Source organism: Cupressus sempervirens, chromosome 4 (assembly GCF_028749045.1).
Source record: "Cupressus sempervirens isolate cs-2001-9-10 chromosome 4, ASM2874904v1, whole genome shotgun sequence".
In the NCBI taxonomy this organism is placed as follows: Eukaryota; Viridiplantae; Streptophyta; class Pinopsida; order Cupressales; family Cupressaceae; genus Cupressus; species Cupressus sempervirens.
Genome location: NC_143121.1, coordinates 746779435 through 746851523, shown reverse-complemented (window position 1 = coordinate 746851523; position 72089 = coordinate 746779435). Strand labels below are relative to the sequence as shown.

Here is a 72089-nt window from a genome sequence, read left to right as displayed (position 1 = left end):
CTTCATATGATTACTTAATTAATATATTTATTAATTTAAATGATTAAATTGACACATACCTTTCAACTCTTTGACAAGACATAAAATAGGGAATTTGTACTAGGGCCATCAACACTCTTACCCTAAATTTTGAATAATGTCAAGACATACTAACTTATTAGTCATTCATTGTATATACGAAATGTGATTAAATTAGTTTATTGTAATTGTAATTTACATGTGTATCAATGCGAAATGTCTCACTCGGGAATTCATTAGTGACTAGCCCATCATCCATAGTGTCTCCAACATGTCTGCTAAACATGCATAAGGATCCACATGAAGTGCACATGTGACTACGACACAAAGAAGGCTTCTCCTCAAATAATGGATTGGTGCAATGAATGAGAGTCTGTATCAAAGCATTGATAGTCCCTAGAGTACTAGTCTCTACATGTTCCTTCACAACTGAAGGAATAATGACATGCTCACCCTAGAGCTTGACAAAAGGCGCCCTAATTGTATTAGAGTCATTATGTGCCCTAACCATCTCAGATGATGACCCCCCACCTCTACCTTGAGAATCTAACATGTCAAAATAATTGGGGATCTCCCTGAGGACAAATTCACAATATAATTTCTTTAAAGAATATATTGGAAGCTCATGATTATTGTAGGGAGGGGCATCAAAGGCCATCAACCATCTATCCCAAAAATTATTTCTAATATCATCATGGATGCACTAGTGGATGGGAAAACTTTTAGTTGTAGTTTTAATAGTTTCTTCTTCTCTTGGATTTTTTTAAAATGCACGTGTTACCTTTCGTTATTTCTTTTTTGTTTACATCTTCATAGGATTATTTTTTGTATATTATCTTATTTTTTCTTCTCTCTTAACATGCCAAATATTCAACTGACCACTAACAAAAGCTACCTGGCTCATAATTGTTGGAATCTAAAAAGATTAATAACCCAAAAAACTAGTGCAAAGAATAGATATCTACAAATGATACAAAATCAAAATAGCAACATACAGTTAGTCTCCAAGAGAGTAATGCAAATGGCAGAAGTAAAATAGCATTAAAATAATTCAAATACAATCTAGGTAGCATGCTTATATAGGCTAGGAAGAGGGAGGAGGTGGCAACACCAACCAATGAGGAGCAACCATCTATCAGACTAAAGATAGCAAAGTATCTTCCCAAGATAGCTAATGGATGCTTACATGTAGGAAGGTGAATCATTGCAACCATTCACCCAATAAGACACACTTTATTAACCTAAGTGAGATTATTAAAAGTGTAGGAAAAACCTAGCAATATAGGAAAAAATAAATAACCTACTAGGAAATTAAAAACTACACTAACACCCCCCCATAAGTGAAGCTTAGGTGGATGTAGAAATGGGTCTCAACAAGTCAAGCCTGATGAAGTACCCATGTACATAAAATTCCCCCAAAAGAGAGAGAAAAGAGACCCCCCAAAAAAAGTTAGGACTCCAAGTGAGAGGAAGAGGCCCCCCCAAAAGATGAAGCATCCCACACCCCCATCAAATCTCGCAAATGAAGGAACTTGCTCTCAGTGAAGGGTTTGGTGAAGATATCAACAACTTGCTTAGAAGTTGGACAATAGCGAAGGTCAATGACATGACCATGGATGAGCTCCCGGATGTAGTGCATGTGAATCTCTATGTGTTTGGTCCACTGATGATGGACCGAATTCTGTGGGATTTGAATGGCACTTTAGCTATCACAAAATATGTCTGACGATCATATAATCTAGATACCAAACTCGGTGAGAAGATGTTGAAGCCAAATAGCCTTAATGGCGACATTTATAGCCCCTGATACTTAGCCTCAGTAGAAAATAGAGCAATAGCAGACTACTTTTTGCTCGACCAACAAACAGGACCTAAACCAAGTTAGAAGCTATAACCTGAAGTAGACTTGTGATCCTAAGAATCACCCACCCAATCTAAATCTGTGTAGCCCACCAAATCAAGCTCAATACCTATTGTGTAGTGAATCCCACAACTGTGAGAACCCTGAATGTAGTGAAGGATCCACTTGGCTGCTTTCCAGTGCAACTCAAGAGGCTCTTGCATGAATTGAGAGACTATGCCTACAGCATATGAGATGTCAGGTCTCATATGAGTCAGATAAATGAGACTCCCAACAAGTTGGTGGTACAAAGTGCCATTAACAAGTGGAGAAGAACACTAAGCCTCAAATTTGACTCTAGAAAGGAAGGGAGTTGGAGCAAGCTTATAGTCAGCCATATGAAACCTTGAAAGTAAATCTAGAGCATGCTTGGACTGTGTTATGGTGATCTCGAAATAAGACTAAAAGATCTCAATCCTGAGAAAGTAATGCAACAAGCCCAAGTCAGTCATCAAAAAACTATCCTAAATGGAAACTTTGATAACCTTAATGGTGGGTGAAGAACTTCCTGTGATTAGCAAGTCATCAAAATACAAAACCAAAAATAGAAGTGAATCACCCTATTGCAGAATGTAGACGTTAGGATCAGAATGGCACCGAGTGAACCCAACTAATAGAAGGAAGGAGTCCATCTTGGCATACCAGGCCCAAGGAGCCTATTTGAGGCCATAGAGAGACTTTCGAAGATGACACACAAGTGAAGAATCTTGAAGGAAGCCCTGTGGCTGCTCCATGTAGATCTCCTCATGAAGGTCACTATGAAAAAAAGCACTCTTCACATCCATATGATGTACTTCCCAACGATTAGCTACATCAATGGCAAGAAAAATTCGAATGGAATTCATTCGAGTAACTGGCACAAAAGTCTTAGAGTAGTCAATCCCAAGAACCTAGAAGAATCCTTTGGTGACCAAGTGAACTTTGTGTTTTTCAACTAACCCATCTGCTGCAAATTTTTTCCGATAGATCCACTTACATCAAACAAGTTTTCTTCCCTTGGGAAGAGGGACAAGATCCCAGGTGTGGTTCCTCATCAAGGAACTATACTCTTCCTACATAATTGTATCCCACTCAGGAATACCAAAAGCCTCATGAAAGGATTGTGGATCCGAGGCAGTAGCAATGAAGACATGTGGAGCATCCTAGAATTGTGAACAAGTCCACCTGGTGTCTGATGGATCCCCAACCCAATCACCTACAAACTACAAGGTCTATCTAGCCCAAAGTGGACCGGAAGATGGAGAATCTTGAGGGAAATCATTAACCTCTGAATGATGACTAGGAGAGGTAGGAGGTGAGTTCTTTGAATCACTCTTTGCATCAAAAGTGGAGGTAGAAGACTGCTCAGGTGAATCTGACTCATCATAAGATCTGTCATATGTTCCAAGTGACTCCAATATCAAAGTAGAAGGAGTTGGAGAAGTGATAGAAAGTGAGCTTGAAGATCCCTCCTCAAACTAAACACTCCTCTCAATGAACAACTCATTTGTAGTAGGGTGGAGCAATCGATAACCCTTCACATCGTTAGAATAACCTACATTTATTCAAGGTTTGCTCTATGGATCCAAGGCCTTGCATTTCTCTGTAGGAATAAAGGGCCCATGCAAGAGAGCGAAAAAATCAAAAGTGCTTAACTAATGGTTTCTGACTGCTCCAAGCTTCAAAAGGAGTAACTCCCTTCAAGGCTCGATGAGGAACACGGTTCTGGATATAACAAGCATAGTTAATGGCCTCTGCCCAATACTGTGGTGCAAGAGATCTAGAGTGAATCATAGAGTTTTCCATTTCCTTCAAGGATCTATTCTTCCATTCTGCAACATCATTTTGTTGAGGATTGTATGGAACTGAATGTTGTAAATCAATCCCCTCTGAAGTGCAAAATTTTTCAAACCGATGGTTGACATACTCACCATCATTGTCTATGCACAAAACTTTGATGGCTTTCCCATATTGCTTCTCTACAAAAATTTTGAAGTCCTAAAAATGATCAAATACCTCTTACTTCTATTTGATAAAGTACACCCAAGTATATTAAGAAAAGTCATCAATGAAAATGAGGACATATCAGGCCCTACTAAAAGAAGGATGCTAAAATGAACCAACCAAATCACTGTGAACTAACTCCAGTATCTGTGAAGCTCTCAATGCCTTAATTTTTTCAAACTTTTCCTTAGGATGGTTACCAAGAATACAATCTTGGAAAACATCGCTTGAGAACTGAACCGAAGGCAACCCTGTGATCATACTCTACTGGTTGAGCTGATGCAAATAGTGGAAGTTAAGATGGCCAAACTACTCATGCCATAATTTACTCACATCATTAGAGTAAGTGAGCAAAAAAATTGAAGGAGGATCAAGAACAAGGTGAGAAAATAAATAGAGTCATGACTGATGATTTTCTCTCCCAACTGCAACTGTAGAATCACTGTGCAACTCACGTATCTCCACTGAATCAAGAGTGAACTCAACCTGCTTACTTGAACCTGTGTGAGTGATCTGGTATACCGGTAGGAGATTAGTTGATAATGAGGGTACACAAAGAACATCATGGAATGTTTCATCCCCCACATCAACAGACCCTCTCCCACACACCTTAACAGGAGTGTCATCACCCATCAAAATAGAAGGAATAGTACATGGCTCCAAGGATGCAAGTTCTTCCTTAGATGAAGCCATGTGGTGTGAAGCACCCAAATCAAGAACCCAAGTGGATGGTGAAAAAGCAACTACAACAAGGGCCTTGCCCTTTCCTTTCCCCTTTCTATTTTCTTTTGCCTTATTAGACCCTTCATTAGAACTTTGTTTGATAGACTCAGAAACATTGATATTATTCTTCTCAAGAATGTATGTCAAGTGATCAATTTGTTTCTTCAAACATTTATGTTCATCATGATTAGGTCTTTTACAATAGGCACATTTGACCTTTTCTTTCTTAGGCTTATTGCCCTTGGAAGATGGGGTATCAATAGTTGCTTTTGAAGCAACCAATATCTGATCCTTAGTTTCCTCACTATTATTTTGTTTCTCATCCTTGTTATTGTTGTTACTACTTTGTCATTTTTGTTCTTTTGTGCCCATGTGACTATGAGGACTTAAGAGTGCCCATCTGTATTAGCTTGTCTTATTCTCGAGTGAGATTGAAAGAAAAATCATCTAAAAATGGCATGGTGAATTGAGTACCAAGTGCACCCTTAGTAGCATAGAAGGTAGAGACAAACACAAAATATTTTGAACTTAACTTAGAGAGAATACTAAGAATCAGTAGTTCATCTTTATTTTCAATTTCACATTGTTTTAACTGCAACCTTAGTGATTTCAATTTAGTGAAGAAATTCTGGATTGTGTTGAAATTGCCTGGACTTAAACTAATTAGTTCATTTTCCAACATATGACCCCTCATTGAATCTTGTGTGCCAAATAGTGTTTCTAGCTCTGTCCATATTTCATTTGGTGTATCCAAAGACTCAATGTGAAATAGCAAGTCAGGATAAACATACAAACATAATGTTCCATATGCCTCATCACATTTGTTAAACCACTTAGGCTTATCTTCATCTTTATCAAGTTCGGTTTTAAGTCCCATAGTTATCCTATTTAATCTAGCTTTCTTTAAATGAATTGTCATGCGTGATTTCCACTCAAAGTAATTATATGGAGTTAGGATGAGCATATTTGTTTGATCCATGATGAAGAAATGCAAAGAAGAAATACTAAAAAGAAGAGAACCCAGCTACAACAATGCTCCCGCCCCCCTCCCCTTCCGCCCCACCTTTTTACTCAATCAAAGAACACCCCCCCCCCCCCCCAAAAAAAAAAAAAAAAGAACTACCACTAGCATAAAATACTAAGTGGTCTTGATTTCAATGCATTACAAAACCCTCACAAAGAGCATATGCTAAAAGTGAAACTTGGGCAAAAAATACTCAAAGAAACAAATAGCACCACTACAATCTACTCAAAAAAAAGGCACTTTCAAAAAAAGAATCACCTCGATACAAGATTGTATGAAAAAGTTATGATCCTCTGAAGTTTCCAAAATGAGAATTGTGCAAAGTCACAACTGAAAATTGACAATTTTTGAAAAATTTATGCATGAAAACCAAAAAACAACTGCACTAGTGGATAGAGCACAAAAAGATAGCCAAGATCATAATAAGAATCATTGAAATCAGAGTCTGTATGAGCAAGAACGAGGCATTTGAAAAATGTGTTCAAATCTGCGACTGCCAATGGAGAGGGATATGGCTGTAGCTTTTTGTACTCAATTCTAAAATATATATAGATTGCATGCAAAAATTAAAAGATACCCAGATGATTTTTTTGCACTGCAAACAAAACCCAGAAGGCATTTTTCTTTCTGGTGTATAGAAGATGTAGTTGTAGTGTAAATTAGATGCCTTTAGCAATAAAAAATGGCCCCAACAATCAAAAAATGACCCCAGCAACCAAAAGACATCATTAAAAGATTGAATCAGCTACCTAAGTCAATAATGGCATGCTGGAACCTGCAATATTGATTGAAAACACCAAATATGCAAGTTGGTTGTTAGATTTGATTTTGAAACCCCAATTTTGCAACTTGTATGATGATCTCTGATCTTGGTGAAATGAAAGCCAAATCTAACTTTCTCAAGCCTCCTGGACACATTGGAACAACTAGAAATGTTGCCAGTATAACTAGAAATGTTGCAATCACCAAGATTTCATAAAACACATGTCTAAACTTCAGAGATTTTTAAAAAAATTGTCAAACTTTTTGATTCTCAAGATCATCCGAAGATGTGAGAGAAGAGCATTTTGGATTTTTCAAAAACTTACAATAAGATTTATTACCTCCCCCCCCCCCCGAATCTCTCAAATAAGAAAACTAGAATCTATTGTTGCACATAGAAAAGCTCTGATACCATGTTAGAATCTGAAAAGATTAATAACCCAGAAAACTAGTGCAAAGAATAGATATCTAAACTATGAATGTAAAGGATACAAAATCAAAATAGCAACACAGAGTTAGTCTCCAAGAGAGTAATGCAAATGCTAGAAGCAAAATAGCATTAAGAGGATGCAAAAACAAGAGATGCAAATACAAGTCAAATAGCATGCTTATATAGGCTAGGAAGAGGGAGGAGGTGGCAACACTAACCAATGAGGAGCAACCATCTATTAGACTAAATATAGCAAAGCATCTTCCCAAGATAGCTAATGGATTCTCACATGTAGGAAGGTGACACCTTGCAACCATTCACCTAATAAGACATGCTTTATTAACCTAAGTGAGATTATTAAAAGTGTAGGAAAAACCTAGCAGTATAGGGATAAATAAATAACCTACTAGGAAATAAAAAACTACACTAATAATAATGGACTCAAGAGAGGATGTCAATTGTGCTCTCATAGGATTAGTTTTCCCTCAATCTTTTAACCTACCAATGATTTCTTCTAATTTATTTTTCCCTCTTTCTATTTCATTCATTATATTGTCTTAGGTGTCAAGAGGAGGTCCTTCAATCGGTGGAGGTTGCAAGATTTGTGATCTTCCTCATGAGGGTTTTCATTTTGATCTTGTGGAGGGTTTTCATTTTTATTTTGTGCAAGATTTTGTTGATCAGGCTGGGGATTTACTGGTTGATTATTCACATTTCCTGATAAAAAACCAATTGCATTTTAAATAAATAAAAAAATTTAAAGAAAAACTAAAAAAACATACAAAACAATGCAAAAACAAGATTAGAAAACATACTTGATGAACCTAATCTTGATCTTCGATGACAATGAAGCATTTTGAGGAGAGTGAGCAAAGTTTTCAACTTCTACAAAATGTATGCGCAATGTTGGGGGCAAAGAAGGCAACCAGCAAAAGAAAACCCAAAAAATAGAATGGGTCATGGGTTGTAGTCCATAAATAGGTTTATAGAAAGCACGTGTGCAATATATCTAAGGCTTGTGGATTCCAAGCCATAACATGTGCGCACTATTGAAAATTTAAAAAAAAAAGATGTGTCATCTTTTTGGCACCACAACTTGGTGCATGTTCCCTCTAGTAAGTGTTTACATTTTGGGGGCTCTACTACTGATTTACAAGGCTACGTTGATTCATATTTAGTATGGGATCTTAATACAAGTCAAATTACTACAAGTTATGTATTTACTATTGGTGGGACAATAGTGAGTTGGATTTCTCAATTGTTGAAGGTTAATGCTCTATCCACTATAGAGGCAGAGTATGTTTCTGCTACAAAGGAAGTGAAGGAGATGATATGACTTTAATTCTTCGTGGAAGATTTGGGGTACCCTTAGATGTACAATTATTTGTTTATAGATAGCCAGAGCATTGTTCATCTTGCGAAGAATTTTTCTCTATATTCAAAGATAAAGCACATATAGTTGTGGTACCATTTCATTCAATCAATTTTGGATGATGGATAGTTAAAGTTGGACTAGAAGATACATACTCATGCTAATCCATCGAATATGTTTATAAAGGTAGTGACAAGGGAGAATTTGAACTCCTCTTCAAGTTTGGTTGGTCTTCTAGACTGAATAGAATAAAAGAATAGTAGAGTCTGGGCAGTTTTAGAAGCTAGTGGGAGCTATAGGTTTGGCGATGCTACATCAATCTACAAGTGGGAGGTTATTGTTGTGAAGTATGGTCAGCCTCCAAGTGGGAGATTGTTGTTATGTGGAGTCTCATCAAACTCAAAGGCTTATTCGGTGTGATTTCCCCTTAGATTTTACTACAAGGGTTTGGGAGCAACACCCCCAAGATGACATCAACTGCTATTTTTCTATTAGACGACTTATTCTAGCCTTAATTTTGTAAGTGACAAAAATCTTGTACAAAATGGCTTAGGGTTAGGGATTTTATAATGTATGATGAGATTGTAGCTTCTTGCGATGATATTGAGTTGTAAGGGATTACGGATTGTAATCATATTGTAATCATTGGATAATAATAGTGGACTCGTTGTTTGGTGGATGTAGCCCAAGGGTTGGGTGAACCATGTTAAACCTTTGTGTTTCTATATGATTTATTATTTTTTGATATTGGTTATATTTACATGTAATTATTATTTATGTCTTGTATTCCTAACAAAATCTTGTGTGAAATGATGAATTCACCTTACATATTCAAGTCTTTATAGCTCCTTGTAACTACACCAAGAAAATTTATCTCATCCTTGAGTACGACTTCTCTTTCTTCTAGTGTATCAACTTTTCCCATGAAGGTTTTTCTCACTTTTTCTTGTATCTTCTCATGCATGGTTTCCCATTTTCTTTCTTTTGGTAAGGTTCTATCAATATATATGCCTATAGTTGTTTACCCTCTTTATTTAGCTTATGTTGATCTTAATTACTACACACTTCTTGTAGAATTGGATCATGCTTTGAATAAAATCTAACAACTTCAACCTTTTCTTATTTTAGTATATTTTTCCTTAGAATTACACCTATTATATTCAAATACTTAAAAATCTCTGAATCCTAAAGAATTATGGACTCTCATCTAGGTTTCATGTCTCTTACACCCACTAGGTAAGTTTTTTTTTAAACAAAGTTTTATTTCCCAATGTAATCTATTGTCTTGCACCTTTGTGGACAAGATTATTGAAACTTTCAAGTGTTCCTATGTTTTCTCTAAAAGAGGAGTTTTGATGAATTGAACAAGAATCTTTGTATAATTTGGAAGTTCTTACATATCTCTTTCCTTGTGTGAATAATACAACATTGAGACTTCCTTTATCTTTGGCCTATAAAGACCATAGTCAATTTCCAAAAATAAAATCTCAATGTAATCATTAGCTTCATTCTTGGTGTACTCTCTATCCTTATTTGATTTGGAATGCCTCTCCATCATAACCACAGGTGTGAATATTTTATGACCATCCATTTAGTCTCTAGGACCAATCTCTTCCCAAAAGCATGTTGTTTCCAACCAAAATATCCACTACTAAAACTGATGAATAGTCTAGATAACTTAAGTGGAGAGAGGGGTGAACCAATTATCATAAATTAATTTTCTTAATCTTAATTGATTCAAAGAAGTCTTAAACCATTAAGATAAAGAAACAAATATGAATTTTTGTATTAGAAGTAAACTCTCCTCTATCAAATCTTCAACACTTAATTCTTATATAAACTTCATTCTTAACTCTTGCCTTAAATGTCTTGAATTTTTCTAATTTTTTCTCTTCAAAATGCAACTCAAGTTAATTTGAAATAGTCATCAATTAAAATTATGAAATATCTATTACCTTATATGCTTCTTGTTCTAGTTGGTACTGCATAGGTTAGTATGTATTGAATCTGATATATCATTTATTTGTTAGATGATTGTTCTCTTCCCTTTGAATGTTTATCTTTTCTTCATTCCGCCTTGACATCTTTTGTGGATAATGTTGTCTAGTTTGGTGAGTCTTGAAAAATCTCTAACTACACTTGTTGAATTTATCCTTACACGAATATCAAAGTTGATGTGGCACATTCTCTAGTGTTAAAACTAGATGTTATTGATCTGTGATATTACAAATCTCATTGTAGCTCCATATAGTTAAGACGTGTTTCCATTTGTCATTTTCCCAAATACAGTATAACTTTGGATCTCTTTCAGATCTCATAAATATTATCCTAAAATAAAACACTATAATCATTTTTACATATTTATCCAACAATCAAAATATTATTTCACATAGTAAACATTGTCAATGTTCTATTTTATTTTTCCAATAAAAGTAATAAAACCAATTCCAAAAATTTGTACCTTTTGATTATATCCGAATGTAACCAAAACTCCATCATATTTCTCAAGTTTCAAAAACTTTATTTTTATCACTAGTCATATGATTTGGATATCCACTATTAATATTCTATTCACCTCTATTTCTTCTGACATATAATGCAGTACCATTATTATCAATACATTTTGAACAAAAGCTAGATATATCAAATCTAGGTTCATAGTTTTCCACCAAAAATAAATAATCCTCATTAATTTATTAGAACTTTTGTGTTGTTCATTTTTCTGAACACCTAGTTGTTAAATGACAAATCTTTCCACATTTAAAGCATTTAAGAAGTAACATACCTTTGTATTTTCTAGTTTTCTTTTCAAGTTTTGTGTAAGTTATGTCATTAACTTGTCCAAAATGTCGTTGTTCAGATTTTCTTCTTCCTTTGAGGCTTTAAAAATTATTTAGGATTTCTCCTTTTTTTTTCCAACTTTCCTCATCTCAAATGCAATCAAGTTGCCAAATATTTGTTCTCTAATTTCTTTGGATTATTAACTTTCTCAATAGTTGAGACCTTGTCACTATAGCTCTAGTAAAGTCGGTCAATAACATCTTCATCTATTAGAGTGCCTCCTTTATTTTTTTATTTCATGTACTACATAGTCAACTCTTCAAAAGTAGCTTTCTAAATCTTCATGCTGTTCCATTCTTGAGTTTTTTAATTTGTGCTCAGCTGTCAACTTCTATGATGATTTGACTCTATCGTTTCCTTCATAGATTTCTTTCAACTTTTCTAAAAAATTATAAGTAGTTCTCAATGAAATAATTTTTGCTAACTCAATCTTTGGTAGAGCACTATAGATTTCATACCTTTCTTTTTCATTCTCTTCATAGGTTGAAATATCATCCGCAACAGTAAGACCATTTGTTGATACAACATATTTTTGTTGGAATTCTTTAGAATAACTGGGTGGGGGGGTGGGGTGAATCGGTCATCCAAGGTCCAGATGTACTTATTAAAACTTTTCACATCTTAGTGAACCCATAAAATATTTATCATCATGCATGCATCCATAAGATTATGCTATCACTTAAAACTTGTAGGTTATTGTCAAATCAATTTGTAGAAATGTAAACATAAAACATAACAGATTCAATAACACACTGACACAATGATTTACATGGAAGCATAATTTGGGAAAAACCACCAATAACATGCTACTCTTTCTCACTCTTCTGAAGTAATGCCCTATGAAAGGCCAACCTTGTTAAAGGTTACAATACACACTATTAAATGTGACCCTGTTAAAGGATTTCAATCACCCTATTAGGAGTAAGCCTTGTTAGAGGACTTTAGACTATTCACTTGGAATGTCACCCAGTTAAAAGATTTACAAATGATTGTTAGGTCAACCTTAATCCAAAGGATTTACCCTAGACTGATACAATTATTAGAGAGTAAGAGTAAGGCTTGATCTGATAACAACTTACAACTCCATTTGCAAATTACAGATCTCTGTTTTAGTCCTCCATTTTGCTTGGCTTTCACACACTTCAGCTTTGATAGCTTGTTCACCCTTCAAGCATCCATACCCTTAAGCCTTCTTGCTTTGCTTGTCAATGCAGACTCTTCTCTTAGGTCATTGAATGAAGCAATACCCTAGACTCTTTGTCTTTGTTAGGTTCTCACACATGACAACCTTTGCTTCTAACCATTTCTATAAATAGAGAATTAAGATATTTTGTCATGTCATTCTCCATCGTCCAATTTAGGGTTAGGACAAATTAGGTAGGATTCAATGAATCTACCCCTTATTTCATTTCATTCCCTTCTAGAAACTTCTCCTTCAATCCTCTTTGAATTTGCCTCAAAATGGTTTACCATGAATTTTGTGCCACCAGCGCATCAATCTTATCTTCTACACGGTTCACATAATCCAAGAAATTAACTTTGACAACTCAGATCCATCAAATTCATGATCTTTCTAATAATGTTGATACTTGGCATTAACTAGCTTCTAATGCTCGACATCCATTGAAAATTCACTCGGCACAAACTAAAGTTTATTAGTGCTCGGCATCAACTAAACTTTACTTGGCATCAACTGTTTCACTCGGCTTACACTAAAATGAACTTTTTCTTAGCTCCAACTAATTTTCTGCTCAGCTTGCACTAACATTGTCCAACACCTACTGTCCACTCGATCAAGCTTGGCAAACTTACTTCATTTAATTTGTTCTTCTGAACTTGCTTAGTGTAAACCTTTGCAACCATAAGTAGATTATCAATGCAATATGATATCACTGTCTTAGTTGATTCTTGTACTCCTTTTCCATATCATAACTCAACCTTTCCTCTAGGTGCTATTGTTACATCATTTTGATCAAATCCTCTTCATTAATCAAACAAGTGATAGTACTTAAATCATATAAGCAGTTATCTTATCAACAAATAGCAAGTTTGACATCAGTGACAAAACAATGATTGAAACACATTTATCATATTTTTATCGATCTATTTTCAACAATTTTGTCTCAAAATCTTTCCAACTATTGTAGCTTAAAGATATCAAGTTACCTCCCATCTACGCTTTCCAAGAACTATAGTGAAATTCATCAAAAACAAGAATTGTCGATCTGTATGTTGTCAGATCTACTTCAAGCGGTTAAGCTCTTCTTTGAGGAACCCAAGCTCGGATACCATTTGTTAAATAGTCTAGATGACTAAGAGGAGGGTGGATATGTTATTATAAAATAATTGTCTTAATTGATCTGGAACAAACTTAAACCATTCATATAAATAAACATATACACACATGAAAGCATATAAGGACACCATACATAATGAACACCAAATATTTACATGGAAAACTCAAGATGGGAAAAACCATGGGCAATGCTAATTCTCAAATATAAAACATTAGTTAAGGTGCACAAGTTAAGGGGACATTAGTTAAGGTGACATTGATAAGTGTGACACCAAGGTATTTTTTCATAAAAGGTATCTCATGGCCAAGTTGCTCACTATAGGTAATGCCCATTGTCATGGGCTCACTATTCGATCATTATAGCCAATAGAAAAAATATCACTGCCAAAAGAAGAATGGTGAAAAAGGGAATCCACCACTGAAATAACTATTACCAACTGCAACACCAGAAGAGCCTTATTTTCTACTACATCTTGTCACACACTTTTGTATACTTAACAGTATCAATATTTTTCCTTCTGAGATTTTCATTCATCTCGCATTAACATTGAACATAATCATCTTTTAATTATACCATTTCATGCCTTCATAATCTTCTAAGTCAGCCAGACACAATTTGAATTAGGCCACCACAAAACATTCCCCTAGTGGAAAGAAATGACACATGGACCACACAAAACCTCCTCACTCAAAACAACATGTTGCCTTTTATCATAATATTTGGAGCCAAATAATAGAATATATATATGTTATAGTGCAAACAATAATCAAAGCATGTTAACCAATTTCAAGATCGATATGGGCCCACAAGAGTGTACCACATTATGTTGCTATATTAAGGGGACCACAACAGACATGACCAAAGATATATCAACAAAACACAACATTTGAAGCATGCCAATCAAGATCACCGAAACATCAAAATAGACTCATCCAATCAGCCAAGATATGTCGACATCAATGACAACAACACATTCCAATAAAAATGTCAATGACTTGCTCAATTCTTGAATCAAATGCTAATTGCATATGAATATTGTGTAACTCTTTGATAACTGAGACTTCAATTTTGTCTAGTTATGTCACTTTCTTGTTTGTTTTGTTAGGCATCAAGCCTAGTTACCTACATGTAACTAATGCCATTATGTTGCTAATTGCTCCTAAGTCTAGCCAGTAGTTGTAAAAAAGTTTCCCAAAAACCCTAAGAGATGGAAGGAGATGGGAGGCTTCATCTTCTTCTTGGTATAAGACAGTTGTTTTCCTTATGAATGTTTGATTTCACTTCCTTCATTTTATCAAGATTTTATATAATGATTGGATTTCCACTTTTGATTGTATTTTGATTGGTGGTTGCATCTTCGCCCTTTTTTTGTATTCTTGGTCCCAATTGGTGAACTATGAGAAACTTAAACTAAAGGCAAACCTTTAGTACTATTATGCGCTTCTTGATCAACACATTGTACACTTTGAGAAACATTTATATTTTGAATTGAATCGAATGTTCTTTGAGGGATATTTATTTTATGGGGTCTTGAGTAATGCTCCCTTGATTATCATTCAAATGGCTAAAGAGAGTTTCTCTAATCTATGTCACTTTCACAACTTGAGAAAAGGTAGATTCGGCTTTACTTTCTTCAATTATTTTGTTATGCACGAAGCCAATCTCCATAATCCATCTTTAAGAGGAGCAGTATTTTCCCTCGCCTATATTCTGGCAAATCTTTTGGATAACTCAAAACATGTCTTGCACTGGGATGTAGTGGCATGTTGAAATTATTTGGAGGAATTGATGATGCCAATGGCTCATTAGATCTATAATTCCTTTGATATACTTTGGGTCCTAAATCCCAGATGATTGTTGGAATGCATGTACTTCTTCATTCCTTACGCCAAAATGCTATCATGCAAAAACTATAAATTGTTCCTCACTTGAGTCATTTGCTGAGGCAAGTGGAAACTAAAAGTTTGGTGCCTCCATTGGACCATTTTCTAATCTTGATAAAATTTATGAGTATGTTCATAATTCTCAAATTGTGGTGGAAACACAACAGCTTCAACAAGTAATGCTTGGTAATATCTCACTGTGGGGACAAGTTCATATCCAAATATTAGAGGATTTCCTTGATTCTTTATATTCTTTTTCTCCTTTTGAAAATAACTAGTTGCTACTTGAAATTCATGACATTACAACTTAGAATGTTGGTTTGTGTTGTGTAGTCTACACCAACTTGATTATATTACTTCAACCGAAGACGCTTTCTTTTTTAATCAATGTTTGGAAGTTAGTGAATTATCCACAAATGATGGCCCATTTCCATTGTTTGGCCCTATGTACCATGTCTTCTTTTGGTATCCTCGATCGTTTCTACTTAATCCTTGGCTATTCTCTTCAACATTGCCTTGATTGTCTATGTAGTAGTTTCTTTGATAATTTTCTTGAAATACTATTTTATTGGCCTTGATAATTCATTTGCATACTTTGTAGTTGTTTTTGTCTCCTAAAAAACACAACTTTAGTTGATAAGTTTTTCATTTGCTCAATGATATCCTTCATCTCATCCTTTTATTCTTGAGTCCTTGCAAATGATGTTGCACCTTGAAGATAAACGAGTTGTGATAGAGGTTCTTAAGAAATAGCCTTGAATGAAGCACCCACTGGTTTGATGTGCCTTGATATGCAAGTTGAGGAATCTAGCTCACAACCATATATTTAAATTTGATGGAACTTGATATGCAGTTGGTCCCATATTGAACAATGGTCCTAGCACATTTTCATACAATCCTTTACTTACTTCAATAGACTTAGCATAGGGTGCATTTAAATTTATATGAGGATGGGATTGTCTCACAAACATAGAAATGAGATGATCCAAGGAAAAATAATAAATCCCCCCTGCCAATCTATCATTGACAATATAGGGAGCATGCAACCTCCTATAAGCCTTGTTAAATCGATCTTGAAAGAAGCAATTGGTTTATGTTCTTTCCTTTTGACTCAAATGGACTATGATTACAATTTGGATGGTGGAATTGGAAACCAAACTTGTCTACAAACACCTTCTATGAGTTTAAAGAAGATGTAGGGAAATGTATAAACCAATGAAGAGCTTCTTCTCGCAAGGAGTGACTGAAGACCTTCATCTCGTGAGGAGTGAATGAAGAATCTGCATCTCCATAAACAATTTACCCATAGCACAATGCATCCTTAAAAACTTTTTTTTAAAATAGGTTCTTGTGCTTGTCATGGTAGTCGATGTAAATCAATGAAGGGGTTGTCAACCAACCATGTTACACTGAAGTTAACTAACTAATATTAACACCTATTCACAATAGCATACTTAAGCTTAGTTTAGTTGTGTATTTGTGTATCTCAAATGTGTGCATTTTGCATATCACCTTAATATATTATCAAAATTGAATTCAACTACATACATTCATGATAAATAGCATTGAATATTTCACATTCTTCTTTGCAGTCCAACCTGAGAATTTAGGGGTTATTGATATCCCTCTCATCTTTGTAAATGTGAAAATAGGTACCTGTCCCTCTACTTTGAGAACAAAATCTAGTAAACCTGTAATGCACAAATTAGCTCAACAATCATTTAGAAATATGTCAAATATTGAATGCTACAAACATTCATGATAAGTAGCCTCATACATTTCACATTCTTCTTTGCAGTCCAACCAATGAATTCAGAGGTTATTATATTCCTCGCATCAATGTAAATGTGCATATAGGTTGAATCTTTTTTTGAATCATGTTACTCGGATGACTCAAAAAGAAAAAATTCTAATAATTAATGCATCTTTTTTCAGAATTACAAGAAACATTTCTTCACAGAAATGTTTGGCTCTAAAAGAATACCAAGATAAGACTTGTTACCATCAAAAAAACAAAGGTAACAACTTGAAATACATATTCTCACTCTAGCAGCCAAAGAAAAAAGGCAATGCTCAAAAAAGGTATGCATTGTCATATTTTGGTCATACAAGAGATTGCTTCTTAGTTTCATTTGAATTATCACACTGGCAAATAGGATCCCCAAAAAGTGTGTGAACTAGCTGTGTACTCCAAGTAGATTTCAATGCAGAACTGGGAAATATTATTGTGGGAAGCCTCTGGCTTTCCACAAGGTCGGGAAAGTCCACTATGTAATGCAGTCCCCTACTTTCTTGTCTTGTGAGAGCACTATTGATAACAAGATTGGCACAGGAAAACAAATTTCGCATTTCACATACTTCAAGACTTACCATGCATGGCCTCCACCCTTCTTTAAACAGATGATGCTCCCATTCAAGCTCTAATTCTCCCAAAAACTTTTGAGCTGTTTTAAGACGATCCATAGAACGAACAATTCCAACATAGTCCCACATGATCTTTTGTAACCTTTCCCGTGTTAATGCTGTAAATTCCTTGATTTTAGTAAGTTGTGACTTGACAAGTACAACTGGCGCAATGGGAAAAGGCCAATCAATTGATCCTTTGATGCCAACATTTGAACTAGTGAAGTGATGCAATGATGGTTCAACAGCTCTTTGTGCAAACACTAGTGCTTCCAGTAATGAGTTGCTTGCAAGCCTGTTTGCACCATGAAGTCCCGTACAGGCAACTTCACCAGCTACATATAGACCAACTATACATGTCTCTCCATGAAGTCCAGCTTGCACTCCACCACACATGTAATGTGCAGCTGGTACCACCGGTATAGGATTTCTTGTTATGTCAAGTCCATGCCTCATACACTCTGCAGCAATGTTTGGAAAATGAGAGAGAATTTCCTCCTTAGGCTTGTGGCTTATATCCAGTAAAACAAATCTCTCATTCCGTGTCTTCAACTGATCATCAATACTGCGTGCGACAACATCTCTGGGTGCAAGTTCTGCTCTATCATCATACAATGGCATGAATCGTTCCATAGCTTGATTATAAAGAATACCACCAGCTCCACGAACAGCTTCAGATATTAAAAATGCATTTTCACGATTACAAGGTTTAATAGGTAGACCTTCATCAGCCAATGCAGTTGGATGGAACTGTACAAACCTGAGATCGCAAGGGGTACAAAATTATTTGTTAGCAAAATAAAGTAGTACTGATATAATTCCAGCTGAATTTACTATGCATTAATTCAGATTCAAAAACTAAGCAGCAGCATAATCTTACTCCATATTTGAAATCACTGCATGTGCTCTATGTGCCATTGCAATACCATCGCCAGTAGCAACCTGTTAAAGATCAATGTTGTAAAATAAACATGATAACTATACATATTTGATCCCATCAGTACACCCTGGTGAAACACATAAGAGATCTTCCAATGGTACTGATATAAAAAATCATTATGATAAAACAACAGATGCACTAAATATCAAGATTTAAAGCAATCCAAATACAAAACTAGATTTTTTGTTTTAGTTCAAGGGTATAGATTATTTAAATTGTATATTTGCTATCAATATGCGTTTCTAACTGATACATCTGATTTGACTAGTATGGCATTCAAATTTTCCATTATCACAGCTGGATATTCAAAAGGTATATTCAAAAGGTAAGTAAATATTTTCTCCATACATTTCTACCAAAGAATAATTGGAAATTCAAAACCAAAAGGTTCATGTTATTGTATGACCAATCAAAAAGTTATTTTTGCTGATAACCCAAAATCATTATACAGTTTTCAAATTTTGAAGTGCTATATAGAGAATCCAAACTTTACTATAGGCTACATAATCAAGATATTTCAATATATATCTTAAAATGCAATTAATAATCAGGATCACAGCTTTATTCAACAGATAATAGATGTCTTTGCAAATGATTCTCACCAGGACTTCCAGCCCAGATTCAGCATAACAATAAACCAAGGTTGTTAATCTTAGCCACCTAAAACATTGTCAAGAGGAAGTTATGGAAATATGAAGGTTGGATGTGAAATATTGGAAGAGGAGATTCTTAACAAACCCTCAAAAGTATGTTCAAATAAATTTTATATGTGATATCCTCCCAACCTATTGACAGTTTCTTATTTTAATATAATGAAATTAAAGCTGGGGATTGACTTTGGAACCTTAAATATAAAAATAATTGAGTTTCCTCATTTATATAGAACATGGAATATAATGCCAATTCATGTGGAGGTGTCAAGATCAGTATGCTGGACCAAACCTTTATTTAAATCCAATTAGTTTTTCTAGCAGTAGAAATTTCAAATAAGATAAGTAATGTGTATTCTAAGTTCTTAAAAAATTTCACATACACATGGATTTGTAGTATTTGGATAAGTATGCCCAGCTCCACCCGATGCAAGTAGAGTTACTTTGGAAATGAAGCGGATAACCTGTGCCACAATAGAAACAAAGAATTATGTGCTTTTGCAACATTTAGCAATAATGATTCCTAATGTCTAGTATTTCAATAAGATGAATATTTGCTATAAGTAGTTGCCTGCCACTATGACCTCAGAGCAACATGCAGGACATAGGTAGATGTAAAGCGTGATTTTGATGTTATCATTGCTAATCAGTAATTGATTATTGGCTCAAATATTGCATTCAATAAAAGCATCATCACCTCATTAGTTTCTGAGTTCAGTGTATCCACACCATGACAGTAAATATTTGACCCATCCTGCAAAACGCAGCAAAAGTTATGTGGGCAGGCAATAAAGGCTATCATCTTCTCGCTGTTATTTTCAAGGACTAATTGAGAAAGAGAAATCGAGTATTCTATCACATTATAGAGTAAAAACTATTTAGGTACCTCGGACGTAAGCAAGTCTATAGCAAAATGATGTTCAAGCATGGTTATGTTAGGGTTGCTAACAACAGCTTTCAACAGAGCTCGTTCAATCTCTCTTCCTGTCATGTCTGCTGCATGAACAATACGATGATGAGAATGCCCACCCTCTCTAGCAAGATGTAAGCTGCCATCTTCCCCTTGATCAAATGATGCACCAAAAGCCATAAGTTCTCGAACTCTCTCTGGACCTTCTGTGCATACCACCTACAGAAAGTTATGCCAATTAGGTTATTAACACATTCTGTTCTCTGCCAAGAAGCCATATATTGGATACCTATAAATATTTTCATGAGAAGTGGTATTCACGTACAAGTATCATATTGACACCTACAAATAAATAGGCAATAGCATGTATACAATACATAACATAAGATTTTTCTAGCAGTGTTACATTCAAAAAGTGCAGTTACATCCACACTCTCCATAGTCGCAATCTCTTTTAGGCCCAGCTTAAGCTAATGGAAAAAACCTCTTTCTGTCCACAAAGACGATGCATTGTTTTGACCATAGTACAAAATATCTCAGATAAATCTGCGATAAGTCTACTTATCGTGATATTTTTTGACTCCCGAGTGTTGAAGATCATTGCTGCGATAGAGATCTTTATCTCTGTTTTTAAGATATATGACCATTCTAATCGTTATCATCATCTTCAGCTGAAAAAGACATTTGTGATAATAATTGAGATAATATTAAATATAGAGACATGTCATGCATCATGCATAGAGGCATGCATTTGGAATATGAAGAGACTTGTTTTTCCCTTCAAGTGGAAGGGTTTCCCCAGGATAACTTCTAGTGTCTTTTGTATTTTGTATTCTCTCTATTATTGCTGTTTATGTAATATTTTCTGGGTTTATATTAGCACCGAGAAGTAACCTCAACTTATCTCTGATAAGATATTGCAGAGAAGTTTCAAACTATCACAAAGAATTTGGTAAGTTGTTGCCAATATTTCTCTATTTTATCACAATAAACAGAAAACTTATTGCCCGCAGGCCTGTTATAGGCAGGGATGGCCCATAAAAACATTTTTTTGATTGGAAAAACAGATTTGGAGAGGAGAGAAAGGGAAAACAGGAGAAAGAAGGTTCCATTAGGATTGGAAAAACAGATTTTGAGTTGCTGATATTTCATGAGAAGTTTCCAACTTATCTCCGATAGTTCCTGATATGTTGTTTTTGCCCTTGGCAATAAGTTGTCAATAATGATATTTTGAACTATGGTTTTGACAATGTCAACTTACTGATTGAGATTGATTATGAATATAGTGTATCCATTTTGTTCCCATCTAAAATAATAGATTGAAACAATAACACTGACATTTGAATTATTTGTTCCTTGATTTTTAAACAATCTGCCACAGCTCTGTCTGCTATTGGAAATGGCACTGTTTATAATGAAACATTATTTAATGACTCAAGAATTTCATAGGAGTTGGTATTTTTATGGTTTCTTGAACATTTGACAACCTTCACATATTTTCTCACAATGACCCATATATTTATCAAGCCTTGCCATACAAATTTCTATTGCAGGTCATTTTACAGATTCAGGTTTTTGTTAATGCCTACATGTCTTGAGATATTAGATTTTCTTTGGAAGGATGATACCATACCTAAATATCCATAACTGGTGACTTATATCTAACTGCATGGTACCAAAATTGCTACAAGTTGGTGAATACATCAATAAACTGTAGAAGACTGTTGGTCTAAATATGTCTAGTTGCTGAGACATAGAAGGATAGTTTAAAATATGTAGACATAGATATCAATGGATGTGACCTTGTCACAAGAAAACCATTGTGGTGAGGAATAACATATATTAGGTGGTGTATGTTGTTCACACAAATTCCTGACAAACGAACTCTAAAGTTATGCAGAAATCTATTTCCTGTAGTTTTGTACATAAAATGTGATTATTCGATATTAACTGTGGAGCAAGAAATTTTTTCAGTATGCAAGCATCAGATAATGTTTGCATTAAATATTTCGACACAATAATAGACAACCAAGAGAGGACTGGAGTATGACAGGGTTGCAAATATTTAGCTGCTACAAGGTGAAGCTCTAATGCACCTTGCAAAACAGGGTTGTATTTGCATGTTCAATAACTCTCAAAATCCATTAGTGGAGTATCTTCATTGTTGATAAGTAATCTGTCATAGAGATGAGATTCATTGAGAAATTAGGTATTATAACTGAATGGTCTGTGTCAGATTAATTTAAAGTCTTAACCCTCTTTTTGATCCTCAGTTCTACTTCCTCCAACCCAAATAATGCCATGTACTTTGAGGTTAAACCCAGATAGAACCTAAATCAAACTACAAATGTTTTTACTCTCTTATCTGCAGCTCTTAATCTCGTCGGTTCTAGGTTCACAATTTAAGTGATACCCGTGGGCCATAATAATAAAATTCAAGTACAAAATCTTTAAGTAATCAAAGTTAAAAAAAAAATTAAATATGAATGAGAAACAGCACAACATAAAGGTTTGGTGCATATACCTTAAGCTTACTTTATGTGGACATAAAAATGCTGAATTAAGTATACATATACAATTTAGTATTTACAATTGATATTTTCATATCAAACTAAAGTTCAGTGCATCCAATTAAATCGAGATAACCACTCAAAGATATCACGCACCTCACCTTAACAGTTTCTTCATCACATAAGTATGCACCAGCAACAATTGTATCCCTTATATGATTCTCAATGGAATCAAAAGGATCCAGAACAGCACTGACACCACCTTGTGCATAATTGGTATTGCTTTCATGGGGTTCAGCTTTTGTAATGACTGCCACAGACCCATGTTTTGCAACTTCAAGAGCATACCTAAGACCAGCCACTCCACTACCAATGATAGCAAAGTCAAAATATTTGACAGGATTGCCCCTTGACATGGAAACTTGATTTGACTTTGAATGTTTTTGCATTCCATGATCAAGTGAGGCAACTATTCTTCGAGTATATCTGTGGTTCATTCAAGTTCCTTGAGTGCATGAGTAAAAGTTGCAAGACATGTAGCAAAATATATTGATCACAAAATTAATTTTTTTATCATTGAACAGTTTTATTTATAATTATAACAGTATTATATCATACAGGTAAGAAAAGTGTAGCCAAATTTATACATATAAACTGATAAAACCTCTAAGAATCATACAAGCTATATTTGAAATTCAGCTTAAGGTATGCCATTGTACTTCTCAATAGAGTGGTTAAACTTGGTACCTTGTGGAGCCCACTAAAAGAATTCAAAAAGCAAAAAAACTTTTATAAATCAGATATTAATAATCAGAGCAATTTCCCCCTACCACCAAATCTTCCCTGCTAACTATAAAGACCTTTAAGATGTGATTTCACTTTCTTTCTGCCCATAGAAATACCGCAATAAAGTTGTGTACACAAATATAAAGCATATGTACTTGGTACCTCACTGCTTATTGTGTTTTAGTTGTGTTTCACAAACTGTCAAGATGACTTAGTTAGAGCACTTGTCTATAGGATTCTAATGCTCCTTTATGTTTACATAAAATTAGTTAGGTTTAACTGAATTTGACATATTATCACATATGGTTGGTTAGCAATTTTGTATGGGATACTGTTGCCTATAATACTAATCTAAAATTAGACTGGCCAGCAGGAGCAATTATGAATTAGTATTTTTCGGATTGATCAAAATTGATGCCTTAGAAATGAAGAAGTAATTAATAAGTGGGCATAAACTTAGCATGCTTATTAATGTCTCCTATAAGATGTTCACTAAGATTTTAGCAAATTGGATCAAGTCATTAGCTTCAAAAATCATTTATCTTCAGCAAATAGGATCTATAAGAGGACCTAAGGGAAAACAACAATTTGGTCCAAGAGATAGAATACAAATCTCTTTTCTCAAAAACTGCTTTTGATAAGGCATGTAAACAGATAGAGCTGGGCCTTCGCACAGACAAGAGATCTTGGTTATTTTTATTTAAAAAATCATTGGAAGAGTCAACATAATGTCTAACCTCTTACTACGGTATACCTCAATGGTAAGGTCCCTGAGAACTTTTTCTTGCAGATATCTATGTGATAGAATTCTTAATTTGCGTCTTTATTTATGCGTGAATTGTGATTGATGTAGATGCTCTATGATATTCTCTATATGCAGTTTGATTTCAATGTTATGGAATTATGGTATCATACGCATTGAATAAATTTGAACAAATTCACAATAGGCACTAACCATGCCAACTTTAGTTGATATTATGTAGTGCCTCACCCATTTGATTTCTATAAGTCATCCCGATGGATGCAACTTTGATGATCTTGCTCAATGAGTGATCATGATTGGGACCATGAGTGGTCTACACCATTGAGGTGATTAGATTTATGTTACTGTATCAGTTGCTTTGATTATGCTTATGGCAGATTTATGAGATTATGATGTGTTAGATGGTTTCACTAAGGTTTGTGCCAGTAGTTACCAGGATTGGTGTGGTATCATGATGTTGTTCCATGATTACCCTGAGATGTGTGCAGAGACTGCGCGGTTTATTATTATCCTGCTACACTGGACTAGGTTCCTGTAGCAGTGGTTAGTCAAGTATTTGACCATGTTCACTTATGTGTTTTAAGTGCCTTTTTATGTTGTTTAATCAACCATTATTAAATGCTTAAATAATTAGAAATAAATGGTCCATATTGGATTTAGTGGTTATGTGCTACAGATATTTACTTTGTTCATTTCGATCATTTATGCAAAATGGTTATTTAATGCATTTATTGCTTCGGCTATATTATTATATGCAATTGCACTTGATCGTATTGTTTAGTGTGCAAGATGTATGTCCCTGGCAATGGCACATGGAGTTAGTGATTCAGTGGTTCATATTTAACCAACGTCGTCCCTATATGGTCGATGTATCCTATTTAATTGTTTAAATTAAATCCTCCGGTGATTTAATAAAACCGGACTCATTTGCATTGTGTGATTAGACCCGTGAGCATATCTGTGCATTTAGAGGTTTGCAATTGTCGCAAAAGTTATTAAAGAAATTTAGGTTTGAGGGAATTTTAGGTTTTATCTTATTTAATTTAATTCCCGACAACTTTGTCGTAGTTGAATTCCAATTACATGGAATAGCCTATTTTCGTTTGGGTTGATTTAGGGTTTAACTAGGTGACCTAGTTATTTACCCTAATCCTATATTCACTCGAAAAGTGAATAAGTATCCAAAAAGAAATTTTATTCCTCACTTCTCACTTTCTGAAATAAGAAATTTGAGAGCAAATTTCAAATCCTCTTCATGAGGAAATATTATTATGTTTGTTATGGGAGCTACAGGTGTGGGATCGTCACAAGATTGGTCTTGTTGGATCCAGCTCGCGGAGGCCTTGGTTTGCAGCAATTTTCGACAACTTTTGTGGAATTTTTATTTTATTGTTCAAATTCTTGTTTTTGCCTTTTTGGATGAGGTAGGGCTCTCATGTTTTATTGTTTCAACTCTGTTTCTACTTCTGTTTTTGGTAGTCGTTTGTTAGGAGGTTGAGAACTAGTGTCCCCCTCCATTTCTGGTTGCTAGCTCTAGCCAGTTGGGCGGGTATGAGCATTTTCCTATTTTTTGGGATGGGGGTTTGGGATTTTGCATCATTATGTTGGTTGTTTTTGCATATGGAGTTCAAACCCGATTTTTATTGGATTTATGTGGCTCATTCACCCATGGGTGGAATGGGTTTTATTTTCGTTGATTTTCGTCAACGTTGGATTTTTTTGAGGTTTTCACCTCGATTTGCATGTCGCCCAGTTTTCTCGGGTTTTCTTGGCATAGTGTCGGCCGTGGATTTAGATTATCTGTAGGATGTCAATCCGACCACTATTGCATTTTTTGGTTGCATTGGGATTCGTGTCAAATCTGTACTCCCAACTATGTGTTCGGTTGAGTGATTTTGTATCTGGTGTTATTGTTTCTGATCAAATCCTTGTTTCATGGACGCTAGAATTCGTGTAGAATCCATACTCCCAGATTGAGGCCAATTGAGTGAGTTCATGATGTATGGTTTGGTTGCATCATTGGGATTCGTGTAGAATCCATACTTCCAAATTGAGGCCGGTTGAGTGAGTTCATGATGTATGATTTTATTGTCCATTGGGATTCGTGTAGAATCTGTGCTCTTGGATATAGGCCAATTGAGTGATTTTGTGATACTTGTTATTTTGCTTGTGTTCTCATCTAGCCCTTGGTTTTATGATCTTCGTGACGTTGGTGCGCCCACACATAAGCACATGCGTGTGCATTTTTCGGGTGCTTGTGAGGCCTGATCTCCTAGTTATCGGTGGAGATTTGTTCATTGGGGTTGGGTTGGGAATATGCATTGCCTACAGGCACTCATTGTGTGATGAGCATGGGTATGTAAGGTAGCACCATGGAGGGGCTTCTCTCACAACTTTGGTGACTATTTCTCAAGTTAGCATGAAGAAGTTCTAAACAAGTGATAATTAAATAAATTACTGGGTAATAAATCTAAGATAATAATAAAAAGTGAGCACCCAGTTTGGTTCAAGGACACTTAAAATATGAACACCTAGTTTGGTTCGAGGACAGTGTGATGCGCTTCCTGGGGAGGTTTTGATTCCACACGATATTTAGCTTGGGCTTTCCGATGCCAAGCGACTTACCCTCCATCAAGTCCCTACATAGTTGACCTATAGAGTGTCTGATCAGGACCTGTTATACTTGCATTGTCTCATGATCTTGGTTTCAGTCATCTTTACTATCTGGCATGAGTGTTAGCCATGGGCGTTTGCTTTATGTGTGTTTGTGGTTGGATCATTATCTCCATCAACACGGCGGAAGTGGGCCTACGGGTTCCACGTGGTTGGGAGGTGTAGCTACCTATACCACTACTGGGGACTGATGTACAAAGACAATCTATTTCTAGTTGAGACCGATGCTTGATGTTTCACTTGGTATTTCAGGTTTTTGGAGTATGTTTCCTTGTGATTTGTGCTTTAATTAAAATGCTTGGGTATCATGTTTAGATGGTGTTAGTTTCATTTGATGCATTCCTTTATTATGATGTTTAGCATATGGTTAGATGATGTGATTCACTACTAGTTTGAGTATCTATGCTTTGATGGATTAGCATGTTAGATCTTCTTGTTCTTATGATGTTAGTTACTTTTGTAGTAGTGACGCCTTCATAAGACAGCTCTGACTATCTAGTTGGCAGTTTGGGATGTTACGCACAGAGGATGGCTAGGATCTTTGAGGTCTCATGATGTTATTACGGTTGGGAGGAACTGCACACGAGTTTTAGTTGTGTTGGTCCTTAGATGTTTATGTTTTCCTTCATATGATGTTCGGTTTATGAACCATGTATGTACATTGTGATTTTGTTTTTCACATGTTCTTTCTTATGTTGTTATGGATTAGATGGATAGTAGTGTTTATGTCTTGTATTTCATGCTTTCAAGTGACGTTCCCTTGACTACAGTGATTCCGATACTCCCTGATATGGAGTTTTTTTACCTTGTTTGTCTTCTTAACTTAGTGTTTTGCCTTTCGGTTTTGAACCTGGGCAATATTTGTTCAACATTGGGCGATACTGGAGAAATGTCTCCCCGCTATAGTGAGAAATGTCTCTTGGACAAAAAATATCACACCTTAGTAGTGAGAAATGTCGTACCATACCAGAGAAATGTCTCCCGGCTATAGTGAGACATGTCTCTCGGCTACAGTGAGAAATGTCTCCCAGCTATAGTAAGAAATGTCTCCAACGTAAAAAGTATCACTTGGCTATAGTAAGAAGTATCTCATATAGTGAAAAAAAAAAAAGTATCTCTTGGCTATAGTAAAAAGTGTCGCCTGGGTTTGTGAAACAACCTGCTCGGACAACCAGTGGGCACTTTTTGATTTGATCGAAACTTTTTGAGAGGTGATTTGGCTACCCTTTACAAAGCTCTTGAACTCTAGTGTTTGACTTTTCGAATTCGGGATGTTTCGGATTTGAATGTGTTTTGTGACCTTTGTAGCTTTGTCAATTTTGGTTAGTGGTGACGCTTGGAGATCGTTGGTGTTTGGTTGTTTAGTTAGTCTTCCGTTGTGATCTTTGTGATCCTTCTATGTTAATTGTCGTGCGCATCCATACTTGTTTTTTTTTTTTAAAGTTGTTTGGCTTTTATCTATCCTTGTTCCAAGGATCTCCGGACGGGGCATTACATATTATATCCATAGGGTTCAGATCTATTATTGCATTGTGCTCAATGTGTTTCCTTTCATTACAAAAAACAAATCATTGGGAATATTTCCTCCAAGAAAAATATGCAAAATTTTTAAAGATTGTGTAAAGCCTATGAGATTCCTATTTCCCTCATAAGAGATTCCTATTAGAGGCCAAAGAGGAAAAATAATTTTCTCTAAGAGCTAAAATTTCCCCTCTTTTAAGAAGATTGCATTGGATACTCACCTTCTAAGTCTTGTCTTGTAACTGAAAGTCTTAAGCAATATATGGGATGGCAATGACACTTGCTTTTGCATTTTATTTCTCCCTAAGACCATGGCAACACGACTTTCTTGTATGTGGTTCCCATTCAGTGTAGGTAATCTGCACAACTCAAAATAGAGACACAATTTAGAAAACATGAAAAAAAATATGAAGAAACTTGAAAGAGATATCTAACACTTAAGAACATTTTGCATGTAAAAATGTCAATCAGAGTGACAGTGCTTTACACAAACATAAAATACAATCAAGAAGCGTCTAAATGAAATTGAAGTATTCCTACAGCTAAACAAATGATAGAAGTTACATTATGCACAACTTCCACTCTGTATTTCATCATTAAATGAGAATGATGATCATATACTCTATAGTAGTTGAGGACAATACTAATCTAATTTGAACATGCTAAGGACTTGCCAATCAACAAAATCGAATGCATTTTTAACTAAGCAAAGCTTTTATGTCTGAAGAACTAAGAAACGATATCCTGTGTTTCCAAAAAAACTTAATGCTTTTACCCTTTGAAACATAAAATTTATTTAGGAACAAAGTTAGGCTTCTACATAGGAAAATAGTTTTGGATCATGCAGACACTTCACAGCTTGCATAGATTGTGATTAGCATTAGCAAGTAATGACGTCTCATATCACCACATACATTTTCCATTCATATCTCACAAACCATGTGGCCATGTTGAGAGGGAAACAAAACATTTTATATTCCACAGCATTTCAACATGCAACATCCCCTTTCCATTAATTCATCCAGCAGCATTCCAATAAGCCCATTCCTTTAATTTTACCAATGGGCTGGAGGAAAAGTCTATTTAAAGGAGGGCTTAGTTTTAAAAAAATTAGCAATAACAATTAAGTATTTTCTGTTTAATTCTGTTAGTTCCTAATAGTGTGTTATCGAAGTTACAAATTGACTTTTCAAAGAGGGTAGTTATGCTGTCAGAATAGGGTGCTGAGTTATGGTGGCATTTTGACTTGAATAACATTTGTTAATCCAAGAATGCAGTCAGATTATGGATGCACTGGACTTGGGCTTTCCTTGAGGTGTTTGGCTGTTAGAAATGCCTCTCTTTTTGCTGTTATGTTTCGGCATTGGTTATTTGTAGTTGATTTGAGGACAAAATTCTATGATTCTCAAAAGCAGAAGAACAAACCCCTATGGCTTCCTTTGGCAATCTCATCCAAGAGCTGCAATTGTGCTAAAGAACTTTTCTACATTTTAAGCAAGTGTTTGGAGGTCTGCCACACCTGTATGAAGTACACAGACAATCAAATTTGGAAAATTGTTTGCATATCATCACATTTGTTGCAAGTTTGGTGTGGTAGCATGCTGTTATTTATCCTATTAATCCACTTTTATGTTGTCAACAAAATGCAGTACTTCCATATGACATGTTCATAAATTTAGGCAAAGTTAGTTATTTAATTTTGTAATGGTTGTTATAGTGGTTTTAAAGCTCACATCCTGGAAGCTTGTGGGGTAGGGGAAAAATGAAAGATCCATGTTAGTGAAGGAAACAGTAGCCCTGTTTCAAGACACTTTATGACAGGAATTCAAATGGCACAAGAAAGAATGACAGAATTGCTAATGCGGTTGTTGCAGATCCAGGAAATCATGCCCACAACCCTCCCATTATAGAATCAAGAACATACCAAAACATCATAAAAGCCAGGAAAGCTCATATCTAGTCACCACCCAATAAATTCTATTACAAAAACCCATGTTCTTAGAGAAGGAAAAAAAATGAAGCCAAAACTTCCTCTGTAGTACTTGGACAAATTAATATCAACGAAAGCCTAATGATTACAAGGTGTCTATAACATTTGATAGGTATTTGTAGTTAGTGATAAAAGTTGTGCACAGAGGAAATCAAGGATATAATCAAGGTGACAATAGAAAGGAATTGAAGCATAAAATAAACAAATTAATTACACCCACATTTGATGGCATAAACAACATCTTTTTGAGTGCTTGGTTGCAAGAACTACAAAAAATATTTTATTCTCAGCCCCATGATGGAAAAGGATGCAATTCAGTTTTATACCTTGCACATGGAAAATGTAGCATATGATTGGGTGGCATCATGGCCTCATCACATAATGATAAAGGCATAATCTTGTGCAGAATTTGAAGATTCTACCAAAGATTCTTGGACAAAATTGAGTTGAACGTTGGGGAAGAGTATTTCCAAAAGCTATTCAAAATAAAACACAAACCTCAATGCATACATATATACTAGACTTCCAAAGAGTTGAAATTAGGGTACCAAATATTTTAGAGAAAGGGAACCTATTCCTTCGTTGGGGGCTTATTTTAGCCTCTTAAGGACCTAGTTAAAGCCTCTACACCACTTTTATTGCAAGAAGCTATCATGAGATCCTTGACACTTTAACCATATGTATAGAGGAATCAGTTTACATAATAGGCAAAGCTGCATACTACTAGATTCTAGAAGGGAAACTTTCATAGGAGTCTATTACGCTCACATTCACAAAAGACTACACAAGAGCGATTTATAACAAAGATGGATGACATTACAAAAAATGAACTCAAAAGAAATATGCTTTGTTTCATTTGTAGAGATCCATTGAGACCAGGCCAAAAATGCCTTAGCAAGGATCAAGTACACCACATGGAAGTTGTGTCTGACAAAGTGACCGAGCCTAAAAAACCAAAGCCACAGAGGAGCAAACCATAGAAGACAGGAGCAGCATGAAAGATACCAATAGCACTCTTTCAGCCCTTTCAAGAGCACCAAAGTACCACCCATTCCAAGTATGTGGAGCATCATTTACCGATAGATTACCATGCTGACAGATAATGGAGCCACCTACAATTTGCTTGATAGAGGCTTTGTGAGTAAGAGGGATTGAAAGAACACAAAATTTCAAGGTTCAATGACATTTTTGCAAATATATTTACAATCCCCTACGCAAAGATCATACAACAAATCAAATAATCCTTTGCAACTAGGAGGCATGTGATGATATGTATGAGGTGGGGTTAGGGGGAACAAATATGGTTTTGGGAGGGCAATGGTAGCATTCTTTAGAGGAATTCTCTTAAAACTATCAATCCATGGAGTCAAAGCTTAATTCAAGGAAAAAGATGTAACTCATAGAGGTATGCTTGAGGGGTCAACCTAATGATATCTAAAAAAGTAGAAAGAACATTCCACAAGAGACATGTTCATGGGTAGAAATTCACTCGATCGAGAGCATGCATACTATTTTCATCTTCTAGCAAGAAGCATAGATATAATATTGATATTTGAACTCTTGGGGATTAGCATAGTATGGTGTTTAGTAAAACACATACAAGATTGTAAATAGATAGAGGAACCCAAAATATCATAGAGTTGGAATTAGGCTCCAAGCCTATCATGGTAACTCCTTGCCACCCACAAATAAAGAGGAGATGGAGAAGGCTTTTAAGAAGCTTCTTGAAATGGTCCACACCATATCCAGCCATAGCCCATTTGCTCCATTAGTGGTCCTTGTTAAAAAAAAAATGGCACGATGAGAATGTGCATAGATTATAGATCCTTGAACAAGAAGACAATAAAAAATTTATACCCCTTTTCCAACAATGATGAGCTCATTGATAAGTTGCTTTGAGCAATTTTTTTCTCAAAGATTACTTTGGAATCAAGCCACCATCATCTCTATATTTGCAAGGAAGATGTGAACAAAATGGCTTTCAGATGTCATTATATATACTTTGAGTTTCTAGTCACATCATTTGGTCTCACTAATGCATGGACACTTCCCAAGCCATGATGAATTAGATATTCAATAATTAATTAGCAATATTTGTTTTTGTATTTTTTTGTGATAGTCCAATATAGAGCTAAAGATAGTAAGATTGTTTATGGCACTTGGATACCTTCCTTGAAATTTGATAGCAACAAGCTCTTTTTGCAAAAGAATCTTCGTGTAACATTTAGGCAACAAATGTTTTCTACTTGGACCATGTTATTGATAGTCAAATTGTAAAGGTGGATCAGCAAATAATTCAACCCATTTTGGATTGGCCATCGCCTAACAAACGAGTACATTATTTGGTCTATGACTATACAAGGTTAGTTAAGGGATTTTCTCAACAAGCAACACCCTTGACTAACATAACAAAAAAGAAGCAATTGCATGGATGGATATAGCATAAGAAGCTTTTAATAAGATTATTAGGATTAAGGAAACAATTAGCTTAAGCCCTAAAATTTACCATTCTAGACTACTCATAATCTTTTATTGTAGAATGTGATGCTTATAGAGAGGGAGGTAGAACTGGTCTAATGAAAACGAGGCATCCCATTACATTAGAGAGAAAAATGTTGAAAGATTTAGAAAGGGTTGGTCCTATTAATGACAAGGAGTTTCTTATGATATTAATAACAAAATTGACATAGTTTTTAGTTTAACTCATTACCCCATATTTCATGAGTAATGGTCCATGTGAACCCATCTCTCATGAGAATGAATAATCCACTTAACACCCACTGCATCTAGGAAATGCACACAAGGCTAAAGCATTCAAACATCACATGAAGTTGTCCATCCTAGTACTACCTTGACTCGAGCACACTTCACCATGAAGATTCCCCCAAGCTCATGTCTAGTTAGCTCTCTAAACCGTGTGCAAAACCTTATGAAATATTCATCATAGGGCCCCTTTAGCTCATCAATTGATAAGTAGGAGATATTTTTTGAGGTGTGTCAAGTTATAATACCAATATCAAGATTTAACTACATAGTTTTTGTGTCAAATTCATTGACCCACATCTCATGAATAGTGGCTCACACAAAACTATCTCATGAAAATGAATAATCGCCATCCTAGTACTACTCTGGCTCAAATGCACTTAAGCATGCAATGTTCCCTTCTGTCAAGCCCACTTGAGTTCCTATCCCATGTGCAAAATCCTCAGCAAATGTTGTGTCTTATGAACCCTTCACCATAGATCCACTTTAGTTCATCACTTGATAAGTAGGAGGTACTTTCTACAATGTGTCAAGTCAGCTATGTAATTTTTAAGTCAAACTCATTGATCTATATTTCACAGGTATTGTTCACATGAACTCAACTCTCATAAGAATGAATGACCCACTTGGCACTCATTACATCTAGGTGAATGCTCATATGGTTGAAGCATTAATAGTTCCTAGGAGGTCATCCATGTCCTACTGTTGGTACTCAAGCACACTTAACCATGGATTTTCCCCTAAGGTCAAGCCCACTCAACTTACTACCCCATTTGTAAAAAACTTTCAACAAATGTTGTTTCTTATGAAGCGTTCATCATGAAGCCCCTTTAGCTCATCAATTGGTATGTAGTAGGTAGTTTTTGCAATGTATCAAGTTATTATAGTAATTTTAAGATTCAACTTTATAGATTTCGAATCAAACTTATCAACCCATTTTTCATCAGAAGTGGCATACAAATTCATTTCTCATGAGAATGAAGGGTTCCCTCTCCACTCACTGTATATAGCCTATAGGCAAATGCTCATAAGGGTGAAACCTCGGTACTAATTAGGAGATCATCCATCCTAGTGTTACTCCAACTCAAGTACATATAACCATGGAGTTTCCCTAAGGTCACACCCACTGAGCTCACTACCCCATGTGCAAAACCTTTAACAAGTGTTGTGCCTTATAAAGAATTCATCATAAAGATCTTGTAGCTCATTAACTAATAAAAGGTATTTTATGTAGCTTGTTAAGATGTGATATTTATTATTAATATCAAGAATTTAACTGCATAGTTTTTGAGTCAAATTCGCTAACCAATATCCAAGTGGTACACAAGAAACCATCTCTCAAGGGAATGAATGATCCACAAAGAACTTGTTGCATCTAGGTGATGCTCACAAGAGTGAAGCATCAAGACTTTCCAAGAGGTCACTGATACCAGTACTACTTCGAATCAAGTGCACTTGATCATTGAGTTTCCTCCAAAGTGAAGCCCACTTAGCTTGCTACCCCATTCATAAAACCTTTAGCAAGTGGTTAGTACACTTGACTTAGCATGATATTGGGATGAGTGATCTCCCAAGAAGACCGGATGCTTCACCCTTGTGAACCTCACTTAGATGCAATGAGTGCTAAGTAAACCATTATTCTCATTAGAGATTAGTGTGTTGAGCCACTACTCATGAAATATGGTTCAATGAGTTTGACTCAACTTACACAATTAAATCCAATATTAATATCATGACTTGACACACTGAAGAAAACACGTTCTACTGATTAAGGAGAAGCTTGCCAATATATGCTTCGGCAAAGCTTTAAAAATGTCTAGTTTGTGTTAGATTTGTGGATAAAACCACAACTTGAAATTGTTTTAGGTTAGCAAGACCTAATTGAAAAGCAACAAAAAGGGGTTAACTCCAAGCTTATGATTTTAAGATATAGTACAGGAAAACTAAAATGTATAGTTGTTGGTGCCCTTTCCAAATTGCTCACTATTTGTTCTATTTCTGACATTTCAAGTGATTTGAAGGTTCTTATAATGGCTATCATGCCAAGATCACATTTGTTAATGATGTCTTAGAGGGAAGTGTGTAAGATGGCAAGTACGAGGCAGTAGATAGTCATAATTTCTAAAAGATAGACCTTTTTAGTACCTAAATCTAAGATGAAAGATAGGAATTTAGAAGTGTTGCAAAATTTACCAATGGCTGGTCACCATGGATGCTACAAAACAACCAAGCAAATTAGGAAAAGGTTCTCTTAAAAGGGCCCTAAGGATGTTCTACTTAAATACACTAAGGATGTTCTACTTGAATACATCAAAGAAAGCCAACTTGTCATAGGACAAGGCAGATTTAATGTCCCCTCTTGTAAACGCCTTAGTTTTTGCTCAATTTATAGATAATATTCAGATTCTCTGTACTTGAGTGAGATCACTACAAGACAGTTCTGCTTGGTTCAATGCTTTCCTTGAATTTTTATCCTTCAATATATATACCTTTTCCTTCTAGTGGAAGGTCGCGTTCCTTCCATTGTCATATCCCTTCAAAACTGTTGCAGCCCTTCACTTCCACAAATTGCATCTCTTCCTATAATCAAACTTTTGCTAATGTGAACCAAATTGCACCTTGCCTTCTTTTGGAAAGTAATCACTGAGTACATAGCTGCTTTATCAATATTAGGTTAATCCAACTGATTCCCAATATATAATATGATAACAGTAATAATAATCGCTCTAATATTAATTGCTGCTTCAATTTTGGTAATGATCACTACCATAAATATGCTGGTTTCTGGTGTCTTCTACTTATAGCAGATGCTGCTCCTAAATTGCAGCTATCTATTTGTTTTTCAATGCCCCTTTAAGGTTTGCACATCCTGCTCTTAAATGTGTGCCCTTTATTTATTTTTCAAGGTGTTGGCCCAAGGCATATATATATTTAATTTATCCCAATGACCAAACAGGTCGGCCAGAAACTCAGTTTATCTCTCTTAATTGAGCATCACTCCTCTCTATCTAAGTAATGGCAGGGTTATGACAGAAAAACATATTTTTACTGCAAAATCATTCCAACAATTACCTTTTCTAAATTGTAAGAGAGAGAATATCGATGGACTTCTTTGCAGACCTGCTAAACATAACTAGTAGAGATTGCATTTATGTGATTGTACATAGATTAACCAGGTATGCATCCCTCTTTGTCATTCTTATGGATTTCAAAGCACTCCAAGTTGAAGATTTATTTCTCAAACAAATGTTTACGTCGCATGGCTTGCCTAAGAACATTTTTAATGACAGGTATAGCAGACACCTTATCTCCTTTTGGCAAGAATTGCTTTATTCAGTAGTACCAAGCTCATTCTGGATACTAGATATCATCCACAAGCAAATGATCAAGTAAAGATGGTGAAGTAGTGGGTTGACACATATAAACAAGTAACATTGGTCAAATGGCTGAACAGTGAACCCATGACATGTCCATCAACATAGCTCCACTTGTGGCTTTGTATGAATTCAACGCATTGACTTTCACTAATTTGTTGTTAGAAACATCAGACAACAAGTAGCTAGTGACTTGTTGGAGCATAATTGAGATATTTTTAGTCACCTAAAGATCATTTGCAACAGGCACAAAATCAAAAAAATGCTATATGTTGATCAACATTATAGAGATCATTCAAGTTGGTGATATGGTTCTTCTGTTCCTACAACCTTATAGGGAGACCTCCATTAAGTGAGCAAGGGCTGAAAATCTTAAAACCCATCTCTATAGACCATAGAGGGTTTTGAAGAGTAGGTCAAGTAGCCTCTAAGCTGGAGCTTCCAATTTTTTACCCCTACACAACGAGGGGGAACAGTATATTGGTCCTAAATGACATCATTGACATAGGAGAGAGGAACACAAGAGACAAGATTATTGTAGAATAGTTGGTCCATTGGAAAGGCCTACCCAAAGAGGATGATACATTGATACTTGTGAGAGGCCAGAGATATTTGAATGTATAGCACCGCAATGCTTGTGGTTAAGTGATTCCAGTAAGGGTAGACTTACAAAGTGCCCTTTCCATTGATTCATTATGCAGTGTTCCATAAGCTCATTAAAGTTTGGAACAATTAACAATAAATAATAGATCATCTTTAATGGCATTTTTTGTTTAATTTTGTCAATTTTTGACAATGCAATATTGGAGTCACAAACTGACTTTTCAAAGAGGGCAATGGTATTGTCAGAGTGCAAGTGCTTAAATATGGTAGTTGCTAGACTTTTACTAACATTTGCTAGTCTGACAGTGCAGTGGGCCCTCTTTTCTGCCACAAAATAACACATTTGGCTGTTAGAATTGTCCCGTTTTGCTGTTCTGTGGCTGATTTGATGACCAAATCTCTTGAATTTGAAACCAGAGGAAGAAGTCTCTTTGGCTCCCTTTGGTAGTCTCGTCCAAGAGATTGCAATAGTGCTGAAGGCATTCTTTTCATTTTTGGCAATCATTTGGTGGTCTCTCATAGTTGTACAGAGTACATAGTCTGTTCTGGAGAATTGTTTGCCGATCATTGTGTGAGATGCAGGTTTGGTGTGGTTGCATGCTGTTATTTACCGGCGTAATCGAATTTTATGCTATCAATAAAATACATTATTTCATTCTGATGTGTTGTCAATATATTCAGGTGTAGTTAGTTATACAGATTTTGTATGGATTATTATGGTACACACCTCTCTAGGTAATGCATAGATGAGCAGCTGCTCTTGCAATATTTGGTTAAGGTTTTAACATTGTCACATAATGAATGAAAACAGAATCCAACAAAATTGAAGGTAAATGTTTAATTAGCTTTGAGAACTCTGCATGAAAAAAGAATTGGAATGGTTAGTACCTCAATATAAATCCATTGAAGGACAACAATGAAAATTTCTTATATGGCAATATAGGCTTTTGGGGTTTAAGTATATAAAAGTCTCAAAGCAAGCGTCATACATGCCTAGAAGTAGATTTACAAGAGAACTTATGATGCAGAAGCATCCTGGGGTAGTTGGCTATCCTGCACGATTAAGGGATTTTAGTGGAGTTGAGTGGACCTATTTGGGTTTTGGTTAATTAATTTTGACGTGTTCAATAAATGTTGTAATCCTTTAAAGGCATTTGGTATTTAATATCTGTTGGAGGCCGACTTGTGGCTTTTCAAGTAGTTAATGTAAGGGATATTTAATTTGTAGCTTACTAGGCTGACTTATGGCTTAGTTGGGTATAAGTAGGGGTTGTGGTGAAGTCTTTAGTCATATTATTCATTCGAAGGAGGAGAAGTGAGTCTGGGGAGTAGCTGAAGAGCGAGTTTTTCCTAAGTCTATGGACAAAGCGCCGAATGTGAGGTAGTTTACAATAGGATTGTGATTATTCATCCAACTTGGAGAAGAGGATGAGGAGAAGCGAACTTTGAAGAGCTAATAGTTGAGGCTTGGGAAACAAGGAGATTGCTTGGTGGGCTTGCGAGTACCACTTGGATCTTCCTTGGAGGTTTCTACCAGAGTGTGGATCTAGACTAGCTAGAGTTTGGTTTGGATCTTGAGGGATCTTGCAGAACTATTATTTGCTTTGTATTTGGTCATAATTAGGAAGGCCTTACAGCCTAGCACATTGCATGTAATCAGTTATTTTATGAATAAAGAGTTGTGATTTAATATCAAATCTTGTATTGTTATTTTGTTTCCGTTGTATGGTTATTTGCTGGGGGCTAGGACATCTCCTTTGGGTTTGCACTACATCAAGTGGTATTAGAGCGAAGGTTGTTCCTGAGTGTGTAGACCAAGCGCCGAAGTTGAGGCAGTTTGCACTAGGACCTTGGGAGGACATGCAAATGGATCTATGGTTGCGAAAATGGAAGGTTAATCTTGTTCAAGAAGATTGATTTGTTGGCGATTTGATGCAGAAGGTTTGTGAAGATCTTGGAAGATGGCTCCAAGAGGATTGGACCCTAAGATGATTGCAAATCTTCATGATGTGGTGGAGAGGAGGTTTTCTGAGATGTCTCCACAATTTGAAGCTAGCTTGGCTGATCAAGTTAAGGACGGGGTGAGGAAGGCATTCCGTGGATGTTTGTGGAGCTGGAGCCTACCAATCCGAAAGAGAGAGTTGTCTGGTAGGTTAAGAGACTTGTTCGAGAAAGAAGATGGCATTGCAAGATCGAGGTGGAAGAGGTTGGTTTTGTTGATCAATTTGTGGAATTTGATACAGAACCTGCAGAGCAACTGGAGGTTGTTGCTGAGGATATTTCTAACCTTGTTGATGTTAGGATGGAGATTGGTTTTCATGATCAATTGGTTGAGTCTAACATGAAAATTGCAAAGCACTTGGTTGTGGATGATTAGGTTGTTGAGTTGTATGTTGCAGAGCATCTTGTTGTGAGCAATAAGATTGCAAGTGTTGTGAGATTGGCATGTGTTGATGGAGATCTACATATTGTTGGTGATGTGGAGTTTATTGTTGTTGGTGTGGATTCACTAGTTGCTGATTTGGTGATGAAGCATTATGTATAGTTTGTTCCTGGAAGTGAGCATGCTGATTGGATGGTTGAAATTTTGGCATTTGACAGAATGATGCAAATGTGGATGATTTGCATGTTGGTTTTCTTGTCCCTATTGGAGTGGAAACCTTTAGTGAAGATGCAAATGGTTGTGGATTTTTTAATTGGGCATCAAAGTGTGGGACACACTTTTCTTTTCACACCTAGGGAGTCTGATGCGGGAGCATCTTGGGGTAGTTGGCTATCCTGCATGATTAAGGGATTTTAGTGGAGTTGAGTGAACCTATTTGGGTCTTGGTTTATTAGTTTTGATGTATTTAATAAATGTTATAAGCCTTTAAAGGCATTTGGTATTTAATTTTTGTTGGAGGTCGACTTGTGGCTCTTCAAGTAGTTAATGTAAGGGATATTTAATTTGTAGCTTACTGGGCCGACTTGTGGCTTAGTAGGGTATAAGTAGGGGTTGTGGTGAAGTCTTTAGTCGTATTATTCATTCAAAGGAGGAGGAGTGAGTTTGGGGAGTAGCTAAAGAGCAAGTTTTTCCCAAGTTTGTGGACAGAGCGCCGAATGTGAGGGAGTTTACAGTAGGATTGCAATTATTCATCGAACTTGGAGAAGAGGATGTGGAGGAGAAGTGAACTTTGAAGAGCTAGTAGTTGAGGCTAAGGAAACAAGGAGATTGCTTGGTGGGCTTGCGAGTACCTCTTAGATCTTCCTTGGAGGTTTCTACCTGAGTGTGAATCTGGACTAACTAGGGTTTGGATTGGATCTTGAGGGATCTTGCAGAACTATTACTTGCTTTATATTTGGCCGTAACCGGGAAGGCCTTACAGCCCGACACATTGCATGTAATCAATTATTTTATGAATAAAGAGTTGTGATTTAATATCAGATCTTGCATTGTTACTATGTTTCTGTTGTATAGTTATTTGCTAGGGGCTAGGACATCTCTTTTGGGGATTCTCCTACCTTGCACTGCATCAACTTAATCAAGTAAAATAACAGAACTGTATTTCTTCCTAGGTTGCATGGGTATGCATACCCATACCCCTAGAACTCGTACCCAAGAACAGGGTACTCAGTGGAGAGCATCATACTTAAGGACCTTGATTAAGATTTCTGATTTTGTTTTGGTATTTGGTTTGCATATCAGCTTGTTGTTGATCAAGCATAATTCGATACTTAATCAGATTGAAACTTTGATACAATACTGGTTAACAGTAAACTATATCACCGTTAAGGTCAGAAGTTTATTATTTGCAATATGTCACTGTTATATGGTTTATGATCTTCTTGTTCATGTTTAAAGTCTGCCTTCTCTGCTATGCATCTAAAGTTCTAAACACTTATCATATATTATGATTACAAAATCTACTGCAAATCTGAAACTGACAACAATACATTACATTTTGCAAACTTTGTCACTGTTCTTGATTTGAAAAACCATTGTCATGACTCATAATTTCAGATTTTCTATAAATATAAAATTATATTAAAAAAAATTGACGTGCCCAAGTATCCCCGTCCCCTATTTCAAAACATAGCCATAGCCATACCTCTACCCAAAGTACCCAAGTACCCCCATCCCAGTGCAACCTTGGTTTCTTCCTTTAGATATTTTTTTCTCAAGACAAGTTTCAAGCCATTTTATGAGACTTTGGAGAAGGGACAACTCACACTGACAAAAATAACGTGGATGATGACTCGACCCCAAAAGAAAAGCTTGGTAGTGAAAACTTCTAATTATCTTTTAATTCTTTGACCTTCAAAATTAGCTTATACAAAGTGGGAATGTACAACAGACAAAAGCTCCACTGAAACATATTGGCAGCCTTGGGAATAATCAAATGCAGCAACTATATATAACTTTCATAAAGGAGAAAGCAGATGATGAATAACTATAAACCACAATGCAAACCCTTATGCTTGGACGCATAAAACCTTAACCATATTAGGCTTCAAGATTGAATCAAGCATAGAAAATATCAACTATAGCAAGGCTGTCTCCAACAGTTTATAAATTATACGTTATAGTAAAGTAAGATACACAAATCCAAATTCCATAGAGGATCTAGTATTCACCTGCGGGAAGAATTCTCCATCGGGTCAAATGGCAAGATCTGAAGCCCCATAATCTGCAGTTAACCAAATGTTAAAAGGAAAGTACCTTGAGCAAGAAACCTGTCAAATGTTTATAGCAATAATTTCAACTAAGAATTTATCCAAAGTAACCAAGAAACTTTCTGCTACAGTTTCGCGCACCAATATTTAAATTTGAAAAGTCGCTGATTGCATGGATGACTCTGTGTAAAATAAGTCTCGTAATAAATGCAAGAAAATGGATAAATTGAAGTATCTGTTGATCTAGAAATAACCTATTATTACATTCATATTATTGTGTTCGCGTGCATAACCAACAGTATGCAACGGCGTATGAAATTAGGTCTGTTATGTTTCAAGAAAGAGATCTAGGATTGTCACAAAACGAACCTTGTTTGCGATAGCCATTATTAACACACAGAAGAAACTTGAATAACAGTTCTATCGACCTCTGTCTGCAAACAAAATGCACATTTAGTTCATAAAATATAATATAAATGCGATAAATAATTATACTTAACATCTAGCATCATAGACCAGAACATCCCATTGTCAAATTCCCCACACATGCAACGTTTATCCATCATTGTTATCTTCCTATGAAATACATAATCAACAGGATCGACATACCTTCATTGACGGTCCACTTTTCACGATAACAACTCAATACGCTGTTATAATTATAACATAGCAATCCAGGCCACCTTGGGAAGAGGAAGAGACTTAGTTGCCTTCGAGATAGAATCTCAAATTCGTTGCATATTTGTATCAAATTAATATAGTTGCAAAAATGGTCAAAAACTCTCGATAAGTGGTAAATAACGTGCCACGGCGACATTTTGACTAGAAAAATCGCGGTTTTTCCACACTCGTCAATTTTTTTTGTTTTTGCCCATTTTAACCCGAGAAATCGCAAAGAAAACGGCAGGAAGTTTTAGGGATCGCATAGTTGACTGATAAACTTACGATTATGACGCTTTGAAATGATTTCGGGCGATTTTTTGCCCATTAAAACATTTGTCCTTGTTTTCGTTCGCATTGACAAGGGTTTATTTTGCAGGAAAATGAGATTGTCAAGCGGGGCTTAGTAATTTTCTAGAGCCTTTTGATCAATTTCAATAAATTCTATTTACTTTATCAAAAACCAAAATTTATTGGAATTTTGATTTGGTTATTTTATGTTTTACTGTCAGCGAGAACGATTTGATCCAGAAACATATCCAGCCAGTTTTTCATGACAAAGATTTCCATATCTATGGAGAAGCCAAGACTGATTCCAAGAGGATTGTTAGTAGAGGTGGTACACTTGAACTATAATATTCAAGTACAATATGCTAGACCATAATATTATATGTTTCTAATAATTTATTATTGTATATTTTAAAACTTTTTCCAATTATTTTATGAATTTGAATCTTCAATAAATCATTTCTAAACCTTTTTAATCTTCTAATTTATTAAATTACTGTGGCAAAACATTATGCTGTTACTAGGTCAGAAAGATAGCGGCATTTTTTTGATTTATTGTTAAAATATTAATATCATAAATCTGATTTGATTAAAAATAATAAGAATTAGAAATATATTTTCCAAATACAAATAACTCGTATACTTTACACTGAATCCTTTAATAGGAATTTGGAGACTAACCTCTTATGTGAGGTTGAATTTGGTGGGTATTGATTGTTTTTCCACTTTTCAAAGCATATTTTACTAAATTTTTATAAATCTAATTAGTTTCTATAATTTTATATTATTTTGTAAAATAAATGAATTTAGAAACTTCAAGATATGAGATTTTTATAAATATTACTAATTTATACTTGTATTATATTGAATTTTGACTTATCAATATTTATTTTAAAGCATAAAATGAAAGACATTAACATCACCAAACTCTCATAAAAGTACACACGAGAGGCAATGGTGACGTCAAATTCCAGCCCCCAAACCTGACTTGAAGTGTATTTGGAGCGCCACAAAAACTTAACATCAAGAAAGACGTAATACTAAAATGATATCAGACTAGAAAGGGGCTTTGAGTAAGAATCATCTATACTTCTAAGATTGTAATCAAGTGCACATAAAAATTTCTTATAAACCCATATAAAGGGTCCTATCAAATATATAAACATCATCTCCCCAAACTGTTGAATTCCAGATTGGCTTGAAGTGTATTTGAAGCTCCACCGAAACTCAACATCAAGAAAGACATACTACCAAAATGACATTAGACAAGAAAGAGGCTCTGAGTAAGTATCATCTATACTTCTTAGAATGTAACAGGTACACATAAAGATTTCTTATAAACCCATATAAAGGGTCCTATCAAATATATATATATACATCATATCCCATGTCTTCTTAAAATTTTGTAAGGGAAGTAAAGATGATTTGTTAAGACTCAAAGACGAATGCACCAATATGAAAACAAGACATTATTTGCCTTTTGGAAAAAAAAACAATAAGAACAAACAATGAATATTTTATTATTATAAGGAGTTATTTTAAGAAACAAATTGTATAGAAATAGAAACAAATTAATATTCAAAATAGTTATGAATCATGATATTTATAAGTGTCATTATTTGTAATTTTAATATTGATTATTTCTAAAATAGAACCTCACTTTGAGAAGCACTATACAAATATGTGCTTTTAGATAGTTATTTAAGAGTGTGGTCCATGAGGGGGACTTCTTTTATTTTCATGGAGTGGAAGGTTCCATGAAGTGAAACATAAATAAAATCTTCTCCTCAAAAATAGTTGCCTCTGCTTTTTAGACTGCAAATTTGAGGATGGAAAAGATGTGGGACCAGAAATTGCCCCACCAGGTTAGGCTTTTTGTCTGCCACTTGTCAATCAAATATGTTTTAAAAATTTTATCAATATTATTCTTAGGCTTTTTGTCTGCCACTTGTCAATCAAATAAGTTTTTAAATTTTTATCAATATTATTTTAAAATGATTTAGTCATGTAAATTAACAATGCAATTCATGAGACCACCAACTACCATAAATTGTGGACAGATGCACAGGGAACTAAAATAGGATTTAAAACATCCATTTTCTACCAATAAAGCAGCTTTTCAGATTAAAATAAAACAAGGAGATATTGCAACAAATGCCGGATCTTTGATGTTCAAACCAGACGTGTAGCACTGAAATCTGATATCATGAGACTGCATTAAATTTGAGTATTTCAGCGTCAATGAAAAGCCCAGAATGTGCACTCGAAATTGCTTCTTTGGCAGCATATTGTTAGAACAAGAAGATTTTCACAATTCATAGGAAACTATCTATTTTTATATTTTTGGATTGGATTGTGTAATTATTTTTACACGAATTACACAATAGAATCTAAAAGCATAAAATTTCAGTAATCCAGTGTCAATAGAAAGCCCAGAATGTGCCATGGAAATCGTTTATTTGGCAGCATATAACGTATAATTAGTACGAGAAGATTTCCAGAATTCATATGAAACTACCTATTTTAATGTTTCTGGCTATGATTGTGTAATTATTTTTACACCAATCACACAATGGAATTCAGAAGCATTAAATTTCAGTAATCCAGTCTCAATGGAAAGCCCAGAATGTGCCATTGAAATGGCTTCTTTGACAGCATAAAGTTAGAACAAGAAGATTTCCACAATTCATATGAAACTATCTATTTTTATGTTTCTGGATTCGATTTTGTATTTATTTTAACACCAATCACACAATATTATCCAGAAGCATAAAATTTCAGTAATCCAGTGTCAATGGAGAGCCCAGAATGTGCCATGGAAATTGCTTCTTAGACAGCGTATAGTTAGAACAAAGAGATTTCCACAATTCATATGGAACTATTTATTTTTATGTTTCTGGATTTGATTGTGTAATTATTTTTACACCAATCACACAATGGAATCGAGAAGCATAAAATTTCAGTAATCCAGTATCAATGGAAAACCCAGAATGTGCCATTGAAATTGCTTCTTCCACAGCATATAGTTAAAACAAGAAGATTTCCAAAATTCATATAAAACTATTAATTTTTATGTTTCTAGATTCGATTGTGTAATTATATTTATATCAATCACACAATAGAATCGAAAAGCATAAAAATAGAAAATAGATTGAAATTTTCTTAGAATAGAAAGGATGGAATAGGTATAAAAAGAAAAAGAAAGCTGCTTTAAAGTTCTATTGCCTGCTTTTGAGTCTGTAGATGACTTCTACAAATATGAAACTGTTTCATGTTTTTTCTAAGTACTTAACTGTACTACAAATAACATTTACATGTCCTGTTTCCAATAAAATTTAAACTTGTGACCTTTCTTTCTAGAACACAAATTCACAGCCAGACCAATTCAGACCAATTCAAACTGTATAACAAATGTCAGAAAAATATAGAGTCAAACATCATAATCCAAACAATATTTATGCATTTAGTCTACATGTCAGCAGATGAACTGGCAGAATTACTGAACTGTACTACAAATAACATATACATGTCCTGTCTCCAATAAAAATTTAAACTCATGACCTTTCTTTCTCGAACACAAATTCACAGCCAGACCAATTCAAACTCAAACTGTATAATAAACGTCTGCAAAGTATAAAGTTAAACATCATAATCCAAACAATATTTATGCATTTAGTCTACATGTCAGCAGATGAACTGGCAGAACTATAGAGCATAAACACAAAAACATTGTACAGTCCGTTTACATATAATTTAACACCTATAGCACAATGCTTCATGCTAGGCAATGTTACCCCTGAACACCTTATTGCCGCTTCAGGTTGAACTGGAAGACCACACAAACAATTGCACCGCCTTCTCAGTGCTTCACAACTTAATTTATTCATATTTCAGTGCTTCAGATCCTCCATGGCATGTCATCTGAGTTACGGACCATCTTAAGGCTTAATGCAGCTTGAGGATTTCAAGGTTGAACCAGGGCCAGTGTCTTAATGCATCTCTTACTCAACACATAACAAACCCTATGCTATTTTATGTTACAGCCACAGCTAAGCAGCTTTAAAGCTTATAGTTCTAGCAAAATCCTAAAGCCTGAAGGACCTAGCGATCTATGTCAGGAAATCTTGTTAATCTTTAGTAAAAAAACCAGTTTAATTTTAACCTAACCTCGTCTATTAAATGGTGCAGAACTGCCCTAGGTTTAGCTTTACATAAGTTCAATGTTTTCCCAACCCAGTAACTGAAAAGAAAATGGATCTAGATACAAACAGGCATGATATAGCTTAACTAGATATTGATTTTGACACCCTCTCTCCAGAAAATGCTCCTGTTAACTCAAATGATCTGATTCTCTTACTCTATTTTATAACTTGAGTATAATTGCAGTGAAAAGAAACCTCCAAAGAAAGCCAAGTAATCCAAAGGCGAAGTATACTAGTTATTTTGCATCCCAATCTTTTAATCATTCTCTATATTTTAAGCATGAAGAAATTCATCAAATCTTTTTTAGAAACATTCATTGTAACACTGGTGCTGGGGCGAATTTATTGGACAAAGGAATAAAGGGCTTCAATTTCAACAGCAGAGAGGTCTAGGGGCAAAAGGGGTGTTGTATATTATTATATATATATAAAACTTGAAATAATTTATCCATTAACATATCATATTGAAATACTTGAACATAGAAAAATTGCAACACTAATCAAAACTATTGAACATTTAACATAATAATGCAAAATATATCTATTAATAACATTCAAAAATTTAAAATCAAATAGAAATTCAAGTACTCATCCCACCACGGCCTGATGAAGTGGTGGAGTACTGGCAGAGTCTTAAATACCCTGTAACCCAATACTGGGATGTACCGGGGATGAGTACTTGGAGGTTTGGGGGGCGCCTGAATCCCCCGGTTTCACTGGAAACATATTACTTACCATTCAAGTTAATCAGAAATGACAAGTACTCATCACACAACTGAATCCGAAAAAATCAAGTTACATAAGCTAGTTATAATTACAAAACCAAAAACCAAAAACCAATCTACTACAGCATTTCCAGCAAACTAGATACCCAAAAACACCTTGGAAGCAACGAAGTTTAAGGTTTGGATCACATTCCCTTTGAAATTTCTTGCCAAGCAAAGCATATTTGTAAAACTAAACACCCACAGAAAAAAACCTCTGATCCAGTAAATATACAAATGGATAGGTCCTAATTTCGACATTTAGAAAGAAAGAGAAAGCTTGCAAACTTTTACATAGCAAAACAGAGAAATTCAATTCAACAGCAATGCCAAGAAAATGCCAGACAGATCAAATTTCCCCGAATTCAATCAAATTTAAAAAGCATTCAAGATTAAGAATCGCACGTAGGATGAAAACTGACCAGATTAGTCCTGAAATGGATCTTTCTGCGGCGAGGTGAGGAATCCCAAACCAATTCTCCGGATTATATCGCCCTTAATTGTCAGGGGTAAACCAAAAGGGAATCTGCTTTCAATAATGGTAGACTCCGGAATCCTCCCCGCCCTCAATAATTCCCGTGATTATCGTTACCCACATAACAATGCAATTACAATTTAAGTTGAATGGACCAGCCGCCGGGTGGTCCATTCAATTTATTTCAAACCAAGTTGGAAAATGATAGAAATGTGTGCAACTAGATATATAATCGGATTTTTTCATATTATGAGAATATTCGACTGTAGGTATAAGCAAATCTCCTTGTCTCAGGTACTCGGTCAATGTTATTTTTCGGTATTCAAAGATCTGCTTTTGCTTTAATAATGAACTTTTCCAACTAACTCTTTTGTCTTTGTTGTTTATTTCAGGCAACGTCTAAACAACAAACTAAAACGGAACTCTTCGTTTTTTTTCGTTTTTTTTTCCAAATTCTTCTTATATATTGTGGAGTTTAGTTGGCTGTATATTCGTCTTCTTATTTATTATATCAATTTAGCTGGCTGCATAGTCCTCTTCTTATATTTTATTCTAATTATATAGTATTCAATAGTGTGATTAGTTTGTGCAGTAGTACCCCTTACAAATAAGTAGTAGTTTTATATGTTGATAATAGAGATTCAACAATAAATGTTGAAGTTGATTCGTGAATATCCAAAAAAAAAATATATTCCCTTACGAAGAAATGTAGCATTAGATGGCAATCCTCTATCTTGACAGACACTTTTATCATCTTATTTTGGGAGGAAAATAGCATTTTGAGTCATTTTCCCTCTAATTCAAAACCAGTTTTGAATGTGTTGGTGCCTAATTCCCACCAATTGATCCACGATCCGAGTGTCTTAATATGACCACTATTGGTCAACCTAATTTATCAAATAACTTAAGAACATTCTTTAAATGTGTTTTACATCCATAACACATCAATCAATTTAGTGTTACAAGCATATCAAGATGAAATTTCATTCCACCGTCTCCTTCAAGTATTCTTCAAAGCAATAAGTTACAACAATCTTCATGCAAACATGATTTAATGGTTGATATCATTTATGTCTTTTCATACCATGTTAATATATCAACACTTATGATTACATTTCGTGCAATGGGAAAATGGGGAGAGTAATGCAACATAAAACATACAAAGTGAATTACTCCACTATTTCATTGATTGTGCATTAGAAAGCAAGAATATGCCCGTTGGGCTTAAAAGGTAACTTGCACACTAATTGGGAATAAGTTGTGTCCTTTACTAAGTAATGACACGAGAATAAGTAAATGATTAAATAAATTTAATTAAGACGTCACTAAAAAGATTATCAAAATAGACTTCTGAAAACATATATTGAGTTGAAATTGGCAGAAACAAAAATGAGAAGACAAGATGCACTTGTGCTATTAATTTAAGCCAAAAATGGTAGGGATGGATTGAAACTTGACATGTACCTAGGGATAGGCCATCTTTGATGACATGTACTAAACAGTTTCCAATGAAACTTCCATAGACTTTGCAACTACTCTTGTACTTCCCAGAAAATAGTTAAAAGCTTTATAACAAATTCCTACACAAGAAAATGGGGAAAATGTGAACCCCTTTCCAATGAAACTTCCACAGACTTTGCAACTAATATTGTACTTCCAAAAAAAATAGTTATAAGCTCTATAACAAATTCCTACACAAGAAAATGAGGAAAATTTAACCCCTTTACAATGAAACTTCCACATACTTTGCAACTGCTCTTGTACTTCCCAAAAAAATTCAAAAGCTCTATAACAAATTCCTACACAAAAAAATGGGGGAAAGGTTGGAAAGAGGGTTTACCTTGGTTAAACCCCTATTTAGGAATCACCCTTTAAATATGATAGAAATTTCATAAAGGAAATAATGTAAAAAGGTAAATTGTTGATTTATCTTGCACAAGACCCTCATGAACAAATGTGATAATTGCTTAAATCCATGAAGATGCTTCAAGGATCTTGAAATCCAAAGAGTTAACCCTAGAAAGTAAAGAAGAATCATGGATTTCCTCACAAATACAAGGACCTATTATTGCCACTCCTAGATCAATAATATAGATATGTTTGATAAATATAAGTGTGAAACAATATAGAGAATTATTAATGAATCTTCTTGCTTGATTGAGAATTTCTCTACTTATCCATTATGGGAGAGAAACTTGCATCAATTAGAGAAAATTTCCTTGGACTTGATGGATCTTGAAGAATGAAGACTTAGATATCTTGAATTGGATGCTTTTAAATCTTGAATCCAAATCCTCAATTGCTCAACTAGATTTCTTAGTTGATAGCTTACACTTTATTCCTTGTTACCAAATGAAGGGAGAGGAGATTCTTTTATAATTAACTCACTCCATTCAGGGTTCAACTTTGATCCAAGTTGACCATGATTAAAAATCTCAATAGAAGACCCATGCAAAAGTTGTGCCTAAAACCGTAGGGACATGTCACCAATGGTGACATATATTAGGCAAAATAGGCTCAAATTGTGGGAAGATGTCTGGGATAGTGAATAGATTATGTAAAAGAAAAGATAGGTCATGAGAATCAATCCCAACAAACATTAGGACCTCAAAAACACCAAAATGGGGCCTAATAGATCCAAAGCATCCAATTATGGGTGCTACCTTTTTAGGACTATACACATTCAAAAAGAATTGTGTCATCAACTATCATCAATAATAACAAGATTAAAGTATAAGAGAAATAATAGATAATGTACATATTCAATTATTCCTCCTCTTCCTACTTCTCGACTAATGCTTCCTCTTGCATTTGTCTTTCTTAAAATCTTGGAAGAACATGATTTAGTAGATCAAATTTGTGTTACCCCTTCCAAGATGTCCCTTTGGGAGCTCCTTTAAACTTCACCTACATATCATGAACCATTATAACGAGCCTTGAGAAAAATCATTGTTCCACATCATGTGCAAACTAATATAACCTTTGTATTAGAATGCATGAATGTGACCAATAATAAAGCTCAATTTGTGTTTTCTCAATATGGGTTTCCTTCTAAGGAAATTCAAGATCAATATGATTTTATTTATGTTTATTGAACTAGTAATCTTATTCAAAGAAATTTAATTGATAGTGGACCTAGTCTTAATGTGTGTAGTGTTAATTTATTGCATAAAATTAATGTAGATACTTCATCCATTCAACATGATTCAATTTCAACAATGTTCCTAAACAAAACTTGGATATTATTACTTTGCCTATAAAATTAGGTCTTGTCACTTTACCTACTCATATTCATGTTATGCCCAATGCTCTTAATTATAATGTTCTTAGGACATCCAATGCTTTTAATTATAATCTTCTCTTAGAATGACCATGGTTGCATGTCATACAAAACATTCCTTCAACACTTCAATGCAAAGTGAAGTTCATCTATAACAATAGCATGTGTATCCTTGTCCCTGATAATAAATCACAAAGTTTCTTGCAAACTAAATTTGATTCTCTATCCCTTCCTTCCCCTCCTCTTTTAGAAGATGATTAGGGAATATTTATTTTACACCATCTTTTATGGGAAAATTAAAAAGTACTTAATTTTAACATGAGACTCTTTAATGGGCCTCGTGTGTCATTTTTCCAACCTCATTCTCCTAAAAAATCAAATCATAATCTCCAACATAGTTTAGGATGTGTGCAAAAAATCCTTAAGACTCATGAGAAACATATGGAAGTGTTCGATCACAAACCCCCTCCTTTGTCAACATGCCCTCTTTTATCATTTAACAATTCTTTTATGCCTAGACTTAATCAATAAATTATGTTTCATAACTTTATCCATGCTAAGTTGATTACTAAACCTAAATGAAAGAGGAAGTAAGACAATACATTGTAAATCTTTCTTTTTTACATGTATCATTTATATTATGACCACCCTATGAATGAATTTCAAGCTTTGTGTTACAAAATTCAAATGCTCATTGATTATGACATCATTGTAATATTTAAGTTCCTGTTATGTTGATCCATGCTATGTGACATCATTAACTACTTTACTAATGACTCGTTGCAATTCATGGTGGTACAATTTTAAGTGAAATTATAGTATGCAAGTAACACATTTTTTCACAAAGTAATCATATTCTTGTCTCTACACTTTGAGGGAAAGGGTAGTATGCCAATATCTTATCCTTTCTAAGGATCCATTTAATCTTCATTAAGTGACATTTGTTTATCATGAGATGTCTAATATTACATATAATTGTGGTATTGCTATCAAAATTTAATTGTGTAGTTTTCGAGTCAAACTCATTGACCCATGTTTCACGAGTAGTGATTCAAAATGAATCCATATCTCATGATAATGAATGGAATACTTAGCACTCATTTGATTTAGGTGATGTTCACAAAGGTGAAGCACCAAGACTTCTTAGGAGGTTACCCATCCCAATACTACCCCATCTTGAGTCTGCTTAACTACAGAGTTTCCTTCATGGTTAAGTCCACTCTACTTGCAACCCCACTTTCAAAACCTTCACCAAGTGTTGTGCCTTATGAACCATTCATTCGAAATCCCCTTAAGCTCATCAATTGATAAGTGGGGGATGATTTCCACAACAAGTCAAATTGTGATATTGCTATTAGGATTTAACTGTATAGTTTTTGAGTCAAACTTATTGACCCATGTTTCATGATTAGTGATTCAACATGAATCCATATCTCATACGAATGAATGGAACACTTAGCACTCATTGGATCTAGGTGATTCTCATAGAGGTGAAGCACCAGGACTTCCCTAGAGGTCACCCATCCCAGTGCTACTCCAGCTTGAGCGAGCTTAACTATAGAGCTTCCTCTATGGTCAAACCCATTGTTCTTGAAACCCCATTTGAAAAACCTTCACCAAGTGTTTTTCCTTATGAACCATTCATTAGAAATCCCCTTAAGTTCATCAATTGATAAGTAGGAGATAATATCCACAAGAAGTCAAATTTGTGATATTGCTGTCAGGACTTAACTGTGTAGTTTTTAAGTTAAAATCATTGACCCATGTTTCCTTAGTATTCATTCAACATGAATCCATCTCTCATGAGAATGAATGGAGCAATTAGTACTCATTGGATCTAGGTGATGCTCACAAAGGTGAAGCATTGGGACATTTTGGGAGGTCGCCCATCCTAGTACTACTCCATCTTGAGTGTGCTTAACAACAGAGTTTCCTTTATGGTTAAAACCACTTTTTCTTGCAAAACCAATGCAAAACTTTCACCAAGTTTTATGCCTTATGAACCTTTCATTAGAAATCCCCTTAAGCTCATCAATGTAAAAGTAGGAGATAATTTCCACTGCAAGTCAAATTGTGATATTGCTATTAGGATTTAACTGTGTACTGTTTGAGTCAAACTCATTGAACCATGTTTCATGAATAGTTATTCAACATCAATCCATCTCTCGTGAGAATGAATGAAACACTACATAGTTAAGTTTCCATAGCAATATTACAATTTAACTTGGAGTGGAAATTATCTCTTATTTATTAATTGATGAGCTTAAGGGGCTTTCTAATGAATGGTTCATAAGGCACAACACTTGGTAAAAAAAATTCAAATGGGGTTGCAAGAAGAGTGGGTTTAACCATGAAGGAAACTATGTTGTTAAGCACACTCAAGTTGGAGTAGTACTGGGATGGGTGCTAAGTGAGCATAAATAATATTCACCTCTGTGAGCATCACCTAGATCCAATGAGTGCTAAGTGTTCCATTCATTCTCATGAGAGACGGATTCATGTTGAATCACTACTCATGAAACATGGGCCAATGAATTTGACTCAAAAACTACATAGTCATATCTTGACAACAATATCACAATTTGACTTGTTGTGGAAATGATCTCCTACTTATCAATTACATGTAATATTTTGTTTGCATTAGATATTATCTCTTGTATAAAAGGTATGTATCCTTGAGTATAATATATTCTTTGTTTGCAATTAGATATTCATGGGAAACAAATCCCTTATTTGGGGGCTGAAAGTGTATTAATGGTATCTATTGGTCAATAATAATTTTCACACTTCCTTCATCCTCTTTTCAACATCCTTCAATAGAAACCCTTTACTCTTTTTGTATAATATCAATCTTTATATTTGCCCCTTCTTTGACCTCGTAGGAGCTATGATTTCTTTGTCTTGGATTGGGTTTTTTTTGTGGGATACATCCTTGTTGTTAAAGGTTCTTTATCATTGTTTCTCTTTTCCTTAAGATTTCAAAACAACCCTATTTTTTCATCTTATGGTGGGGTATATATGGCCTCCTTATTTCAAATATTTTGTTTACTTTAAGCATTCTAGGTAGAGTTCACTAGAAAAATATAATTTTCTAGGTTTAGATCACTCTCCTTCTTACATTTTTGATGGATTTCCTTGGATACGATGCTTTCCTTAGCTATCTTTAGGATTGACTCAACTAGCATAACATAACTTCCTAGCCAATCTGACCTATCCTTTGTGTTCATTTTAAAGAACACAATTTTGTAGATCACTTGCCCTATTTTTTCATGGATTAACTAGCATGGCACATATTTTAAACAATTCAACCCCTCATTTACATAGATTTTAATGGGTTTACGAGCATATGATGCACCATAAAATTCCTCTTTAAATTCTCTTTGATGGGTTAAACTAGCATAAAACAATTTGCTAGATAATTTCCCCCTCTTCTCTCTCTTTCTTTTCTCTCATGTGATCATCTAGAACAACACAACTAGCTAGCATATGTCATCCATGGTTGTATTTTTCTCTCCTCTGTGATTCTATAGCATAATTTTGTAATAGATTGGATCATGAATTCTTGTCTTTCCTTTGATGTGTTCTCTTTCATCCATCTGATTGCTTGTTCTTTTGCAATAGCTTTTTGATCATAGTACTAGCAATTGAGACATTTTCTTTATTAAGGTCTCTTCAAGTAGTTGGCTTGGGTTCTTAGTAATATTTGGGATTTTATTTATTCTTTTATGTTTCATTGCACATGATTGTACAAGTTAAAATCCTTGTTGTGGGGCCTTATATCCTTAAACTTAGTAATGTCTTATCTCTTTGCAATTTATCCATAATATTTATTTTTATTTTTATCTCTCCTTCTAATTTTTTGTGAGCATGAGGTGGACTTGTATTCTCACTAAAGTGGGGCTATATGTACCATCCTAAAAAGTTAGCATCAATAATTATACATGTATTTCAGCCCCATTTTAATATGTATGGGTTCCTACATTGATTTCATCCTCTTGTAATTTTAATTCCACCTTTAAATTAATATTATAAGTCATGTGCTAATTTAGTTTCTTCAAAACATAAGGTGAGACCTTACTTATAAGTTTTCTCCTTTATTATTTCCCCTCTTCAAACATGTATTAAAGCCTACATGAGCCCTATGTTGTCATTTATGGCTTTTGTACTTCTTCGCAATCTTGAAATTAGTTTTCCCTCCTAATCTGGCATCCACCCTATCATCTTGACACCCAATTCAAATTTGGGTTGGTTCTCTTAGGAAACATTATGTTCCCACCTAAAATAGCTCAAATTTAGCCTAGAACCCTAGGCCAATGTTTTGGTGCTAGATTAGGTCTCATAGTTAGCCAAACTTAATTTTGAATCCTTGAGTGTTTGAGATGTACATAAAAAAATCTCACCTCTTTGGGTAACCATGATCAATTAATAATAATCAAGAAGTTGGAATCAAATCTATCTTTTACATTTTTGTATCCAATCATCCTCACTATCTTCAAGCATCCAAGTCTTCAATTCTTCTTCTTCTTCTTCTTCTTCTTAATCAAGAATTATGGAAAACTAAAAAATCCATAGTAAGGAAGAAAATAATGAATCCAAAGGCCAAATTAAATAGTTCAACTCAGGGAAAAGAGCACACTATGGAGAATGTTTCGTCTTGGGAACCTCCTACTAAAATTGAGTGACTCGTTCCCATTGTTCCATCACTAATTATCATATTATCATCTCTACATGGTGGCTTTATTCCTTTGAAAATATAAATGATTGATGTCACTCAAAATGTTGGTCACATACCATCAACATCCAATCTCATGATATCTTCACGTCAACCACTCCTCAACATACAAGAAAAGTTACAAGTACATCCAACATCTTGGTTGTAGAAGTTTTGAAAAAATAAGAAGAGACTAATACAGGTGGTTCCTCCATCCTTGAAGATAACAACCAATGTACTTCAAAAATCAGAAAAAATGAAGAAAACAAAAATTGTGTCGATAATTGTAGTTGATACAACTTATGGTGACCTTTGGGTTGAGATAGAAAGGCTGACTATAGAAAAGAACATAGAATAAGTGAATATAGAGGATCTAAACATAAGTAAAGTAGATATTGATCCACCTATAGCTAAAGTATAATTCCATAACTTTGAATTTTCTTCATCTCAAATGCTACAAAGAGCTAGGAAGGAAAAACAGTCAAAGGAACAACTCAAAAATCAAGTGAAAACCTTAGTAGCTTATATTACTTCCATTGTTGATTCTTTAGATGCATCATTGGCAATAAATTCTACATCAATTCTTATCGATCTTGAAGGTGTCCTTGAAATAATAGTGGTTGAAAATATGATGAAGCATAGAACTCATAGTAAAATGATAGAATCGTAGATTAATCAAATTAGAGAAGATGCTTCAAATTTTGTAATTGGAGAAAAAAGGTAAATGAGAAAATTCTTACGTAGGAATAGGAAATGACAAACGTATTTGAAGCAACTAAGAAACTAAAGTCACTTGGCAAGGAATAATGAATTATCTACAAGAGATATCCAAAACTAATGTGAATACTTTAGTCATTGAAAAGGTTTTTGTTGGTCAAAGTGATAACCAATCAAACATGTGGAATAAGAGCATAAAGTAGAAAATTCTAAACATTAACAAAGGGATAATAGAATATGGAAAGTTGATAGCATCATATGAAAAAGAATGAATAAAGGTATTAGAAGAAGTTATCACTATCATTACAGGTGAAGCAACAATGACAGATCTCCAACACAATTATTATCAAATTCTTTTAGGAATTCACTAGTAGGATTCATTTAGAGATTAAAAAACACAATATCTACTGCAAAGACTATGAAGAAGCTCAACATGGTTTCAATCACTTTGGAGGATGGTTACATTTCAACATATCAACTTGAGTTGGAAGAAAAACAAGATAAATATTATACTACGAATCTAAGGATGGAGAATGTTTTCATTCCTAGCTATGAACAAATGGAAAAATTTCTCAGCACATCTAGAGATTTCAAAAGAAGATCAGTTGGTTCAAAGGGATAGAATTTCATGTTTCTAAGTATCTTAGTGGCCTTCTTTATTTTCTTCATTTTATTTATTGTTTACTTTCATTTAAAAATTTGAACTTGCCCCTTATTTTGTTTAGGTTAATTAATCTCACTCAAAATGTGTAGATGAGTGTTAGTTATTAACCTCAAAGGAGTTAGTTGCTATAACTCTAGACCTATAAAAGGATGTGAGGGCATTACAAGGACTTTTTAGGACACTTAATGAATAGGGGAGAAATGTGATATAGCTTCATAAATTAGTGAAAATCAATTTTGGAAAGTGAACACAATCTTGCATTGTGTTGATGATATCTTTCTATATTCCTGGTATGAGAATACAATTATATTTTTACACATTTTTCTTATGTTCATGAAGGAAAATTGTCAAAGTTTCAGATTTATGTTATGATAAACTTTCTTTTGATATCCTAAGGATGTGTACATAATATGAAATCATTTTTCATCATTGGTTGTTCATGAGTGCAGTTTTTAATTATCGGCAATGATATTTAGCAAGTTAACCATTAAGCTCCTAACAAATGTGCATATAGTCATTATCAGAAGCTTTCTAATAAATCTTTATTTTTTAATAAGTTTAAAAAAAAAAAATCAATATTTTTAATCTAACAAGGGAGCTACCCTTCTACATGAAAAGGAAGGTTATATCCTTAGTGACCTATCACCTTGAGGAATAGTTTGTTACTACTTCCATTGGGATTAACATTCAAAGGTATTTAGAGTGACAAATTTGTCTACCAACATATTGTAATGTCATTTTCCATAATAATGTAATGTCATTTCATTGAAAATAATAGAAAACAAGTTTTTTTGTTCTTGTGATTATTTGACTCTTGCAAATTTATTTTTCTTTCCTTATTGTGTTTTGGTTTTTTATGGTTTTTTTTTTTGTGTATTTTGGTTAGTAAGGGGAGTACCCTTCATGAATCAACCACCATATTGGTTGATTAAATTTAAACTTCATAATCAAATGACTCAAGAAAGTGACATGGTCACAAGGTCATTAATTAACTATCAATCACTCACAAGGAGGAGTGAGCAACATAGTGTGACTAAGGGAGAAGTGTCCTTTCACTTAGTTGTAGTAAGAGATATTTTTTTTAATCAAATAGAAGTGACACCTAACTACCATCAATAAAGATTCAATGACGTATTTTTGGTACTTGAATATCTTAGACCGAGGTGCATACATCATTATTAGCTTTGACAAAGTAAATGAAACTTAATGAGATTTATACTAGGTGCATAATAACTAGTAAAATAAATCAAACTAACTACTAGGAAAATAAATAATGCTATAACAAACTTATCTACTCAAACTATTTAACACCTAGAGGGTTTCCAAAATTGTTCTTTAAGTATCTTATGTGATGATGTTATAGACTTTTATTTTTATTTTTTACCTCCTATTTTATTTTAATTATCAAAATGTAATATAGGAGAGAGGACCTAGTAGTTGGTCACCCTAACTTTGCAACTCTCAAATCCTATGTGACATTTTCAACTCACTCACAATTTTTTACATCAACTTACTATGTAATTCACTTGCTTATAACTAAAGTTTGTTTAGTTTGAGGTCCACATCATCAACTATGACAACATGTATTTTGTTGAGGCATCCAAAAGGGCCCCAAAGAAGATTAATAATTGTGCACCAAATCATGTTTTATTGTTGTGTTGATGTTTTATCACATGATTTGTTGGTATTTAGATCAAAGAAATTCATTTAATTCAACTATTGGTACATTTGATTAATACTAATAATTTAAATTCACAATTACTAATATTATATTATTACAAAAGGATTAATGATTAAATTAACAAACATTTTCAATTATTGAGTCTGTCTCCTCTCACATAAATTATATATGCGGTAGGTTTATAATGGCCAACAAAAAGAGTATGAAAATTAGAATTTGGATTTGAAGTCTTGAGATCTAATTTTTTACACTTGTGAAAATCAGTTTGACATCCTAGCTAGGGAAAAAATGGAAGCATATTTTGAAAACTAAAAGAAATAATCTTGGATAAATTAAAGCAAGATTCTGCAACAAAAAATTTCACCGCTCACTTCTCTCCATTATGGAAGGCACCCAACATGAACAAAGAAATCAACGACGGATCTGGGGAGGAGGGTTGGGCCACAGTAGGAAGATGACATGATAAAGAATCATCTAGATCCCTTCAAAATCATAGAAGGTGCTTAGCCCTACTAACCCCAAATCTGCTTGTTGCAATATTTAAGCAGGAAAACCCTAAAAACTCAATCCAAATAGCTTAGGTAGAAGGAAAGTTAGAATAAAAGTAGAAAGAAACACGAGAAATAGAAGTGGTCTCATGAAATGTATATACAAAAGGCTTATAGTGAAACTACTAAGAACATGGACTCTTTTCTTTCTAGAGTGGCCCAAACTCTTGTATGAGGGGAATTGTGAGTTGGTTGTGTGAAGCTCACAGTGAACATGTAAGTATCACTAACCTATCTAATAATTGTATTTATTTAGACTGCAGAGAAATAACACTTACACATTCATTTTTGGATGGTTTGCCTTTTTTTTAGAAGGATTTTGTTTGAATTTTTATTAATGGAAACCTAATTTTGGTCAAAAATCCTTTTCAAAAGAGAAAGCCTTAAAATAGACAATTATTAATAACTTTCCAATTGAATTATTGCAAAGTATTATTCTTTCCCAAATTGGTAACCTTATGGGTGGGGCAATAAGAATAAAACTACCTTCTTAGACCAAATGTAGTGCCTGCCCTCATTTACATTTTTCTAGATACATTGTTGCTATCATTGCCGAACTCTATTAGACTAGTTTTATGTTGATGGTTAGTAGCGTTGTTTTGAGACTATCAGATATTGTGCTATGAATTCAGTTGATGTATGATGAGATTACTTAGACTCTACATTTCATGATGATTATTACATTATTTTCAGTTATCGATGATGTTTAGTTAGATGGTTTATTATCACATGTGTTTTCTTATGGATACTTACCCCATACTTGCATGTGTATGGTGTGCGTGTTTGTTCTCTTTATGTATGGCATTTCTGATATGGTTAAGGAAGGGAATCATAGTCACCTGCTAGTTGATATATATATATATATATATATATAGTATGTACATGCATGGATTTTATGCAAGTTGCAAGTATCGAGTATCGACTTCCCTAAATTGCTAGGATGAGCATACCCTATCACACTATCTCAATGGTAAGAGAGGGGAGATAAATTCTCAAGTCCAAATCCTAAACCCTTAAACCAATTGTCCTAGAAAGGTAGGACAAGTATCTAAGATGTTTTACCTTCCAAATGCGTCAGATGATGTAATTCATGATTTTAATCCCTTAGACTGAATTTTTGTGGATTGTTCTATGATGTGTTTTCATATTTTATTTTGGAAGTCTATGATGAATTTTCAAAATTAAAAGATTTAATTAATAATTTAATTACTTTGGGAAAATTAATATAATGTTAATACATTTTATATTTTCATTAATTAAATGGGAAATTAATTGAGAAAAAGAATTAAGTAAAAAGAAATTAATAATTAATAATATTAATAAAATAATAAATAAATAATAATAATAATAGTAAAAGAAAGAAAATAAAAGTTATAAGTCTACGTAGGAGTAAGCGCACCTTTGTTACGAATGTATGTCTACAACACAGGAGTTAGTGCACAAATTAAGCACATGGTGTCTACAACCTTGTGACTCATCCAGAAGGTTGGAATAGGCTTGTGCTTAGTTGTCAACGCTTATCTTATCTTCTAGTTGCTTCTAGAGACATTCTAGGTGCTTCCTGAGAATTCTTTATATTTAGGCACTCCTAGAAGCTCGGGGAGTGTGTTTGGAGGACCTAGGAACATTGGAGAAGGAAGGAGCTTGCTTTGCAAAATTCTGAGGAGAAGTGATTTAGCATCAATGTCCAGGTAGACACTCGTGATTTTTGCATATGATATTTCACTTCTTGCACTTCTTGTCTTCTTCATGTCTTCTAAACATTTTCTGAGGATTCCACGTGTGTGAATGTTCCAGTTGTTTTATTCTTGTCATGGATATTTAATTTTCTATGTGAGAAAACCCCCACATGCGTAGATCTGATGAATTTATGAAACTAGGGTTTAGTTGCTTATAGATAAACCTATTAGAAGGATTAATTGGGAACGATTACTTTGGGGGAATTCTTATTTTACAAAATTGGAAAGGCATGTTTGTTTTAAAATTATGTATACATTGCATTATTGGGAAAAAAAAATGTTTAGGAAAATATATACATGGGCAAATCTGAAAACGTTATTAAAAACATTTATATAAAAGTTATTATATGATAAAAACGCTGGAATTTAGAAAAAGAAGAAAAATTCAAGTGCGGGTGAAATTATTACCCTGCAATGTTTATTGAATTTTTTTTTTTCAAAAAAACATGTTTTTGTAAAAACATTTATCAAAAAACTTTATATAATTTTATTTTATTTTTTTTAAATGGGAAGGCGGGGGGTTTCTCCCCACCCCACCCAAGTCATATATTAAGGCCGACCCATGGCCTGGTGATGCAATAGTACTTGTGACTACGGTCGTAGGGCCAACTGCGGTAGCAACCGTCAGTGCATGGCACTGTCACCTTAACAACGACATCAGTATTGCGGGCCGCGGGTGCATTTACCATGTACTTTTTTTTTATTAACGTTGGTAAAAGATATGATATGAGTTGAGATTTGATTTCATATGTGATTAATAATATTAAATATTAAAAATTGTTATATGTTAATTATTTTATATATATATATATATATATATATATATATATATATATATATATATATATATATATATATAAATTATTGTTATATATATATATATATAATATTAATGAAATTTTAATATTTAAGTTAATTAGATTTTAAATAAATAATATATAGTTTTAGATTAATCAATTTACTTAATTAGAATTTAGTCTAATTAAGGTTATTGAGAATGTTATAAATGAAATATTTAAGTTATTATTTTTGGGTTCTCAAGAGAAGAAATTAAGTTATTTGAAAACAACAATTCATTACCAAAATAACGTATAACGTATATTCCTAGAACATTGAATTCTAAGAGTTATAGGGAGAAATGTTTATCCATCAAAACAAATACATGGGTTTGAGAAAATGTATAAACGTTCCCTCATTTGATATCTAAATCCGAAATGAAAACTAGAACTCCATATTTCATTCAACTAAGTTATTTTAAACCCAAACATGTGCTTGTATCTTGTGTTTTCTCCATGCTATCTATTTTGGGTTTGGGTTGACTAGTTATAGGACGTCTACTAGAGGCTTAGGGGGTTATGTGAATGTGATGTTATGATGATGTCTTTTGATCTTGATCTTTTTAACCCAACCATGGTTATGTGCTGGCATGCTCTATGGTGTGTGTGGTGTACTGATTAATATTGTTTCCAGTCTGCTTGAGTAAGCTGTGAATTATGTAACCATCTATGAGTTATCGATCAGTTGTATTTGATTACTTCCCAGTTGCCTTGATGGGACTGAAGTGTTTATTTGATCTCGATGATGTCATGATGTGACATGTTTTGACTCAACCATTTTGGAGTCTTCGATCAGTATTATTTGATTGATATGCCTTTTTGGTTGCTTGTTGAGAACCAATAGATATTGTGATTATCATTGATACCTTCAGTTGCCAATAGAGAGCTGTTGTGGTCATGATTATCAATGGATGCTTTTTAGTTGCTCATGAAGATTTGATGCTTTTATTGTGGATTATCTTTCGGTATTTTTCCAGTTGCTTGTATAGGACTATGGTGATTTTGTGATTTATGATTCCATGAGCTTAGGGTAGGTTATCTACTTGTAGTGTTGGGAAGTGGCTTGCAATGGGGGTCGGGGCCCTAAGTGGCTGCTAGGGTAACTCATTGTAAGTTGTTTTTAATAAGTGAAAACATTACACCTAATACTAACTTAAATGAACATAATAAGATAATTGCTTGTTCTTGCCCATGCCTCGAGTGCTAGTATAGACTAGGATGGGAGTAGAGAGAACGCTTGGTTGTGACCTTGCATTCTATACTATGCCTCGTCAGTATGAGAGGATACTAGTGGCTGCATAGAGATCACTAGGGGGTCAAGGTCTATTGAGAGACTACTAGGGTAACTCTAGCATGATTTGTACGATGACACTTTCTTTCTTACATAGTAGGTTTCCTACATGTCTTTATGTGCTTCTAGGATTAGATGTCGGTTTGTGATTAGAACCTTTGAGTTAGCATCCTTTTAGGATTCCTAGACTTAGAGAGAGTTTGTGCTATGTGAATGATAACCTATTTGGGACTTGAGATTATCTCCTTAGTGTGGTGGGAGTGGGCCATTTAGGTTCCACGGGGTCAGGTGTAGTGCTTTTTTAGTCTTACCATTTGAGATCTGTCTGAGACACCGTGGTTGATGCATTCTTTGTTGGCATCTATCTTCATTCTGTTCATGGATTATGATGGTGGACACTTATCCTTATATTGATGATTAGCATATGATAGATGATGTTATTTGCTTCATTTTTGCATGATTAGATTTCTTATGCATGTGTTGTAGCATATTAGATTCTTTTATGCATATGATATAGTATATTTTAGGAGTGACATTCCTACTATGATAATACCGATGATCTCTTCAATGATTTGGAATGTTACATATGGAGGGATGGCTAGGACCCACGATGGTCTAATGATGCTATTTACAGTTGGGAGGAATCATGCACTTAGATAATTATGTGTTATGATTTAAGGCTATCTTTCATGATGGATGTTTATATCTTCTATGATGATGTATCATGTATGACATGTGGTTTCATTTACTTACTGCACTTGCATAATGGATTAGATTAGGATGATGTACTTAATTATCACGTATATATATTCTTTTATGTCTTTTATACCCTGTGACATGTACAGTGGATAATTGAGCATTTAGATATGTAATTTACTAAGGGACATTTGGAACCAAAGTATATTGGTTAAAGAACATTAGACTTTTCATTATTATTTTATGTGGATGTAGTATTAGATGGAATCATTAATAGTTAATTTAGATGTGATTCAATGTTAAGGGATCCTTATAGAATGTAACCTGTTATGTATGTTTATGTTTACTTTCAGTTGAATGATGTTATTGCTTTTGTTACTATGTTATGAAAGGTTTACTTTCATGTTTCAAAAAAAAAAAAATGCTACCAAACTTAGTGAAAATTTAGGTTAATTCCTTGGATCCCTTGGTAGGGCATTACACCAAATGTCCATATGTAAAACTCCTCATCAATTCCCAAATGGAAGATAAAACATTCAAACCTTCAAAAATCATAACATTCATATTTTTTTAGATTTGGCAAATAGTGATAGGAAAGATACTCAATCTCTCACTCAACATATAATGGCATATTTAAGAGCTATAAATTCACAACCTAATATGCAAAATTTAAAGGACTTTCAATCTATGGAGAACTTAGTACATAGGGCATTGGTTGTTAGTGAGGACAATAAAGAAAACATTTCCCCATTTAAGGATACCTAGTATGTGAAGGAGGATAACCCTAGGAAAAATCAAGAAATTGAAGAAGGGGAAATCATAGAAGATGTATCCATAGAGAAAATCTCAATATAGTATTTTATAGACTATCACACAACTAATCTTATAAGACCTAATATTGATTTCATATTGGAAAAGTAAAATAAGGACAAGATAATGGTTGAAGCCAACATCAACAAGGATAATTTGGAAGAAGGTATATAAAATTCAAGGGAAGAGATTATGGATGATGTTGTAGGAGATATTATCAAGGAATTAGAAACAAAGCAGCAACCTAATCAATTGACTTCTTCAAAAAATCATCTAGAACAAGCAAGGATAGTAGAGTAGTTGGAAGGGAGAATGGTTATCACAAGTGAAATGATGCAAGTGTCTCATATTGTGTATAATGAAATCATAAAATAATTAATTTATTGGCACGACCTAGAAAAGAGGAAAAGTTGGTTAAAATGATAAGAGCATCTCAATAAAGGTCATGGAGGACCAAAAGGAAATGAAAAAAAGTTACAAAATGATTTAAATTTAAACCTTATTCCTATTGAAGTAGAAAATTTTTATGAGTAGGTGGGACTAAGTTGCTAGAATTAAAATTCCTTAGAGTTGGGTAGGGAAGATTCAAAAATAATCCCAGTAGATAACTAGATAGACTGGGAAGAATTCAGTGTGCATGAACTAGATAATATATAGTCAGAGCATATTGAGTAATTGGAAGCATGTGGTTTAGGATTCCAAATTGAACCTTTGCAATAGAAGAGACTATTGTGAGTGAAGATAAAATATTCAACAATTGGCTATTACAAGAATTAGAAAAGGAATAGGAAGATAAGTATGATGATGCAACCTTATATGATAGTCTACAAAATGCAATGAGAGATCAAGAAAATTTTGATATCTCTTCTTTTCATGAAGAAGTATGCCAACAACTCCAAACATGTCATGAATTTCAAAAGAATAACCCCCTTATAAACTCAAATATTAAGACCCCACTTGAAGTTGAAAACTTATTCAAGAAAAAATTGTATCTAACTCCAAGAAATAAAGAGGACTGAGTAGAAGAATTTGGGGAAGCAATTTTAGGACATAATTTATAAAATGAATAGATTGTATTAGAACCCATTAATATCAATAACCCTTATCCTATAATTCCTATGAAATTTAAATATTTTTTTTAATAATGATAACAAATCAACACTTAAACCTAGAAATGGTCTAAGCAAGGAAGGTAATTGGTTCCTTCAAATGTTAAAGGTAACTCCATCTAAATTACAGATGGAAGATGAATTCCATGAATCATTATAGAATTCTCTTAGCAAAGAAATAGATCTAGAAACATCAAAGTGTAAAGAAAACATAGAAATTATTATCTATCAATAGGAAAATTAGGTATTGGAGCTAACATGGATGGGATAAGAATTCCTTAAATAGTTAAAAGATAGAAGAAAAAGAGGTGTAGGAAACCATTAGTAGAGCTCATATCAATAGATGGTATGACTTCGAACCACCTAAACTCACAAACTTGTTTCATGTAGGAAAGGGAAAGTACTTTTGCACTTGTCAATGAAAGTTTCCCCATGGAATGTTAGGGGCGTTACTTCTAAAAAGAAGTCTTAAAAGCTTTTCTTTTGATCTAATCCTTATTCAAGACATTAAATTAGGTAAGTTTGAAATTAATAAGTTTAGTAAAAAATCAAGAGTTTGGTTGTCAACTTGGTTTGAATCTCAAGGAGCATTAGGAGGCTTAGCCCAATATGGGACCCTAGGAATATTAGTATAGAAAACATAGCTAAAGATACTAATTTGATTAGTGGAAAAGTTAAAATTGTTAATAGTAATCTAACCTTCACAATTTTTAATATTTATGATCCAATAAATAACACAAATGAAATAATAGTTTGGAACCAAGTAAGCTCTTTACTATCATCAAATCATTCAAAAACCTACATCTTAGGAGGAGACTTTAATGTCATTCTATATTTAAGTGAAAAAAATGGTGGAGGTAATCATATATTCCGATCCCAGAAGGATTTTAGCCATTGGGTTACTTAGAATAATTTTGTTAACATCAAAGCTAGGAAGGGAATATTTACTTGGTACAATAGAAGAAAAAAATTGATAATATCTCAGAGAAATTGGACAAATTTATATTTAGAGGTGATCTATCCACCTTTGAGTACACAATAGAAGCATAAATTTTGAAAATATCAAGATCTAGTCATTTCCCTATTAGATTGGAAATTTTAGAGTCCTCATAACCATCCAGACATCCCTTTAGGTTTGAAAATATATGGCTTAAACATAAAGATTTCTTAGATTTGATAGAACAATAGTGGAATGAAACATTAGTAGAAGGATCTTAGATGTTTAAGTTTATTTCCAACTTAAAAAATGTTAAGATCAATCTAGGAAAATGGAATAGAGAACACTTTCACAATATATTTGAGGCAAAAGTACAAGTTAATCAAGATTTTGAGAGCATTAATGAAATTATTATTAGAGAAGGGATGAATAAAGAGAGTTATATTAGAGAAAAAAGAACTAACAAACCTAAAGGAAATTTTATCTAAAGAAGATTTTTTTGGAAAAAAAAATCTTGAAAAAATTGGTTTGAAGACGGAGATAGGAATAAAAAATTCTTTCATAATAGTATTAAAAAATAGTAGTATGATAAATAGAGTATCTAAGATTAATAATAATCTAGGAGAGATGACAGATTACCTGGAAGACATTTCAAAAGAAATAGTAAATTACTATCTTTATACATATGATGAATGTAATCACTCGAACTTATTAGCCCAAAAGGATATGTTATCTTATATTCCATCTCTCATTAATATAGAAGATAATAAAAGATTAAAAAAATTTATAACAATCAAAGAAGTTAAGGCTATAGTTTTTCAAATGCACTCATACAAGGCACCAAGTCCAGTTAGTTTTAATCCACTATTATTTTAGAAGTGTTGGAATAATATAGGTAAGGATTTACATAAAGAAAATGAAGCCACCAAAAATTTGGGATCTCTATTAATAAAGAATTATAATACATTCCTAATATTAATAACAAAAAAATATAATTATTCTTTGATAGGTGACTTCAAACCTATAGCTCTTTGCAATATAGTCTACAAAGTCTTATTAAAAGTCCTAACCGACAGACTCAAATATTACTACCTAAAATAATTTTTGAGGAACAAAAATGATTTGTTCCAAATAGGTTCTTCCTTGAATGCATTATTATAGCTCAAGAGATTACTCACACTACTCAATCCAATAAAAAAACATGTATGATGATCAAATTAGATATCTAGAGAGCATATGACAAAGTAAATTGGAGATTTCTTTATAAGTGTCTAGAAGCATTTGGTTTCTCTAAAAAATGGATAAATATGAATTATGATTGTATAACGACCCAAAAGATATTCGTTTTGGTTAATGGGAACCCACATGGTTTCTTTAGAATATCCAATGGTATAAGGCAAGGCGATCCAATATGTCAATTTCTTATTGTAATTATGGTTGAAGCCCTAGGTCGATCTATTCACAAAGCACATAATGAAGGGAAAATTGAAGGTATGTATATCATAGAGAACACCTCGAACATAACACACCAACAATTAGTAGATGATACTATCCTCCTAGGGAAGAGTACTAAAGAAGAAGTGTTACAGTTCAAGTTCATCCTTAACAAATACATGGAGGAATCTGGTCAAAATTATTCATTAATACAAAACAAGAGACTAGAGCTAAAATTTGTAATACTCTTGGTGTCAGATCTGGCAACTTTTCTTGTAACTATTTAGGAATAACTCTAGATAAAGAAACTAAAAATAATAAGCTATGGGATCATATACTATCCAAGATCCATTGAAAAGTAGATAATTGAAAGGGTAAATGATTATCTAACGCTAGAAGAATCACAACGATAAATTAATACTACATGCGCTTCCAACTTATCAAATGCTAATCTTACCCCCTCAATAATACTAATAAAAATAAGTTAGATTTAAAAAAAAAAAACCTTTTTCTTGCAAGGGATGTCAAAAACAAAAAAGCAAAATCTCATTAAAATGGAAAAATATATGTAAATCTTTAAGCAACAATGGGTTAAGAATTAAAAATTTAATATGGCAAAATATGTCCTTGGGAGCTAAATTTGTATGGAAGATGCTTGAAGAACCCAATAGGAAGTGGACATTTATTCTCCTTAATAAATATATTATAAATGTGAACCCCCTTAATATGTTCAGAGCTATTAATCACCCTAATGGATCTATGATTTATAATTTTATCAAATCTTGCATCCGAATCATTAGCAAGAAACTCTCATGGGACATAGGTAATGGTGAATCAACCCTCTTTTGGGAAGATTTGTGAGTGGGATATGAATTCGTAGGTTTTCTAGGTCTTGATCAAAATGTCAAATCAACTCTAATTCAATTCAACGGGAGGAATATTAGTGACTATATAATCTAGGATAACGAGAATCAAGTATTGGGTTGGGTGGAAAAGTATCGATGATGTCCCATTATCATAGGATTACAAAAAATTACTAATGAAGATCCTTTCTAAAAGACAATTTTCTATTAAAAAGAAAGAAGATAGGTTAATTTGGGTCAAGTCAAAGGATGGAAAATATAAGGTAAAGGAAGGTTACAATCAAAATTTCCTCCTCTTATAATTTGGATTCTCTGACTTTCCCTCTCAAGTTATGTTGGGACAATTTTACTCCCTGAAAGTGAACACCTTTCTTTTGGAAACTTTCTACAAGAAGATCCCTACAACTGAATGGGTTAAGGATTTGGGTCATGAACAACCTTGAAGATGGATCTTGTGTAGAATGGAGGAAGAATTTTTTAATCATATATTGCTAATTGTCCTTAAGCTAAACAATGTTGGTTAGACATTTGTCTTAAGTTAAATTGAAAAATGACCCATCATTGTAACCTAGTTGATTTCTTTAAGAAATGGTTGACATAAGTCCACAAAGTCCTTTATTAAAAAATATGAGGATAATTACTCCTTCTATTATCTTATAGGAACTTTGTAAAGAACATAATCATCAATTTTTTCAATATAAGGAGATGTGAGGTCAAATGTTGGTTAATAAATAGAGGATAGTATTATAGAAATGTTGAATAGTAGAATTCATATTCTCAATTACATAGAAGATATATTTTCACAGATGGATGGTACAATCCATAAAAATTGGTATGGCTTAATTATTCCACCTTAGTTTGGCAAAGGAAGATCCAAAAGAAAGGAGGAGAGGGATAAATATAAATAAAAACCTCCTAAGATAGGCTAGCACAAACTCAACTTTGATGGAACATCTAGTTGAAATCCAAGTAAAGTAGACATAGAATGTGTTATCCATTATAATCATGAAGGAAAAACTATAGAAAATTTTCCTAAACCTTTGAGTGAATTCACTAATAATAAAGAAAAGATAATGACCCTAACAAAAGGACTTAAGTGTTGGAAACTAAAATTGGAACAATTATTATGTTGTCATTGATGTCAAACCTTATTAGTGAGATATTTTCTACCTAAGTAGAGTTCCATATCAAGATGATTGATGAAGAGGAAGGTTGAGTTATGAGGACTTGCAATGACCATTTGATCAGTTGGACTTTGACAAGATAATGCGTTGTTTAATCATAACACTAAGTGGAGAAGATAGTTGTGTTGAAGCCTAGAAGAGATTATCAATGAAGAATAAGTTGAAGTAGAGCTATGTTAGTGTCAACCAAGAGAATAGTAGGAGCTAAGAAAATTTAGGGTTGGCCAAGTGCCAGTAAAAGTTAGAGTAATAGAAAATTTGGACCGAGTGCTAGTAAAAAGTATCGAGCAAAGATAGTGTAATCCTTTAATCAAGGTTGACCTAACTTTCACATGTAAATCCTTTAATGGGGTGAAATTATAATTGAATGTTCTAAATTTCTCTAACAAGGACACTCCTAATAGGGTGATTAAATCCTTTAACAAGGCCACACCTAATAGCGTATCATAACCTTTAACAAGGTTGGCTCCTAACAAAGCCCACTACAAAAGACTGAAAAATTGGTGACAAGTTACTAGTGGTTTTAACCAAATTGTGTTCCCACATTAAATCTTGGTGTCTTAGTTGTGTGGATGTTATTTGAGATATTTTTTGTTTAATGTTTTACATTCTATAATTTTGTTATTATTGGGACAATGGACCACAAGTTTATGTTACTGATAAGTTGCTATAGAGATTGAGCTACGTAATGATTAAATCGAAATTGTTTGAAGTGTACAAAATGTAATCGGTACATGTGGACCTGAGGATAATTGATTCACTCCCACTCCCTCTTAGTTATTCTAAATCATTTTAACAATTGGTATCAGAGCTTTGGTTCTTGTAGAGAAAAGTTTGAAGGGACTTAAAGCTAAAGATCAATATGTAATGAAGGAGATACCCAAGTTGAACAAAGAGAACTTCCCTACATGGAAAAGTTTGATGAAGCTATACATTGCTAGAATTAGAGATTCAAGAGTGTTCTACTTGGAGAATGAATATGTAATAATACCTACACCATTTATGGCCCAACAAATAAAGGAGAAACAAGAACACGGTCATGCAATTTTGGTGATTGCATCTTCCCTAAGCTATTCAGAGTTTGATGACATAAAGGATTGTAATATTGAAAAGAAGATATGGGAAAAGTTGGCAAAGATCCATGGAGGAGATAAGAATGTACTAAGAGCCAAATCATAAAGCTTAAGAGAAAATTTTGATGACGTGAAGATGGTAGAAGGTGAAAGAATTGCTCAATATGTTGGAAGAATCAAAGAAGTTGTGAATGCTATCAAAGGAGTTGATGGAAAGATAAGTGATGAGACTATGATCAGTAAGGTATTGAGAACCCTACTTCCTATTCATGCTATTAGATTTGCTGCAATACAAGAATTGAGATGTATACCTAGTAATGACCTAATCTTGGATATTCTAGTTGGTAGACTCACT

At 34.1% G+C, this 72089-nt stretch overlaps 1 protein-coding gene across 2 annotated transcripts; it reads right to left on the bottom strand.

The window, feature by feature from the left end:
- Positions 1-17122: 17122 nt before the first annotated feature.
- LOC149563515 (L-aspartate oxidase 2-a, chloroplastic-like) lies at positions 17123-48362 on the bottom strand. Of its 2 annotated transcripts, none has more exons than XM_089826740.1 (10): positions 48109-48362; positions 42142-42206; positions 41734-41786; positions 28611-28748; positions 22808-23132; positions 20113-20355; positions 19924-19980; positions 19610-19690; positions 18517-18578; positions 17123-18396 (listed from the first exon to the last, which is right to left on the bottom strand). In XM_089826740.1, exons 2-10 carry the CDS (start codon positions 42157-42159, stop codon positions 17337-17339), a joined length of 2037 nt encoding a protein of 678 aa, XP_089682866.1. In that variant the 5' UTR covers positions 42160-42206; positions 48109-48362; the 3' UTR covers positions 17123-17336. The 2 variants fall into 2 exon arrangements, with proteins under 2 accessions (XP_089682866.1, XP_089682867.1); XM_089826741.1 differs by lacking the exon at positions 48109-48362 and adding an exon at positions 42382-42509.
- Positions 48363-72089: the final 23727 nt, after the last annotated feature.

Bases quoted from the DNA above. Each gene is read 5' to 3' on its own strand.
- LOC149563515 (XM_089826740.1), bottom strand. The intron at 19,981-20,112 runs GTACCTAAATAG...TGCGTTTTGCAG, and splicing joins TAGACTTGCTTACGTCCGAG to GATGGGTCAAATATTTACTG. The intron at 19,691-19,923 runs GTGATGATGCTT...ATTGTGGCACAG, and splicing joins TGAACTCAGAAACTAATGAG to GTTATCCGCTTCATTTCCAA.